Below are 71445 nucleotides of genomic sequence, written 5' to 3'. Positions count from 1 at the left end.
GCCAAAAATCATTTAAAGAACTTAAAAAAGCATTGATGATGGCCCCTGCTTTGGCTTTACCTAATTTAACCAAACCTTTTGAACTGTTTGTCCATGAGAGGCAGCATCTGGCCCTTGGAGTGCTGGCACAATGTCTGGGATCCTGGAAGCGGCCAGTAGGATATTTCTCTAAACAACTTGACAACGTGAGTAAAGGATGGCCGGGACGTTTGCACGCTGTGGCAGCGACGGTATTGCTGATTCAGGAAGCTCGAAAATTGACTATGGGCCAAAAGATGGTGGTGTATGTACCACACATGGTGGTAACTGTTCTAGAACAAAAGGGGGGTCATTGGCTGTCCCCCAGCAGAATGCTGAAATATCAAGTTGTCTTACTGGAGCAAGATGATGTGGAATTAAAAACCACAACCATCGTAAATCCAGCAATGTTTCTGTCGACGGAGAATCCGACAGAAAATCTAGAACATGACTGCCTGCTAACTGTTGAACAAGTCTATTCCAGCAGACCGGACCTGAGGGATGAGCCTCTGGAGAACCCTGATCTGGAGTTGTTCACGGATGGAAGCAGCTTTGTGAAAGAAGGAAGACGAACGGCCGGATACGCTGTTGTCACCACCACCGAGGTACTGGAGTCAGGAACGCTGCCTGCAAATACCTCGGCACAGAAAGCAGAACTGGTGGCGTTGAGGCAAGCCTTGCGAATGGCAGAAGGAAAAAGGGTAAATATATGGACTGACTCTAAATATGCATTTGGTGTGATTCACGCTCATGGAGCCATCTGGAAAGAAAGAGGACTGCTCTCAGCCCAAGGTTCATCGATAAAACACAAAGAAGAAATCCTTCAGCTCCTCGAAGAGGCGCAGAAACCAAAGGAAGTGGCAGTGATGCACTGCAAGGCTCATCAATTTGGTCAGACAGCTGTAAACATAGGTAATCGATTGGCAGACAAAACAGCAAAGGAGGCTGCTGAACAAGGTATCCTTGCTCTAGTACCAGTAAAACAAATAAAAATCCCAAATCTGAAACCAAAATACAGTAAACTGGATGAACAATTAGCAGAACAATTGAAAGCATCACAAAATATAGAAGGGTGGTGGGTAACGCCAGAAAAACAGGTAATTGTAACCCCGCAAGTTATGTTAGAACTTGCGAAAGAAAAACATGCACAGACACATTGGGGTGTAGATGCTATGGTCTCGAGCCTAAAATCATCTGTGGTGTGTGTAGGAAGGACAGGAGTAATTAAATCCACAGTAACGAAGTGTCCAATTTGTCTCAAAAATAATTCTTTAAATCGGAAAAGGGCACCCCTAGGAGTAACAAAACAGGGTAACATTCCAGGAGATTACTGGCAAGTTGATTTTTCTGAACTCCCCAGGCAGAATGGATTCAGGTATCTATTAGTATTCATTGATACTTTTTCTGGATGGCCGGAAGCCTTTCCTTGTCGCACCAGCAAAGCCAGAGAAGTAGTTAAAATATTGTTGAAAGAAACCATACCAAGGTTTGGGGTACCAATTGGCATGTCTTCCGATAGGGGACCACATTTTGTAGCAGAAATAGTTCAGCAAGTAAGTAAAATTTTAGGGATAAATTGGGATTTACATACCCCCTGGAGGCCACAATCAAGTGGGAGAATTGAAAGAATGAACCAAACATTAAAGCGACAAATAAGTAAAATTTGTCAAGAGGTGTCTTTGAAATGGCCACAAGCTTTACCATTAGCACTTCTGAGAGTCAGAGTTCAACCTAGATCTAAAGATGGTGTAAGTCCATACGAAATTCTGTATGGCAAACCTTATCAGACTCCTCTAATCCCAGGGGATACGAAAATAACAGGGGAAACAGATTTAAAGATGTATTTGATTTCTTTAGGAAAAACACTTGAAGCACTCCGAAAATACGTTGTGCTGACCAGATCGCTTGCTTTGGATACACCTGTGCATCAATATCCACCAGGTGATTTCGTGTGCATAAGGACTTGGAACTCTGAACCACTGCAGGTGAAGTGGAAAGGACCTTTTCAGGTACTGTTAACAACTGACACTGCGATCAAAGTAGAAGGGGTGGAACCGTGGATACACTACACCCGAGTGAAGAAGGCCCCTTCGTGGAGAGTCATCAGTAGAGATCCAGAGACTGCAAAACTGACTTTGAAATATATCTAAAAAGAGTAGCTATTGCTGCAAAATGCGGGGAGACTGTATCTCGATCTGGAAACTGATGATAATAGGAGCACTGTTCAGTGTATTGGAAGTAAGAACAAAAGACATTACTACACTGCCAATAAAAGCAGAACAATTAATATACCTCCCAAGGAGGACTCCAGAAGAAAATGTGATGATCGGGCTTATAAAAGAATTTGCAAATTTACAAAACGTGACCCAAATAACTGCGTGTCTTCCAATCGCAAGGGCGGTAGGAGAATCAGTTCCGTGGGGAATCTTGACAACAAATCGAAGTAACAAAGAACCCAACAAGAACGGTACTCATTGTGAACAAGTTCCCGTTGCTGAGTGGCAGGAACGAATAGATTATGTTAGAAAACAATGGAAAACCCCTGGAAGTAAAGCAAATTGTGAGAAGTTACTAAATTATGTTTTTGTCCAAATAGTTTTTCCCAATATAGGTTGGTGTGCTTATGATGAACCCGTTAAGAAAAATGTTACTCGAACAATCATGAAATGGGAATGCAAAGAGCCCAATCAAACTAAACAAGAGATAACTTTGTGGGATTCAGTCTGGTCAATGGCCATCACATCTCAGTTCCAGTACATGGCCAGTGCCCCCTGGTGTTTCACCTGGGATGGGATGATTTTTGCAGCTTTCCCATCGGTCGATGACAAAGGAAGTACTTCCCGGGAAAAGGAAATTGTAGTACCCTGGTGGAATTGTACAAAAATGTGTAATTGCAGTACAGTTAGTAAAGCAATCCAAAGTGTTCCACCTTTAGCAGCTGCCTTGAAATATGGATGCCAGTGTAGGGGACTTAGAAATGATTTACAGTTGACTGATACCTATAAGCCCAAAAGAGGAACATTCTTTAGTTGTAGAAAATCTACAATTCAAAGTCCAGGACACTTAGTTTGGGCAATGAGTGATGGAACCTGGTCCACTCACCTACCGGTTGATGGTAAGGTAAAACAAATTACTTTAGGAATGCCAACATGTGTCCAATTTGGAAAAAGACTCCCTTTAAGGGGAACTCTGAGAATTTGAAATTATTACGAATAAAAAGATCAGAAGTTGAAGAAGATGAAAACTGGAATGAGCCTTCAACAGGAGATAAAATCGGATGGGCCTTAGAATCTTTATTGACTCCCTTATCGACTTATAGGAATAAAGCCTGGTTATATAAACTAACTGGTCAAGTAGAAAAATTAGCAAATGTAACAAGGAGAGGATTCAGACAGTTAAACCTACAGTTGCAAGCAACCTCAAGAATGACGCTGCAAAATAAAATGGCCTTAGACATGCTCCTGTTAAAAGAACATGGAGTATGTGAGTACCTAAAAGGTAGGAGAGATCATTGCTGTCTACATATCCCCAACGTCACTCAGGATGTTGAACATGACTTAAACTTACTAAAACAAATAGAAAAAGACACTCAGGAAATCCAACAGGACATGCAAGAAAATTGGCTTGATAAAATTTTTAACGGATTAGGGTGGAATATTAGTTCTCGGGTCAAATCTTTAATCGGTACCGGACTGCTTTTACTGGTAGTAGTTTTAATAATACTGCTCATATATTATTGTCTGAAAAAGGAACTCACCAGCAGAACAGCTTTTAATCGAATGATTATTCAGGCTATTGCAAGAAGACAAAACCTTAGTGAGTCGGTTGTTACACTTCCACCACCCTATAGCGAAACAAGTGGACTATAAGTGTAGTGTTGTGATTCTGAAAAAAATATTATAATAATATTTAATCATTATATGATTAAGAAAAATTTAATTATGGAAGTATTGAAAAGAGAATTATTTCAAAACTTCCAAAGCGGGGAAATGTAACCGAGGTGATGGAATCAGTTAATCATAAAACACGAACAATGCTGCTATGTCCCTTGTACAGCCCTGCCCATCTGGACATTAGGTCTGGGAACAGAGGGTTTAGTCCCTAGGTAGTCATTAATGTTAAACAATAATGGTGAAGGGGATTTTTAATAGAAACAGCGTTACCAAATGGTTGCAGGTGTATTTGTGGTACCTATCTATTGTGTGAATTAACTGAAGCAAAAAGTCATACATCTCCCCCCAAAGAAGTTAGTTTCAATGAAAACCAGCAGGTGCCTAGAACTGGTCAAGACGACCCGTGCCGCAGGGACAAGAGCCAGAAGAGGACTGAGTTTGCACAGAAACTGTGACGAAGAGGAGAAGCCTTCATCTTGGGACCCCCGACGACCACCACTAGGAGGCACTGCGCAAGCGCGGGTGGGAGGAGTGTATGAAAATGGACTGATTTGACTATGAAAGAAAGGGCTTATGTAATCAGATGAATATGTATATTTTGATCTATATAAACTGCACGAAAAGGGTATGGGGTATGCACGCTTGGTGGAATTATCCCCCGTGCATCCAGCGCTGCAATAAAGAATGCTGCCTTTTAACACTACATTGGTGTTATGAGGTGTTATTCCCGGATTTTCGGTGACACCCTCATCATCTTCGTAACCCTTCACTGGACTCTCCAGTAGTTCCTCATGTTTCTTGACGTGGGGAGCCCAGAGCTTGAACACAGCACTCAAGACGGGGCCTCCCCAGGGCAGAGCAGAGGAGGAGGATAATCTCCCTCAACCTCCTGGCCACACTTCTCTTGATGCACCCCAGGATCCCCTTGGCTTTCTTGGCAGCCAGGGCACGCTGCTGACTCATGGTCAGCCTGTCGTCCACCAGGACACCCAGGTCCCTCTCCCAGAGCTGCTCTCCAGCAGGGCCGCCCCAGCCTGTACTGGTGCCTGGGGTTGTTCCTCCCCAGCTGCAGGACCCTGCATTTGCCTTTGTTGAACCAGCAGGGGGGAAAGAAAAGAAATAATTAAAACAATCACCGCACCAGACACCAAATGCAGGGAAACTTCATCTCTCCTTATTGCCCATTTCCCAGGCAAACCTCCAAACCCTGGGGCAAGCCAAGACAAAGGCGGCTTTGGGAAGCGGCATCTCCCCTCAGGCTCTGGCCACAAGCTCTCTGACCAAGGCAATGCCTTCTGCAGGAGCACTTGAGGAGCACTGCAGAGCTCTCCGGCCTCCACCCCTGCACAGCCAGGGCCAGCAGCCGTAAGAAATCGCAGGCAGACATCTTGCAAATGATCCCCGCACTTTGGAGCTCCCACTGGGTTTTCCTCCTCGGTGCTAGGTGACACTGCTGACAGTTGTTTCTTCTCAAAGGCTGAAAGGAAAGAAGAATTTAGAAGGAGAAAAGGAATTCTAATCTAGGTGGGGCAATGTTTTCAGAGCTTTTTTGGATGCTGCAATGAAAACTGATGTGAAAAAAATTCATTACAAAAAAAGAAAAAACAGAGAGAAACCACATTCCTGAAAGTTTTCCTTTTCTTCTTCAGAGCACAGCCTTTGTGCATCAGTCATTCACCAGCTCTCCTCTTCCTGGCAAAGGTTCATATTTTCTCTAACCAGACGAGGCAGGCACCCGCCTCGCCACTCGACGCAGGGTACTGACGACGCTCTGGGGCTCTCCCTTTCCTTTCCCACGCTCCAAGGGATTTTTTTTTTTGTAAGCTAAACTGAGGACTGCATCAGCCTGCTCCTGGCTAGACGTGCACACCCTGTCAATGTCTGTGAGCATCTGCTCTGAAAGAGATGCAGAACAATACAATGAATCCCGTTCACACTGGTAACCTTTGTGAGATGTGTCCTTGTGAGTACTTTGGAGCTGAAAACTCCCTGGCGTTTCAGGCAAATAACAGCCTCATCCTTATTTGATTCATCGGGAGGGAAGGGAAAAGGAAGGGTGGAGAGTGGAAGGGAAATCACAAGATTCTTTGACCAATTCTGGTGTTAGTGAAATGGAGGGGAGGGGAAGGGAGGGAAGGAAAAGGTGAAAAGGGGAACGGACAAAGGGGAAGGAGACACAGAAGAAGAGAAAAGAAAAAAGGAATTGTTAAAGCAAGAAGACAGTCAAGTACCACCCATACTTCCAAAAAAATCATCCATCTCCATTGGCTAAAAAGAAAGGAGATGGCCTAGTGGGTGTCTACTACTGATCGCCCAGCTGCAATGGAAGCACCCACGAGTTCTTCCTTAGGCCATCAGGAGAAAGTTCCAGACCTCATCCTTACGGGAGATTTCAACCTCCCACACATCAGCTGGCAACATCCCACTGCTCTGACGCCAGCAGCGCTGCTCCTCAGGGCTCAGCTCCAGGGCCAGCTCCGTCATGTTTCGTTACCAGCCATCTGGAAGCAGGGGTTCAACGCACCAGGAGCCACCTTGCTGACGGTACCAAACTGGGAGGTGCTGTTGACTCTCTGGGGGGACAAGAGGCCTTGCTGAGGGATCGAGACAGATGGCAGCGCTGGGCTAGGATTAATGGGATGGCGCTGAGCGACTCCAAATGCCGCATTCTGCGCCTCGGACGGAGCCCTGCCAGGCACAAGTCTGAACTGGGAGACGAGTGGCTGGAGAGCAGCCCTGCAGAAAGGCATCTGGGGCTGCTGCGCGACACCAGGCTCAGCGTCACTCAGCAGTGTGCCCTGGCCGCAGAGAGGGCAAACCGCACCCGGGCTGCATCCAGCACAGCATCACCAGCCGCTCAAAAGCGGTGAGCATCCCGCGGGATGCAGCGCTCCTGCAGCCTCAGCAGGTCCAGTCAAGAAACAAACGACAACTGGCCTGAAGCAGCCATCGTCAGGGGTTTCTCTGCTTCCTACGTACCGGCTGACTTGTCACGGGAACCCTCTGCAGCGCGTCATCAAGTCCCACATGGCCTGAAATGGGCAGCAGAGCTCGGGGGTACTACTCACTCGATCGTGACCTTCATTCATCTGAAACAAATGACGAAAACTTCAGCAGTATTCCCAACAAAACTGCTTTTCTGGATACCGCTTTGCTACTGAGAAGAGGGGTGGCCTAAGGAGAAAGGGACAACAAACACAGCTCCCCATCATACGTACTTGCTCATGCTCTTGTCCATTCACGGCCAACACCGGGTTTCCTTGCAGCAGGCGTTTCTACACGCTCCTCAGGTTCTACACGACACCAGGGAATTCAGACCTGTCAGGGAAATTCCCTTCCCCAACTCTGCTCTCAGTCAGGCTGTACAGCAGGAAAGTCTCTTACCTTGGGAGACACCTCTCAGGTCCCATCACACCCTGCAAAGTAACGAGCTCGTGGAACTTCCCTGGCGACTCTGCTGTCGAGAGGCAGCGAGGTGGAAGCAGGCCGTCCTGAACACACCCGGGCAGGAGCAGGGCTGCTCTTCCCACCCAGTCCCTCTGCAGACAAGGGCAGCCCCACCTCAAAACTGCCCTTCTCCAGGCTTGGAGGAGAAAAAGGGGATCCATTTGCTCTCCCTCATCACGCAATGCGCATCACTCAGCACTGTATTCTTCCCACTGACTGCAGCCTTTGGTGCCTTTGCATTGACTGAAAAGGCCCTAAAAGCTGCTCTGACCAATTCCCCATCTCACCGGAGGTTCCGAGGGTGCCTCTGTATCACCCGCAAATTTGGCCTAACTCCTGCTCCCTTCGGACACGATCAGCAGCACCTGACACAACTTCCATCCCAGTCGGGCAGTCTGGAGCAGGTCTGCAGACACCCAACCCAGTGCCTGACTCCTTCCAGATGTGCCTTCAGCAAGCACTGCAATTCACAGCTGCAGTCTCCATCCAGCACAGCAGACTGGGGACATGTTCACAGGAGCCACTGGAGCACGTGACTCACCAGGGAGGAGCCTCCAGCTCTGGCCTCCAGCTCGGACAGCCACACCGCTGGGGCAATGCAGGGACTGCAGAAAGGCAGACCCCATGCACAAAGGGACGGTCCTGAGCACGAGCAGCTCTGCGGTTGGTGACATGGGCCTGAGAGACACAGCAAACACAAAGACACTGCAAACTGCCTGAAGGCTGCCTCACTTTCTGCTTCTTCTCAGTAACGTAAATGAGGGCTGTCAGAAAACCAGAACAGAGAGTTCTCACGTTAACATGGAAGTCGCGCGGCAGAATAAAATACAAGGGTACGGAATAACAACTGCTCCATCCAGCTAGGAACTGTCACCCCGACGCATCTCTTCACCATCACTGCACCATCAGCTGGCCACCTCTGACACTCGGCGCTCAGCCTGCCTCCAAAACCTGCTTGCTGGTTTGTGTCTCACTGCTCACACACCTCTCCCTTCTCAGAAATATGCCAGGTTCCTGCTGCCTATTTTCCACCTTTCCTACAGCACAGTTTGGCAGGGAAGATGGCTTTTTCTTTAGCGTACAGCTTAACAACAACAAAAATCCATTGCTCTGCAAAGACAGAGAGATGCCACCTGTCCTCGTTTAACCCATCGGCCAGCAACCAAGCACCAGGCAGCCGCTCGCTCACCCCTCTCCTTCCCTCACAGGGCGATGGGCAGGAGAAACAGACACCAGGGAAAGCTCCCGGGTTGAGACAAAGACACGTTAATACGACAACACTGGAAACACTCGTACCAATACTACTGCTGCTAACAACCAACACGCCAAACAAACGCTACACAAGACCGTTTTCTCACTGCCCGATGACTGATTCGCAGCCAGTTCCTGAGCAGCGACAGCGGAACCCGCGGGCTTCCCTGAGCTCACGAATTTCACCCATTTCCCCAAACTCACAAAATCCATAGAGTTTGCCAAACTCTGGGAAAAAGACCAACCTCTCGGAAAAGTTCGAACCCCCACAAGAGAGAGACAAGAGAATTTGAAAAATAAAGGGTTCCTGACCCCCACAAAACCTGCCTTTACCACCCGAGCATGACATCCATGGTACAGACTCTTTCCATGGGCCACCTTGGCCTCGCTGCCTGGCTCTGCTCCCTCCCAGCTCCAGCACACCCGCTCAGCAGCCAGCACGGGAGGCTGCAGAAAGCCCTGCATTTCTCAGCAACAACTACAACCACCACTCTGATCAACACTCTTCTCATACGCAACCCAAAACACAGCAGCTGCGGGGAGGAAAACTAGCTCTAGCCCAGCCGAAACCAGGACACCATCTTTGGGGTCCTGGCCACACGGCGCAGACGCATTTCCCACGCTCTTTGATAGCAAAAACACGAGGAAGCACTTCTTTACTTTGAGGGTGGCACAGCACCCCAACAGCCTGCCCGGACGCGTTGTGGAGTCTCCTTCTCCGGGGATCTTCACAACCCGCCTGGACGCCGTCCTCTGCAGCCTGCTCTGGGGGAACCTGCTTTGCCAGGGGGGTTGGAGCAGATGATCCCCAGGGGCCCTTCCAACCCCTGCCACTCGCTCATTCTGAAAACAGAAACCTCTGCTCTTTGGCAGTAAAGGACCAAGTCGTTTCTCCAGTGCCCTGGGCTCACTGTTGTTGGCCACACTGGTGTGGAGAATGCCTGCGTGTTTGCTCAACAAACTTGTGGTCCTAAAGCCGGAACACGCGTTGGGGAGGGGGAACTGGTGAAATACACTGATACAGAAATGCAAAGCACAAGAGCAGCTCCACCGCTGCTCACAGCGTGGAACTGGTATCCCCCAGCACAGCTGACCTGGACCAGCTACTGCAGGCTGTTCCTCCAGCCAGGCCTTGCTCTTGCCCAAAGCAGGCAGGTGCCCAGCACAGCACATCAGGAGCGAAGCTCAAATCCCTGCTGCTAGAGCAAGAAGCGCAGGCTTTCTTCCCCACGGGCCAGAGCCCTGACAGCAGGGGAACTCCCAGGCCACTCCAAACGGCACAGTGCCCATGCTCAGCTCCCACTGGCACTTGCTGGCATCCTTCCTCTTCCTCCTCAGAAGGAAAGGACAATTCCCAGCAGCACTGCTGAGAAGCAAAGGTGCCAGGTACTGCGTGACGCCATCACGGCCACGGGCAGGCATTTCAACTGCTTTGTTCTGGACACCAGAAAACTCAAGTTTACTCGCACTGCCTGGGCTGAACCGTGCTCCTGCTCCAGGGAGAGACAGTCTGCCTGCGAGGCTTTTCCTGCAGACGGCAGAGGCAGAAAACAACGTGAACCAGAAGCCGTCGGTGACCGCACGACGTCCATACTCATCCCTCGGCAATGAGGTCGGTTCGGAAGCCAGTTGTCCTCGGAAGGGTTTCTCGCAATGCATTTTCCTGAACACACGATCACCTCTACTCCCAGCCCCTTGTACCAAGCTTCTGCAGACCTCCACAATGTTCTAACTCTCGGCCATGACCCCAGCCCTCGCAGACCACACTTACTGGCCCCCCGGCTTCCCTCCCAGAAAGGTCTCCCGGGAGGCTCCGCTGCTCCTCACACAGCTTCAGCCACAGCCCAGCACTCGGTGGCCACAGCTGCCCCAGCCGCCCTCCCTGCCTGGACACCGGCTGCAGCACGCTCGGGGCACGGGGCAGAGCCCAGCTCTGCACCTCCAGCGCTGTGCCGGGACGCGGCCGAGCACACACAGCCCCAGCACCTCCTCAGCCGACGCTGCGCACAATCCACTCCGGTGCTGGGAGCACGCAGCGGCGGGTGCCGTCTCCTCCCGGCTGCCGCGCACACGGGGAAAGCGCGGCCCCTCCAAGGGCGACCCGAAGCTGTGTGCCCACCAGGAGACCAAAAGACCCGGCAGCAGCACTCGACCGAGCGCTGGGGAAGAGCAGGCCACTGATAGAGGGGATTGTAAGAAATGTGAAACTGTAACAAAAAGCCTTAATATTTTCTAGTTTTTAGTAGTCTTTAGTACTGTAACTTGTATTCCTGCATGCACAGTGATCTAACGATGTAACTGTTACACTAATCCCTGCTTTCTCATTAAGGAATGTAGTGGAAGGACATGGGCACAAGCTATCACTTAGTCGTTAGACAAAATAATTAAGTGAAACAAAAGTGGTCTTGGTTCTCAGCAAATAATTGGGATAATTGTGGGATAAAAGAGACTCCTAAATAACTCTACTCCAGACAGCTCGGCCTTGGGAGGGCAAATGCGCCAAGCTACAGAGATCAGGAGGCACCAAGAGGGCAACAAGACCGGAGCCAAACCACCTGAAGCACACGATATACGTGATCCTGGAACGGAGTTTGCGCAGAGACAAATGTCAATCAGTGAACAGCGTGATGAAGAGGATGGGCCTTCATCTTGGGACCCCCAAAGACCACCCAAAGATGCTAACAGACATGCGTGAAAGATATTTACATATGCTAATTAGTTCCTAGAAATATAATGAGTATTTACATGTGTGATTGTATTTAACCTGAAGCAACAGGGTGTCTGGTGCGCACGTTTGGAGGAGAAATCCCCGGTGTGCCCGGCGCCGCAATAAAGAATCCCTGCTGAGCAGTGTACATTGTGCTGTGAGGTTTTCCTACCGGATCTTCGAATCAGTTTGGCACCCCAGATGGGACCCATTCTGTTCGGCTGCGGGACCCGGTAAGAAGAGGACCCCCTTGGGCCCTCGGGAGCCTTTTCCCAAAGGGGCTCCTCGCCTTATCTGGATCACCGCGGGAACAGACAAGGACCATCTGTGAGTAAAGGTATTCTTTTACTACTCTTTACTACTGACGGGGTTCGAGTCCACTGAGTCGTAATTTAATTACGCAGGGAGAGTATACTGGGCTGCCAGCGCCTTAGAGGTACACAGGGGTTCAAGTCCCCACTGTAGGGGTTCAAGTCCCCACTGTAGGGGTTCAAGTCCCCACTGGATGCGGTCTTGACTGATACATGGATCATTATTCTGGAAATTGCCTACGATTCTGGCAATCGGTTTGGATTGCAGTAACTCCGGGTTAAAATTGTGTGACTGTGTGTGAGGCCTCTGTGTGAATGAGACACCTAAACAAGGGTGAGTGTGGAGTTTTGACCTGCGGTTCTGTTCTCCCACGAGGGAAGCAGCCGGTGAAAAACAAAGCGTAAGAAAACAGTGAATGTTTATTTTAAAGTAATTATCCTATGTTGTTATTATACTACTAGTGATAATCATAATAGTATGTTGTATTTGTTCTAAGTGTCATACAACATTCCGGTGTAAAATTGCGATTCAGTAACTATTTCTCGTAGCTTAAAGTATAGAATTTGGTTAAGTAATTAGAGCTATCGGCGTCAGAAGGGTTGGTTTAGGCTTGTTTGTTAGGGTTTGCTGTACATTGATTGGGGAACAGAGGTGGACGTGCTGCATAATGGGAACTTCACAGAGCAAAGAGATTCTGAAGAAGAGCCCCTTGGGCTGTATTTTGCATCACTGGAAGGAGATAGGGGGACCCCCGGGAGGTAGTGTGAATAAAAGAACGTTAGTTAAGTATTGTAATCAATGGTGGCCGTTGTACAAGTTAGATGATGAGGCAAAGTGGCCTGAGAATGGCACCCTGGATTATAATACTTTGCTACAGCTAATGTTGTTCTTGAGAAGAGAAGGAAAATGGGATGAGGTCTCCTATGCCAAAATGTTTTTCACTTTGCGAAATCACCCCGAGTGGCAAAAAGAAAGTGGTATAAATCTAGCCCCGCAGACTGGCATTAGAAAGGGATAGAAAGAACGAGCTGGGAAAACTTAAGCGGTGTTGTTCTGCGTGCAGCATAGGGCAAAGGTGTCTGAAAACAAAAGGGAATCAGAAGAAACAGGAGGAGCGCAGGGAGGATTTTGTGTCACCCCCCCCTCCCCGATGCTGGGTCGGCTGCGGGAACCCCCGCCCGCGCAGACGGGGACGAGGCCTCTGATGAGGGCGGAGCGCCACCTAGCGGTCAAGTCCCGTCACTGCTCGGACTCGCAGTGAGGTGGGACCCATCATCCAAGCCCCTTTAAGAAGGGCGATGGGGCCGGGGGGGCCGACCCTGATAAGAACACCCTTCCAAATGGAAGATACAGACAAATGGAGAGAAACTGTAAAGGAATCCAGGGAAGATCCTAGCGGGGTAGCCAAGAAATTTGAACGGATAGTTAAGAATTTGGATCCGGATTGGAAAGATGTGGATTTGATGGTCGAGGCAATGACAGAGACTGAGAAAGGAATTGTGTTAAAAACAGCAAGGGATCATGTGAGGGCACAAATTACTGCAGGTACTTTACAAGGGACCGAGGAGCAACATGTTCCACTCAGAGACCCGGGGTGGGGCCCTAATGATCACACGCAGTATCGACTGTTACAGCAATACCGTATTTGGGTTCAGTGTGGGCTGGAACACGGGATCCCGAAAGCAGTAAACTGGTCAGCCTTGTATGAAGTAAAACAAGGTCCGACAGAGACCCTGAGAGAATTCCTGGATAGATTACGAACAGCAGTGCGGAAACACACAACCATAGATCCGACATCAGATGCAGCTAGACAGCAGCTGGTATCTCTGTTTATAGGACAGGCTGCTAACGATATTAGAAAGAAGCTGCAGAAGCTTAAAGAACCAGATGTAAGGAATTTAGAGACGCTAGTGGAAGAGGCGTGGCGAGTGTATCGTAACAGGGATGAGAACAGTAAGAGGAATTACAATAAAAGGAGACTAAAAAGCAATGAGTGCGCTCGTTGTAAGGGATTCGGACATTGGCAGAGGGAATGTCCACAGCAGAGAAAGGCACCCTGCCCCACAATAGCTGCTGACCTACAGGACACTGAATGACGGGGACCTGGGGAATCCACCCTAGCGGATCCACTGGTTAATATCAAGCTAGGGAAACGCAGTGTGGAATTTTTGGTAGACACTGGTGCGTCGTTTTCTGTTTTAAATCAACAACTGATGCCTTTGGGTAAGGATTTTATAACCGTTGTGGGCGCTACAGGCCAATCGGAAAAGGCATATTTTCTAAAACCATTAAAGTACAAATTAGGTAAGCAAATTGGAATACACAGATTTTTGTACCTGCCTGGGGCCCCTAAGTCCCTTCTAGGACGAGACATGTTGGAACAACTGAATGCCACAATCATTTTCAGAAAGGCACAAATAGAATTTAAAATTGAGGATACTAAATTAACCAAAATTCTGAGCCTGGCATTGATTCAAATTTTAGAAAAAGGAGAAATACCTCAGGATATACTGGACCAAGCGTATCCAGGGGTATGGGCTTCGGGAACCCCAGGCAGAGCCAAAAATGCAGACCCAATAGAGATAAAATTGAAGCCTGGAGCTCGACCAGTTAAGATCAAACAATACCCCCTTAAGCTAGAGGACTGAAGAGGAATTAAGAAAATAATTGATAGTTTTATAAATTTTGGATTGTTAGTGTTATGTGAATCTGAATACAACACCCCCATTTTGCCAGTGAAGAAGTCGGATGGGAAAAGTTACAGGTTAGTACAAGATTTGAGGGCAATTAATAAAATCGTGGAAGATCTCTACCCAGTAGTAGCTAATCCCTATACCTTGTTGAATAAACTGGAAGATAGCCAGGGATGGTTTACCGTACTGGATTTAAAAGATGCCTTTTTCTCTTTACCTCTGGCCTCAAACAGTCAGAACCTATTCGCTTTTGAATGGGAAAATCCAGATTCTGGACGAAAAACCCAGTTAACCTGGACAGTGTTACCCCAAGGTTTCAAAAATAGCCCTACCATCTTTGGAAATCAGCTAGCTCGGGATCTCGAAAAGTGGAATCCTCTGACACAAAAGGGGACTTGGTTACAATCTGTCGATGATCTCCTCATCGCTGCAGAAACAGAGCGGGATTGCAAAAAATGGACAGTGAGTCTTCTTAATTTCCTGGGACTGAATGGTTATCGAGTTTCTCAACAGAAAGCTCAGATGATTCAACAACAAGTGACTCACCTCGGACTCAAAATCTCAAGAGGACAACAAGAACTGGGAAGAGAGAGGAAAGAAGCAATCTGCCGGACTCCAGAACCACAAACGGTAAAAGAATTAAGAACCTTTTTAGGAATGACAGGATGGTGTAGACTATGGATATATAATTATGGGCTAATGGTAAAACCCTTGTATGAACTGTTGAAAAATAATGCCAGATACCTGATTTGGACCGGAGATGCAAAAAGGGCTTTTGAACAATTAAAAAGGGAACTTATGAGAGCCCCGGCTCTTGGACTTCCAGATGTTCTAAAACCCTTTTGGCTACTTTCTCACGAGAGACAAGGCGTTGCCCTGGGAGTGCTCGCTCAACAGCTGGGGCTGCACAAGGGAGCAGTGGCATATTTCTCCAAGCAATTGGATGAGGGAGGCAAAGGATGGCCTGGGTGTCTGCGAGCTGTTGCAGCAGTTGTCCTTAACATTCAAGAAGCTCCTAAGTTCACTATGGGCCAGAAAACGACAGTCGTAGTCTCACACACAGTTTCTGCAGTATTGGAACAAAAGGGGGGCCATTGGCTCTCACCATCCCGATTCCTGAAGGACCAGGCTGTTTTGGTGGAACAAGATGATGTTAATATTGTGACAGCTAACATCGTAAATCCAGCATCTTTTCTTAGTAAAGATTCCGCCACTATGGAACCTCTAACGCACGACTGCTTGGAGACTATTGAAACAGTCTGTTCCAGCAGACCTGATTTAAAGGAGGAACCGCTGGAAAGCGCAGAGGACTCCTGGTTCACCGATGGCAGCAGCTTCATAAAAGACGGAGCTCGTAAAGCAGGGTATGCAGTAACCACCGCACACAAGGTAATCGGGGCAGAACCTTTACCTGCAGGTACGTCTGCTCAAAAGGCAGAGATAATCGCTTTAACCAGAGCCTTAGAATTGGCGAAAGGAAAGAAAATAAATATTTGGACAGACTCCAAATACGCCTTCGGGGTCGTCCATGCTCATGGAGCATTGTGGAAAGAACGAGGACTGCTCACAGCTCAGGGTAAACAGATCAAGCATGCCAAAGAAATCTTGCAGCTTTTGGAAGCTATAAATCTACCAGAACAAGTGGCAATAATGCATTGCAGAGGGCATCAAAAAGGTAACACTGAACAGGAACTGGGAAATAAACTGCAGGTCAAGAGGCTAAAAGGGCAGCAGACAGAAATTCTGTAAAAACCTTGGCACTGGTACCAGACGGTAAGCTCGTAGATACAGAAATGGAATTTAAATATTCAAAAGAAGATATGAAATTAGTAAAAGATTTGGGAGCCAGTGAGCAAGGTAAGATGTATTTAACACCAGATAATCGTATAGTTGTACCTTCAAACCTATTATGGGAAGTAGTTGGAACAGAACACAACAAAACTCACTGGGGAGCAGATGCATTGTATAAAGATTGAACAAGAGAACAGTAGGCAGAAACCTGTACACTACTGTAAAACAAGCAACCCAAATGTGTGAAATTTGTCTGAGAAATGATCCAAATACAACATGCAAAGTACACTTTGGGAAAACTGGAAAGGGGAACATAGCAGGACAACACTGGCAAATAGATTTTTCAGAACTTCCAAGAAAAGGGGGGTATCGATACTTGCTGGTTATAACAGACACGTTTGCCGGATGGCCTGAAGCGTTTCCCTGTAGAACAAATAAGGCTCGGGAAGTGGTACGAATTCTGTTAAATGAAATCATACCCCGGTTTGAGGTGCCAGCAATCATATCCTCGGACAGAGGGTCACATTTTTGCGCACTAGTAGTACAGCACATCAGTAAAATTCTGGGTATTGATTGGCAGCTACACACCCCCTACAGACCGCAGGCAAGTGGCCAAGTAGAAAAAATGAATCATTGGATCAAACAACTGGCAAAAATCGGTCAGGAGGCAAATTTGTCTTGGGACAAAGCTCTACCCTTAGCTTTACTGAGAATCAGAGTAAAACCCAGGAGCAAAGAGGGCATTAGTCCATTTGAAATTTTGTTTGGAAAGCCTTATCAATTGTCATATCAAGCGGGGGACATGGTGCAAATTGGGGAGGGGTACTTACAAGAGTATCTGTTAGCTTTGGGAAAGCAGATAAATAATGTTCAAAAATGAGAAGCACGGGGTAGGAGCCTAGACCAACCAATACACTTAATCAAACCTGGAGACTGGGTTTTTGTTAAGACTCTTTCAGGTGATCCCCTTGGAGAGAAGTGGAACGGACCTTATCAAGAGCTGCTAACCGCTTGTACTGCAATCAAAATCCGAGAACAACCAGCTCGGATTCATTATTCAAGGGTCCAGAAAGCCTCTGTTCCCTGGACTGTACAACAACAGTCGCATCTCAAGATAAAAATAACAAGACGACCACGACGGGTCTAACTCCGTGGGTAATGATGGTAGCCATGAGTCCAGCTATTTGATAAACTCACCTCATGGCTACCAAATTTATCCTGGTTAAAGAACCTGTTTCTCCTAGCTCTTGTGACAGGAGGTGTATGTGTTTTGGCCTGCATAATGATTCAATGCTGCAAGTGCTGTGATCGATTATGTTGGGAATGTAAGAATGGATTGATCTGATGATTACTAAGACTTTTTGATCTAAAAGAAACTAAAGTCTTAAAGAGATGGGGGGAATGATAGAGGGGATTGTAAGAAATGTGAAACTATAACAAAAAGCCTTAATATTTTCTACTTTTTAGTAGTCTTTAGTACTGTAACTTGTATTCCTGCATGCACAGTGATCTAACGATGTAACTGTTACACTAATCCCTGCTTTCTCATTAAGGAATGTAGTGGAAGGACATGGGCACAAGCTATCACTTAGTCGTTAGACAAAATAATTAAGTGAAACAAAAGTGGTCTTGGTTCTCAGCAAATAATTGGGATAATTGTGGGATAAAAGAGACTCCTAAATAACTCTACTCCAGACAGCTCGGCCTTGGGAGGGCAAATGCGCCAAGCTACAGAGATCAGGAGGCACCAAGAGGGCAACAAGACCGGAGCCAAACCACCTGAAGGACACGATATACGTGATCCTGGAACGGAGTTTGCGCAGAGACAAATGTCAATCAGTGAACAGCGTGATGAAGAGGATGGGCCTTCATCTTGGGACCCCCAAAGACCACCCAAAGATGCTAACAGACATGCGTGAAAGATATTTACATATGCTAATTAGTTCCTAGAAATATAATGAGTATTTACATGTGTGATTGTATTTAACCTGAAGCAACAGGGTGTCTGGTGCGCACGTTTGGAGGAGAAATCCCCGGTGTGCCCGGCGCCGCAATAAAGAATCCCTGCTGAGCAGTGTACATTGTGCTGTGAGGTTTTCCTACCGGATCTTCGAATCACCACCTTCCCTCGCGCCCTCGAGGCCCTTGTTCCTGCCTCTGCCTCGCTCCACGCAGCGCAGCACGCAGCAGCACACGCAGCCGTCACAAATGCATCTGCCGGGTGGCACAAGGGGGCTGCGGATGCAGCTTGGGCCGCACGCGGCTCGGCTGAATCCACTTCTTCTTCTTCCCCCGCAAAAATCCTCTTTAAACACAACAGCACTTGCACCCACCGCCCCCGAGAGCCGCCGGGAGGGGCCAGGGACACCCCAGCCCCCTTCACCCTCTCCTCCCCACCACGCCCTGGGGAGCCTGCTGGGGCGGGACGGAACACGGGAGCGCCCACGTCCCTTCCTGGAGACGCCACAGAGTCCCCAGCACCCAACAGCCACCACAGAACATGGCGCGGCCACCGCTGCGGCTCCCACCCCGCGGCCCCCGCGCCCCGGACCCTGCACACTTTTCTGCTCCCCGAAACCTTCTGCCCCCCAGGCAGGCACCCACCCCGACCCCTGCAGCCCGCGGACGCTCTCGGGGACAAGAGCGGAGGTGACCGCCGGCCATCGCTCCCCTCTCTCCTGCAGCCTCAGCCAACCTCTGCCAACCGCCCGCGCAGCAGCAGCCCTTCCCCGCAGCCTGGGCACCCCCGCTCTGGGGGGCTCCCCCGGCACGGGGGGCACCCCCGGCCTCCCAGCCACCACCACCACCACCTACGGCAGCCCTGCCTGCTCTGCCACCCCGACACCTTCGCCAGCCCCACCAGCCCCAGACCCCGGGCCCCCTCAGCACCCCCAGACCCCGGGCACTCCCACCACCCCACCACCCCCGTCCCCACCGCACTTTTCGCACGGGGCTGCAGCAAGACCGGCCGAGCGGCCCTGCCCTCGCCTGCCTGATGCGCGCCCAGGAAATCCCATTCCCAGACCATTCCCCAAGCACTTGGGGCCATCTCTCCCGGTTCACCTCCCAGCAGCGACTCTCCTCCCCGATTCCCAGCCCCGTCCCACCAGCACAGCAGCTCGTCCCACGGGGACCACCCTGCCCACCACCTCCCCATGCGCCTGGCGCAGAGCCGGGGGACGTCGGCAATGGGGGACGGCTCGGCGGGTGCCCCTCGAGGGTCCCCCCGGCCCACCGCCGCTCCCTCTCGCCGACCCAGGGCTGCAGATGGCTCCGTGCAGCTGCTGCTTCGACCCCCGCCTCTTCCACATCCTGTGGACCAGCTCCCACCTGCCTCCACCGGCCCACACTGCGCTGGACCCCAGCACCGTTCCTCTGCCGGCTGCTGCCCTGGGGGGCCCCGGGGTTCCTCCGTCCTGGGCAGCCCCTGGGACCCCTCAGGGCCGCCCACACCACCGGGCACCCGGCAGAAATCAGAGCGCAGTGGTGGCCCCAGCCCCCCTGCTGCAGCCAATGTCCGTCCCCGGTGACCAGGACATCGTGGGGCAGCCGGCACAGAACACCATTGCCGGCACGGCCACCACCGTGGGGGCACAGCCGGGCAGGGACATCCCCCCAGACAGCGACGTCACCCCCAGCCCCTCTGCTTGACCCCCAAAGCCTTGGCGACCTGGCAGATGACGTGGAGGTGTACGAGGAGGAACTTCTTCGAGAGGCCCTAAGGCCCTTCGGTTCCTCCTCGGACACCCTGGGGGTCAGCCAGGAGGGGCCCGGCAGCGTCCCCCTGCCTGGGGACCCTGCGGGCACCGGCAGGGAGGGGGGAGCGGTGGCCCCAGCACCACTGGAGAAGCCAGCGTCCATCCCTGGCTACCTGGACGTCGAGGGGCAACCGGCAGACACCACCACTGCCGGCACAGCCACCCCCGCAGGGGCATCCCCGCGCAGCGACGTCCCCCCCAGCCCCTCTCCTGCGCCCCAGAACCAACACCTTGGGGACCCGGCTGACCACCTTGAGGTGTCCAAGGAGGAACTTCTTCAAGAGGCCCAAAGGCTCTTCCGTTCCTCCTCGGACTCCCTCGGGCTCAGCCGGGACGGTGCCAGCAGCGTCTCCGTGCCTGGGGACCCTGCGGGCACCGGCACAGCCATCCCCCCCGCGCCTTCCCCTCGCTGTCGCTGCCCCAGGACCTGCTCAGCCCCAACTCCAGCCCCCTCGGCTCTGGCAGGCAGCACGGGGGTCCCAGGGGGGGATTAGACCCAGAGAAGGGAAGAGAGGGAGGAGGGGGGAGGAGTGGGGGGGAAGCGGGGGAGGACGGGAGGTGTATTTTTGGGGGGGAGGGCGGTTAGAGAAGCTTTAGAGGGGGGTGTCTTTTGGGAGGGAGGGGGGTTAGAATAGCCCTATGGGGCCTTTTCCCTTGATTTCTCGTTTTTCCATTAAAAGTTGTTTCTCCACAACGGCTCCGTGATTGTGTGGGAGGGGGAGGGAGCGCAGGGGGCACCGGGAAACAGCACCCAGGAGGTGCAAAAGCCTCGCTGAGCCCCAGATCGCAGCCGCCGAGTCCCAAAGGGCAGCCGGCCGGCCCCAGGCCCAGCACCCCCAGCGGGGCAGGCAGTGCCGGGGGGCACTCCCCTGTCCCCCTCCCCAGGGGAAGCAGCCCTGCAGCAGGGCAGCCAGCACACACGCGTCCTCGCGGGACTCACCGACACGGCCCCACGCACCAAGCAGCACGCGGCCCTGGGACAAGGACAGACCCTGGGGGCCGGCACGGGGATGGACACACGACAACAAGGGCTCCAGCGCCTTCGTCTGCAGCACAACCAGTGTCCCCTCCGGCTGGGACCGGGCTCGCTGCAAAGCCCTGCAAAGTGATACCCGTAAATGTAAAATTTCCACTTCCCAGAGCGATTGGCATTAAACTAAACGAGATCCTTGCTGTTTTGAGAAGACAGGAAAGCTCTAAGACAGAGAGGCTCCTCAATAATTCTACCCCAGACAGCTCAGCCTTGGGAGGGCAGATGCACCAAGCTACAGAGAGAAAGAGGCACCAGGAGGGCAACAAGACCGGAGCAAAACAACCTGGAAGGACACGGGATACGTGATCTTAGAACGGAGTCTGCGCAGAAACAAAGGTCGGCCAGCGGACACTGTAACAGACTGGAAGATGATTCCTGTCAAGTGCACATATTGTGCACCTGTGGAAACCAGCATCCTGTGAAATAACAAAACCACCTAAGGCATGGAACAACAGACAGCACAGCTGTGGGGTTGAGACCGGGCTAACTATATCGCTTGTGCAAGGAAAAAACCAAGTGCGCATGCGCTTACAGGAAAAGGACATTTAGAGGACACCGAGGAAGAAGAGACTCTTCATCCCGAAGACCGCCAGAAGAACTATAAAGACCACCAACATCATGAAATGCATGCGTCACTAAACGATGCCACGTAAGCACAGAGAATCAAAAGGAGGAGGAGACTTCGACCACTACATCGAGAAGGAGGAGACCAAGAGCCCCACCTGAGGCTCAGCAAAGCCGTCTTTGATGCAGAGCCTGGGAAAACCGGAGCCAGTGGATGAACTCGGAGCTTTCACAGGCGGCCTCAGCATCAGTGCTGAGAGCAGCTTCCACACGCCAAGCACAGGCATGGAGAAACAGCTTGTCACGAGCAGCCAGTCCTCTACGAGGTCTCCAGATAGCCTGGCACCAGGGAGGGTTCCTCAAGCAAGCTCCTTGTCGGGGAGAGGGTCTAGGAGGAGGCTCTCCCACCATGGGCATTCTCAAGTCCAGCTCCTCGAGAACATGGCCTTGCTGCCCGCTCTCTTCCCCTACAGAGGCTGAACCAGCTGCCCAGTGGCTCGGGCCATCTCCGTTTCCAGCGGAGCCCAGCAGTCCGTAAGCATCCCAAGACAGCGCCTGTGTGGATCCTGCCCCTCTCGTACAGGCCCACGCTGGCCGGGCTGGTGTTTGAGGGCTCTGCACGGCACGCACACAGCGCCTACCAAAAAGCTCTGCTCAGCGCTACCAGATCATTTCTAGCTCAACTCAGCGGCACAAAGACAAACAGGGAGAGGCCACGGCCCCACGTGCAAAGGGAGCAGAACACACAGCAAAAGATGTCAGGGGCAACCCTGGAAGCAGCCACAGGCCGTCCACCACGACCCCCAGATCGGGGTCCCGCAGCTCAGCCCGCCACCCACACTGCTTCGAGAGCGCTGCGCCAGCGGCTCTTCCCATCTCCTGCCAGGGGAGAGAACAGGCACAGGCAGCAGAAATAACGGGGTCAAGAAAACTACAGATCACAGCCTTGCCTGCACCATCCTCACAAACACCTGGGGAGAGAAAGGGTCTCTTTTATCCCTACAAGAACATTGGTACAAAGACCAGAAGAGGCACCCCAGGGCACAGCGGGCGAGCCAGGGGCAGAGCAGAGGCACGGCAGGACAAAACGACGGTCACTCAGCTCCAGCGCAGGAGGCCGAAGTTCAGGTCCTGCCCAAGCTACAACAAAAGCTGTCATCGTTTTAGAATTGTGTATCGCGCACAAAACATTTCTGGCGGCTGTAACCCAGAGAACCTAAGAGCAAACTTGTGAAGGCACAACTGCAACTCACAATTTTAATGCTGTTAGGGCATCCAGAAAGCTCTGAACACCTTCAGAGCAGGAGAGCTCAAACGCACAGCACAAACTGAAGCAAACATTCCTGCTGGCAGGCTGATGCGTCCCACCTTCCCAAGGCACCAGCTTTAGCAGCAAAGAAAGAAAGATCTCGCTAAACGACTGTTATCTTCGAGTAAGAGAAATCTGCATAAATTGCAGCTACACAGGGTTTCTTTTCGATTTTTTTTTCCTTTCCTCACAGTAGAAAGATACCGTAGATGGGTGAAGTGCTGCATGGAAAGGGCCCCTGGAGGTGTCTGTGCCACCACCCTCTCCCAGCCACTAATGCCATCTGCCCCCCAGGGCACCTCCCAGGGCTGCACCACCCTCCTGGGGAACAAGTTCTCCCCAACACCCACCCAGAGCACAGCGAAGCTGCACATTCTGCCTTTTGCCCCATCTTCTCCACTGTCTGCCACAACTGAGAGGAATCCGGCTCCATTGTCCTCGCAATGGCCCTTTAAGCACCTGCAAACCACCATCAGATCACTCCTCAGGCTCCACGAGCCCGGCCACCCCAACCTCTTGCCTTTACTTGTCCACAATAACAGGCATTGATTGGAAACAAATTCAGGGTAACAGTGCCCACAAATTAACAACAGCCCTTGGATTTCTACTTGTTTAAGGTAAATGCAGGTTAAGGGCTTTTCTGAGAAAATGCAGAAAAAGCTCCAATCCGCTTGCTGTTCTAAAACAGACAACACACAGCTGAAATGACAAATGAACTACACATCTCTCTTCCCCTTTGCTACCTCCTTCTAACACGCAGACACTTTAGCATAGAGCGTACCTGTGAAGGAAGTATTCTGGCAATCGCCCCGCGACAGCCACGAGAAACTCTGAAACTGCAGCCAAGCTGCTCATTCGCAGCAGGTTTCTCCCCCTGCTTCTGGGAGGGTCTCCTAAGGAAGCCTGGCTTGCAGCCCGGCAGCCCTGAGGGCTCTTTCTCTCCGGTCCCACACACCTCTCTCCAGCTTCCACTCGACCCTCCTCAGGCACGGGCTCTCTCACCTGTTCCGTTTGCTGCCTTTTCGCTGCAGGATTTGTCTCTTCTGCCGATTTCCTCTGCAGAGGCAAGCGGTCTTCTGGAGAGACGCTGTCTTTCTTCCCCTCACACCCGTGAAGGTTTCTCCAGGTGGAGAGAACATCCAGCCAATACCTTGGCTCCTCAGTGACAAGGCTTTGAACCTCATGCAGCATTTTCCCTGGAAGAAAAAGCAGCTTCAGGTTCAGTAGTTCAGGCTCAGCATTTGGTTTTCCTGCAGACCGAGAACAGCTGTTAGCAGAGACCGTGTTCAGATTTCATTGCTGTGTGAGCCCAGGAACCGCAGCAGCAGCCATCACAGGCACAGCTGAGCTCTCAGCGCCCACCTACCCCCCAGCAGAGACCCAGGCCTCCCTCTGGTTACGAGCTCTGCAGAACCAAGAGTAAATCATGCAGGGGTCGAACTCTGCACAAGAATTCAGCAGCCCTAGAAACCAGCCCAGCCCTGAGAGTCACTCCCAGGGACGGAGGACCAGCCTAACGCACCATCCTCCCCGAAAGCCCTTGGTCCAGGATGAGAGATGTGGGGCACTTTCCAGGGCTGAAACACAGACACGAACGGGAATCGCACTGATCCAGCCGGGGCCTCCCGCGCCCGCCCTGCCCGCAGCCCGGGGGGGCCGGGCCGCGCCTCCGCTCCCGGCCCCCGCCCGCGGCGCCGGCTCCGCAGCAGCGGAACAGCCGCTGCCCGCAGCCGGGTCTCCGCCGCTCCCCCGCCGCCCCGCGCTGGACAAGACCTTTCCCGGCCGCAGCCCGCCCCGCAGAGCCGCACACCCAGCCCCGCCGCCGAGGCGTTTCGGGCGGGCCCCTCCCGCAGCCCCGCAGCCCGCGGGGAGGGGGGCGGCGCGGCCCCGCGGCTCGGCCGAGCGGAGACGGCCCGGCCCTGGGGGACCCTTCCCGCCCCGGCCCCGGCCCCGGCCCCGGCCCGACCCGCGGGACCCCCGCAGGCGGCGGCACCGCCCGCGCCGCGCCCGCCCGGCTCCGGGGCGCCCGGCGAACGGGGCCGCGCTCCCCGCCGCTCCGCACCGCACCGCAACGGGCCGGGCGGGCCCCGGCGCCCGCGGCCCCCGCGCCGGGAGAGGCTCCGACCCCCCCCGCCGCCATCTCGGCCCCCCCGCCGGCACCGGGCCTTGACGGGCGGCAGCGGCCCCGGGGCGCGGAGGCGGTGTCCGCACCCAGGCGGCGGGGGAGGGCGATCCGCAGGCACCCCCACCCCCCCCCGGGAGCGGGTCAGCAGCCGCGGCCCGGGGGAAGCGCCGGGAGGGCGGGGGGGCCGTCAGCTGCCCCCCACGGGCGACCTTCTGCGGCCCCGCAGGCACCTGCGGGGGTTTGACCGGGGGCAGGCGGGGGCTGGAAACCCGACGGGACAGCCGCTGGGACAGAGAAGGGGGGGACGGGCCGGCGGGGCGAGCACCGGCACCGCCGGCAGCAGCCGCTGAGCCCCGCGAGCGGCAGCAGGAGCAGCCTCCTGTACGGGGGGGGGGGGGGGGGGGAAGCCCCCATCCCTGGGGCCAAACCCCCTCCGGCTGCTGCGGCAGAGCGGCCGAGGAACAAACTCAGCTCCCTCGGCCAGCGGGGGAGATGGGGGGAGGCTGCGCGCTGGCTCGCTCCTCCTCTCCTGTCCTTAGTGCACAAATTTCACTGCCTTCCCGGCACCCAGCTCCGCCTGAACTTCACCAGAGCTCTGTCACAGCAATTCAATATCTCGTTTTTGAGGCGGGAGGTGGTAATTTTTTTGTGCTGGGTTATTTTTTGTTTTTGACAGCCTTCCCCCCCCCCCCCCCCCCTTTTTTTTCCTCCTCTCTACTTCCAGTGACAGAACTTAACAGATGTAAATTCTGAACAAATGCCCGAAGGTATTTCTTAGTTTCCTCCCACTGTTTTTGTTGCTGAACTTTTGCACTGAGGCTCATTATTTAATAGCCACAAAACATACCGAGAAATTGAAAACCTAACCATTAAGTACAGGATTTTTACCATGATTTGTAACAGAAGTCAGTACTGAGCTTTGATCTACTGATAACACAAGCCAATGGTTCTCTAATCAAGCTAACAGATTCCCTTCTGAAAGTCACTCCTCAAATGCGACATCAGAAATGCTCCCTGGGCCCGCGGGCCTCTGACGGCACGCTGATTAACCCAGCAGGCTTGTCCGTGCTGCCAAACACCCACCGGACTCACGGCAGCACTGGGCCAGAGGCTTCACCTCCATCCGAACACCACAAGCTTTGAGTCAAGCTTCAGAACCCTCCACTCTTCAGTCTGCCAGCAAGAGACCCCGAGGGGGGGCAGAGTAACAGATACAGCGTTAGCACTGCGGAACAGACACCAATCTCAATACAAAAGTGCGGCAATTTCCAGGCACATTCACCTCATTGCTCACTCAAATCCCGCTGGAAGGTTACATTAGCATTTATTAAGCAAGTTCCATGGGGAGGGAAGGCCACGAGGCTCTGGGAGAACCCTGTACAATGTGAAAGCCGCGCAATCATACTACGTAAATATTCTACAAGTAAAAAGTCGGGGGCGAGGGGGTGTCCCCGCAAACCCACAATATCACATTTTTCTTACCACTATGAGCAGTCCACCATTTTGTTCCACTTCAGCTGTTTCCACAAGCAGTTCAATAGCTTTTCTCTTCCCAATTATTTTCACTACTCGGGCAATTAAATCTTTCTTTGGCTCACAAAGCCTGAGAGGAGGGGAAAAAAAAGATACACTTATTGTCAGCATAATTTCTTGAGTAAAACTGACCATGGAACTTCCATAATGAGTAGTTCATTCTGTGGGAGATAAAACTGTGCTAAAATGACAGAGTCCATACATTTCAATGTGTTTCAGTGGCTCCTTGAACCAGATTTCTTTTTCTAAAGCATGCATTTTAAAAATTTGTTTCAATTAAAATGCACTGAGTGATTATTATTTTCTATTGATGTGTGAAAGATTAAACCAAATGAGAAACTCTAAAGACCTGTATAAATCTCTGAATTGAACTATAAAAGTCTGCTGTGCATTTAGCAGTTGACAGTACAGCACCTTTTATAGTTAAATCTACACTTGCTGTTGTCTGTAGCTAGTTGTTGAAGTTCTCCTGTATCGTGTGCCATTCAGACAAACATACAGAATAAAAATTAAACCATTCTGTTGACTGATCTATGACAACCTACAAAATGCAAACAAGAACAAAACACTGCAATATGACCGAGTTAAATTGGGTTCTTTTGTTAGCAACAACGTCCTCGTACAAAAGTTCTCATCCTCAGTCTGCATGAAGGGAGAGGCTCTCACAGCATCAATTCACTGTGCCGAAGCACGTGCTCCCACTGGAAAACATCATCACCCCACACACCAACACCTCCTGTCCAGAGCAAGAGTTCAGATGCTAAAGTCTCATGTTCTCAGTGGCAAAGCTCCTCACTAAGCACAGTCCCGAGCACGACAGCTCAGTGGTTTTACACTTCAGGGACCAACAGGCCACCACCACCTCCTAAGTTTCTTGAAGACTGCTGTCTGGCCTCCTTGCTTCCGATGACATTGCCATGCTCTACAGCTGCATACATTACAGTGACTGCATAACAGAAGGGATCTGACCGCAGATGTGAACAACCAGCCTAGCTTCAACCGTATGATTGAAGTTACCTGAAATTAAATGTTAAAACTCACATTTTAGTGACAATTGTCCTCATCACAAAAGGGATTACCCAACCCGCTCAACTTTACACTTTGTGTTTAGTCTCACCGAGTTCAATGAATGATCAGGCACCAGCATGTACATGCTTTCTTAAATATTTATAGGATTGAGTTCTAAATTATGAATTATTGGAAGAGATGGAAGCATTTCTCAAAGATGGAGAGAACTTTAAGATAACCAGGAGTCCTCAGAGAGCTGGTGAAACAGACCTTCTGTTAGTAGCAGCAGCAGCTTAAACAGTCAAATCCCCACCCCGCGCTCATTGTGGCCCTGCGCAACCCTCCCGTACGCTGCTTTAAACAAGCAGCTGTGCACTGCAACAGGAAAACAAGAGAAAGGGCAAAACATTGCAACAGACAGTCAGAAAACCCCTTGGATTTCAGTTCACTGTGTGGGCCACCACAACAAAAGGTCAGGAATCCAGGCACAGACGGTGCAGCACAGATCAAGCAACAGTGCCGTGATGCCTATAAACACAATCCTACTGATGCTATTCAGTGCCACTACTGCTATAAACAATCAGAAAAAAAGAGCCTTCTGCCCTATTTTGATGAAGCTCAATACAACAAAGAAGAGTTTATTACAAGAGACATACTCAAACTTTCCAAATCCATAAAGGAGAAGCTACTGAGAACTGATAACAGCATCAATAATTCAATAATGGTCTAATTGCTGTATTTCAGCATCTGGCAATACTATGTATCCCATGTAAGAAATCAACAATGATCAATAAACCCAGCTTTTATCTAAACATCAAACTTATGGTCAGTAAATCTTGTAACTGCTTTTCCCCTGTTTAACATCATTTTCTTCCCCTGAACCACCGAAAAAGGATTGCGTGGCTGTTTAAGTCAATCTAAGGAAGAACGACTGCAGTCAGGTGCCCTCTCTCACACCACCAGCGCTGCCAGTGCCAGCTCTAAGGAAACTGTACAGCAAATTGGGTAAGGGAACAAATCTCTCTCCAAACTAACTCCTTAAAAAAAGCAACAGGCTTTTGGACAGTTCAGTTTTCTGACTCAGCTCAGTGTACAGCAATTCAATAGCAGGACTGTGAAAAAGAATTGGAGCGCGGCAAGCGCGCACACGGCTGGAGCTTGGTAACCCCAACAGCGGCTTCCATGACCTAGCACAGAACTGCAGCTCAGCTTCTCAACAGAGCAGAGGCAAGGCTGGATTTCAGTTCTGCTGTCTCATCCTGGTGCAGCCCTTCATTACTACAGCAGCAAAACATTTTGTTCAGACAAGCAGGTTCCACGTAAAGAACAGGGATTTCAGAAGCTGTGCTCTCCAAAACAGTACACAGGCCCAGTCACCTACAGTTCCAAAGGTTTATAACTTAGCCAGACTTTCATGGTGACCACTGCAGGTGTTCACTGGTGTCCAACTCCAAACACACATCTTTACTCACGGGGTGTTTCCTAAAAATGTCACTACTAAATATGTATCGTGACAAACAATGTTTTTCCTTGCCACTGTTCTCAAATAACAAACTATCTGGTGGATCTTTAAAAAAAAAAGAAATTAGAACAGTACTATTGGATGCTTCTACAAGGTACCAGCCCTAATGCTGCATTTTAATCCCAGATTTTGGAAATACACACAAGGCACTCACACTTTTTGTAATCTGGTAAGACACCTTACATATTTAGCAGAAAGAAAGCTTTTTTCCCCCAAGAGGGGGAAAACTACTACTCCATCAGCAGTTTACCAGCACTTAAGGAAGTGAAGATATGGGGTTACTAAACTTACCGATAAGCCATCTGCCACTTTTTCCTCTGAATCTTCTTCTGTTGTGTCATACCTTCCTTTATATTTCATTTCTTGTCTTTCACCCAGTCTATCTTTCACAGGCCGCTCCCGTTTGAGAAAGCCTTGCCCATTTTCCTCTTCCACTAGCAATGTTGTCTTGTCATCGTGCATGTATTCATCCAGTTCTTTACCTAAAGTCTCCGCCTCCTTTTGCTGAGCTTCCTTCATCAGCTTTTTAGCCAAGAAATAATTGTAAGTCTCAGGCTGCCTGCTTCTGTCAGTACTACCATCCATGCCTAGAATCCCAAGCTCAGTAGCCACTGCATCCCGATTCTGCTCCTGGAGCACCACACCCACCGAGAGCAGTTTGGTTTTGGTGGTTCTGGCCAAGCTGAAAAGGCTCAGATTTCGCTAGAGGAAAGCTGAAACATTTCTGCCGTTTTCCTTTCCACAAACAGCTGTCATCAGCAGATTCAGAAAAGCTTTCATCACTTGAATCCACACTTCTGGTTGTCCGATGAGTAACACTCGGTGCACACGATGAAATGCTGCTCTGGAATGGTCTGCCGGAATCATGGCCATCATGCGATTGCTGAAATGAAGAAGTAAACGTCCATTAATTTAATCACTCGCATAAACTAAAAGAGCTATGAAGTGAAGCCAGAGATTTGATTAGCTAGTAAACTTAGTTTGGACTCATGCGATGGTTTGGGCAGTCCTCCACGAGCATCTTTTGGACTGCAGTCGACAGCAGCACGCTGTGAAACTTGTGTGTTTTGAATGCTTGTACACGAAAGGCAGCACGGCTGCTACAGAAAACACACAGTGACAGGGGCCACTAATCTACTGAACACACCCTTTGCTGAATGAAATTACAATTATTACCAGACCAGAAAAGCTATTAAAATTCCCAAATCAGACAAAGACACAACATGCACAGCAGTTCTAAGGAAGATTAAAAAAACAAAACACCACGGCCACTTACCAGGAGGTTTTTCTAACAGCACAGAAACTCATATTCTCTCCGGAGTCTAAAAGGGGTCAAGACTAGTGGCTTGCAACCACAGTAGCGTTCCCAGAGACTCAACCGAGAAGAAAAAATGATGAAAAACCACAAAAACCAAGCGCACAAAACTGGGATGCAGCTCAAACTTTGAAAAGCTAACGGTGTATTGGGATTCTGGTTCAATCCAGACAGCACATGAGCAGCTTTAAACCCAGAAGACATCACGGACTCACTACGGCTTCTCATTAATTAGGACAAAAACCCTAAAGGCTTCAACGTGCCTTACAAAAAAAAGTCCCACTGATATAAAAATATTCAAGAAATACTGTTTCCCGTGCACTGACAGATAAACTACAACACGAAAGCCAGACCTGCTCAGCTGTACATAACCTACAAAAGCACCACGGGGAACTGAACCCCGAATTCTTCCTCCCAATTGCTGGAAACTTCTGGCCGTGCTGTCTGTGCCGACCTGCGGGAAGCATTTTCTGTACTCGCAATTCCAGCTTCTCCCCCACTAATCTGCTATCGTTACGTTACCTTATCCTCTGATCTTTAAAAATAAGATCTCTTCCTCCAGTTTCAGGTGAAATAAGAGTCCTTTCTTCAACCGCACTGCTTTCACCGCCATTATGGCACCATTTCTTCTTCCTCCTATCAGCAAACAGAAAACAGAAATCTTCAACTCATTTTGCTGCATTACGGAGTACAAATTTTTAATTTAAATTGCATTCCGTAACGCTAAACACTAACAACTCCATGAATTTAAACAATCCCCCCACGCCTGCCGTCACTTATTTTGCCCTACACACCCCAGGACCGCACCGCAGATCAATCACCATAACTCGAGAGCCCCGCCAACCCTCGCCCCTGCGGCGCCCACCCCGAACCATCTCAGTTCGAAACCTTTTCCCGCCCCCCCGCGCCGCAGACGCCCCGCGCCCCGCACGCCGGCGGGAACCGAACCCCCCGCGGCAGCGCGCGGGGCCGGAAGCCGCGGGGCAGCGCCCGTCGCCGCTCGCCGCCTTCCCGCGCTCCCGCAGCCGCCGGCCGCACCGGCGAGCGCTCCCCCCCCCCTCACCAAGCCCCGGCCCGGCGGCAGCGAACGCCTCCCCCGCCCCGCCCCGCCCGCGGCCTCCCCAGGCGAACGGGCCCCGGAGGAACACGCCGGGCCCGGGGCACGGAGCCCCCGCCGGGGAAGGGCCCCCCGGCCCGGCCGCCCGGCCCTCGCCGGGACCCGCTCCCGCAGGCGCCGCGCACCGCCCCGGCTCGGCCGCCCTCGCTCCCCGCCGGGCCCTCCGGCCGCCAGCCGGGCCCTCTCGCCGCGCGGCTCCGGCCGGAGCCCGGGCCGCCCCTCCCTCACCCGCCGCGGGCCCCGGGGCAGCCGGCGCCGGGCAGCCGCGGGCCGAGGCGCAGCGCCCGCCGCCCGGTGCTATTCACGATGGCACCAGCGCTGCTCCCGCCCCCTCTTCCCGGTGCTGCGGTCTCCAGTGACCTGAACAACAGGCTTCAGCCTGCGGCCAGCCCTGCAGCGGTCAGGCAGCCGCGTTAGATGATGGTTTCAGCTTCCTTTCCAGCCGGAATTATTCGATTATATTCTATTTCGAACTTTTGTAAGGGGTTGCGGGAAGATCCTGGTGATTTCACTCTTAGCAATTTCTTGGACAGGGACAAGAGTCCTTAGACATCACACAATCATAGAACCTTTTGGGTTGGAAGAAGCCTTTAAAGCTCATCAAGTCCAAACTCCTGCAATGAGCGGGGACATCTTCAGCTGGAGAAGTTTGCTCAGAGCCCAGTCCAACCCAGCCTTAACGGGTCCATGTCCTTCTTGTGCTGGGGCTCCAGAGCTGGATGCAGGATTCCAGGTGAGGTCTCACCAGGGCAGAGTAGAGGGGCAGAATCCCCTCCCTCACCCTGCTGGCCACCCTTTTTTGATGCAGCCCAGGACACGGTTGGCCTTCTGGGCTGCCAGCGCACACTGCCAGATCACGTCCAGCTTTTCATCCATCAGGACCCCCAAGTCCTTCTCCACAGGGCTGCTCTCAATTCCTTCATCCCCCAGCCCGTGTTGATAGCGGGGACTTGCCCTGGCCCAGGTGCGGGACCTTGCAATTGGCCTTCTTGAACCTCATGAGGTTCACACAGGCCCACTTCTCCAGCTTGTCCAGGTCCCTCTGGACGGCATCCCGTCCTTGTGCCGTGTCAGCTGCACCACTCAGCTTAGTGCTGTCTGCAACCTTGCTCAGTGAGAACTCGGTCTCTCTAAGTCATTGATGAAAATATTAAACAGTGCCGGTCCCCGTGCAGACCCCTGAGGGACACCACTTGTCACCACTGTGCATTTGGACATCGAGCCATTGACCACCACCCTCTGGTTGCAACCTTCCAACCAACTCCTTATTTACCTGAACGGTCTACCCGTCAAATCCATACCTCCCCGATTTAGAGAGAAGGATGTTGTGGGGGACCATGTCGAAGGCTTTACAGAAACCCAGGTAGATGACATCCCCTTGTCCGCTGATGCAGTCGCTCCACCATAGAAAGACCAACCACTAGGTTGGTGAGGCAGGACTTGCCCTTGGTGAAGCCATGCTGGCTGTCTCAAATCACCTCCCTGACCCCACCTGCCTTAGCATAGCTGCTAGGAGGATCTGTTCCATGATCTTCCCAGGCACAGAGGCGAGGCCAACAGGTCAGTAGTTCCCAGGGTCCTCCTTTCTACCCTTTTCAAAAAAGGGCACCATGTTTCCCATCCTCCAGTCACCAGGGACTTCATGTGATTGTCATCACCTTGCAAATATGATGGAGAGTGGCTTGGTAACTACAGCAGCCAATTTCCTCAGGACTCTGGGATGCATCTCATCAGGTCCCATAGACTTATGTCTGTTCAGGTTCCTCAGGTAGTCACGAACCTCTCCTCAGAGTGGGGGGGGCTTTGCCCCTCCGGTCCCCGTCTTGCAGTCCATGGACTCGGGACAGGCAAGGAGAGAGGCTGCCAGTGAAGACTGAGCCAAAAAAGTTGCTGAGTACCTCAGTCGTCTCCTCGTCTGTTGATACGGGGTCACCACTCTTGTTCATCAGGGGGGTACGCTTTCTTTAACCTTCCTTTTCTGGCTGACATACCTGTAGAAGCCCTTCTGGTTATTCTGTGCATCCCTTGCCAAGTTCAGCTCCAGCCACGCCCTGGCCCTCCTGACCCCGTCCCTGCACAACCGGGCAGCATCCCTATACTCTTCCCAAGACACCTGTCCCTGCTTCCACTGCCAGGGCAGTTCCCTCTTGCCCTTTGGTCTGACCAGACGGTCTCGGCTCAGCCATGCCGGTCCCTTCCCTTCCTTAAAACTTCTCTAGAGACGCTGACCCTGCCCCGCACGCCGGAGCTGCCAGGAGCTCGCCAGCCCCACGGCACAGGTCCCCTCCAGACCCCGAGTGCCACGCCAGGAGCGCCGGGTCCAAAACCGACCCCCCCGAGCCGCAACACAAAGCCAAGCCTGGGCCGAGCGACCAGCGAAGAGCTCGGATGCTCGCCGGCACGTCCACCGCCTCGCCGCAAAGGCCCAGCCGAGGATGCCCACGCGTGGGCAACGCGCCCACGGGGACGAGCTCCGGCCCAGCACGCGGCCCCCCGGCCACGCACCCGCCGCCAGCAGAGCGTGTACCGCATTTCTCTGTGGAAGAGCTCGGCCTTACGCACGGGAAGAGAGGGAAATTCAGTCTGCCAACACCAGCACGGGGGCCAAAAAAACACGGGAGAGACTTCCCCCTGCCATCCCCTTCCCGAGACTTTTTTCTTTTTTAAAAAAGGCTGCGGCGTGCAGCATTAACAACAGCTTCCACAACACCAGCTCAAGGCATCGCGTACTGTACAGCGTTCGGTATTTCTTACTATAAGACAATAAGGAATTATCGACAACTGATAAGACAAAATAAGCTATAAAAAGTAACAATGTACAATCAAGATGGATTTCTTTTTTTTCCTTTAAAGGAGGCTTCTCTGGGGTGTCGCGGTGCCTGTGCTGGGGGTCTCCCCTCGCTGCTTCCCGGCTCCTCCCCACCCTGTGTGGTGGGACCGGGGGCACCCAGGGGAGAAGGCAGAGGCGGTTTTGGGGGGAGCACCCTCCCAACCCACCGACGCCGCTCGGCAGAAGGGCCGGGAAGGGCCAGAAAAGACGGTCCCTGCCCCAAGCTCCATCAACACCCGAGATCACCATGTCCCAAGCTCACTCACACACACCTCCCTGAAACAAAAAACAACAGATATTGCATAGTTTTGCTGTCAGCAGTCTTAAAACAAAAAGGAGAACTTTGTTTTGCTTTCAGAGACAGTGACTGCCCTCGGCTGAAGACCTGGGGGGAGTCTCTTCCCCGGCTCACAGCAAGCTCCCAAAGCCTTCCCCTGTGCACGCGATGGGCCGAGGCTGCTTTTTCAGAGTATAAAGCTCAAAGCATTCAGCTGGAAGGGAGAGGAGATCGCTAACGAAGGGGCACCCTCCCTCCCGGTGAGGCGCGGGGACGGCGGCGGGCGCAGCTCGGTGGCACGACGCGCGGCAGGCAGCGGGGCTTTGCCCCTCCGGCGTGGTGCCAGGGGGGGTTCGGACGAGCTGGAGGCCAGCCTGGCCCCCAGCACGGGCGCTGCTGGCTCACCCGGACAGATCCGGCCCCGCTCCGCAGAAACCAGCCAAGGGCCTCGTCCCAGTTCAGCACCCCCAGGCCCTCCCCCGCGAGCATTCCCTCCCTTCCCCAAAGCAAGCTCCGAGGAAAGCGTGACTCCATGCATGAACACACATGAACATGGATGCACACACATGAACACGCATGCCCAGCTCTCCCCAGCCGCCCGTCCCACCCTGCACTGCCGCCGCGACCCCAAACCCTCCGGCCCCGCATCCCGAGCCCTTCCCAAGCTGCTCCCCAGTGCCGTGGCCCTCGGGTGCTGCCGCCAGCCCGGCCGCTCGCCCACCGGCACATCCTGGGGCACTCGGCACCCTCGGCACCCCCAGACCCTCCGGCCACGGCAGCCTCGGGGACAGCCCGAAGCCACGCCAGGTCACACTGCCCTGCGAGTCCCAGTGCTCTTTAAAGGGGGGTCCTTCCCTTCCCACAGAGCACCCCGCTATTCCCGCAGGGGTAATATTTTCTGGCTGCTCCAGCCGCCCTGGAGACCTCATCCTGCCCTGCACCTCCACCAGCCACTGGTGAGCCCCCCCCTCCACAAACAGGGGTGCAACGCACGGCCCAGCGCAAGAGCACGGCCCCAGGCGCCTGAGCATCCCCCCGGCTCTGACCTTACCCCCGGGGAGCCGCCGGCCGGAGCGCGGGGGGAAAGGAAGACATTTCTCCATGCCCTGCAGAAAAGCACAGCTAGCAGTTTAAAAACATTAAAAAAAAAAAAAAAAAAAAAAAGAAAAAAAAGGGGTGCACAGCTTACTCTGAAAGCAGGCTGCCGAGGAGAGAGGGCGGCTCAGTGGGACGGGGAGCTGCTCCCTCGCTGGCACCGTCTCTCCCCGGCCCGAGCTGCTCCCTGCCCGCCGCAGCCCCTCGAAGCGCAGCCGGGGATGCCCCCGAGCACGGGACGGCGGGGGTCCCTGCGCCCGGGAGATGCCTCCCAGACCCCCGGGAGGGGGGGTTTGTGGGATCGACCCCAACATCGGAGAAAGACCCGCAGCTCCGAACGGAGGGACGAGGTTAAAACGCAACTCCCGTTGTCGAAAACGCGACCGAGGGCCTTTTGTTCACAGCATGAAATGAGCTGAACTCGGCAAAGCGGCCGCGGATACAAAGAGTCCTTTGGTGTCAGGGAGGGAGGAAAAAATCTCAGAGGAGAAACCAAGAGTCGGGGAAACAAAAGTCCGTGTGTCAGTCAGATGTCCTGGGTGAAGCAACCTTAATGATTTAATACCTTAAAAAACAGATCTTCAAGAAACCCTCCCAACCCCAGACCTACAAGATCAGCAAAACCCTGGAAACCAGCCACAGGGACGAGTCCTGATCTTGTCACTAGCCAGAAATGGTGGGGGTTGGGGGGGGAGGGAAGAAAGAAGGAGGATGGGGGGGACGTGGGGTACAGCAGGTCCGAGGGGTGCAGCTCACGCTTGGTCAGCCACCAGGACCACGGGGGCTACCAGGTGCTGCCCAGCAGCCACCGCCTTGACCAGGTTGCACTTCTGCCGCTGCTTGGCCACCAGCTTGGACTCAGGAGGGGGTAGAGCTGCATGGCCCATGAGGTAGCACTGATGGTGACGGGCCGTGCTTCCTCCTCCGCCTCCTCTTCCTCATCCTTGTCGCACCATGTCAGCTGGCGGCTGACGGCGACGGCCTCTGCGGCGAAGGAGGTGAGCTCTTTGGCACTGCTCTTCCTGCAGGGAGAAAGCGGCTCAGGGTGGGATGCGGGGGGCTGCAGGGAGGTTGGGGGGCAAATATCGGGGTGTCCCCTCACGCGCATGCCACGCCAGATGGGTCAGGCACCAAAAACACGGCTCCAGCCCGAATCACGTGCTGCAACAGCTGCCCAGATGGCGAGAGCTGCAGCCAAGCAGAGCTGAGAGCAGCTCACTGGGGAGAGGAGCCAGGATTTGGGGGGCTGGAATGTGTCCCCCACCCCCACCCCAGGGCCACCCACGCTCACCTCTGCAAGATGATGGGGGTCAGCAGGGTGTTATCCAGGGCACACTGCAACGAAACGCAGCCAGGTCAGAGCCGAGCACCCCGCAATGGGGTGTCCCCCCACCCCGGCATTGGGGAGTGGAGGGGGCGGGGGGGCAGCAGCACTCACCCCCTGCACCCAGGGGTGCTCCAGGACCTGGGCCGCACTGAGCCGCTTCTTGGCATCTGTCACCAGCAGCCTGGAAATGAGATCTTTGGCCCCAGAGGAGATGTGCGCCCAGTCCTTGTCAGGAAACTCGTACTTCCCTTCCTGGATGCTCTCCAAGAGCATCACCTGGGTGGGGGGGTAAATAAAAAAGGGGCTGAGCTGGGAGGGGTGCTGCCAAACCAGCGGCGGGTTTCGGCACTGCCGGGGTCTGCCACGCACCTCGCAGGTGTAGCACGACTTGCCGCTGTCCCAGTCACAGTCGGAGCCGCAGTGGCCCACGAAGGGGGGGTACCCGCTCAGCATGAAGTACAGGACGACGCCCAGGCTCCACAGGTCGCAGCGCTTGTCGTAGGTGGGCGTCTCCTCGTAACCGTATAAAGTTTCCACCACCTCCGGGGCCATGTACTCGGGGGTGCCGCACTGCGGGGAGAGGCAGGGGTGAGCCCCAAAGGACAGGGGAGCGATGGGGCAGAGCTGAGAGGCAGGGGGGGGGGTGTCTGCCAGAACTAAGGGGCTACCCCCTCCAAAATGAGGGTGCAGACACGGCCGCTTCCCGGGTTTGGTCCTGGCAGGGCAGATCATCCCGGCCAGGTTTCCCATCGCCACGCGGGGGATGTCACAGCCCTGCCACCCCGAAAAAAATAAAACCCTAAAGGGGTGCAACACCCCCCCGGACTGCCCCCCAGCACTGCCGCCACCGGGCCGGCTCAGCGGGGCAGCGTCCGTCCCATCGCCCGGGACATGGCGGGCGGGCGGCGGGGACGGAGCCGGCTCTGCCTGTTCCCCTGCCTGACGCGGGCAGGGCCGCCGCAGCGGGCGCCGGATCCGGGTGCCGGAGGAGTTAACGCTGGCGCGAGGCGAGAGCCAGCGGTCCCGTTCCCCCATGGTTCCCCCACGGCTGCCGGGGCTCTGGGGCTTTCCAGCGCACGTGACCCGACCCGCAGCCCGCACCGCCTCGTGACCAGGGGAGAGCAGAGCTGCAGCCAGCAGATAATCACCCCGTAACATAACGAGAGGCCTCCAAACGAGACGCCTCGCCGGCCTCGGCAGCTGATGCCACCGCAAGAAGAAGAAAAACACCCACGCAAGCCCAACCCGCAGCACCCTGCATGGGCTTCCACCCGGCAGGGACCACAGCACCCACCCCCCTCTGCCCCCGCTGCTGAGAACGGGAAACTCGGGACACCTCAGAAATTCAGGTCCTCCCCCTGGCGGAGGGGAAACGCGGAGGAACAAGGGGGGGGGGTGTTTTGGCCCCCCCTCTGCTGTTGGGCACCCCGCGTGGGCCAGGGTCTGCCCCCCCCCAGCACGTGAGCACCCTGGAAACACCGTGAGCACCCCGAAAACAGCGGGGCACAGGGCAACACCTGCATGGGGGGGGGCCCTGCTGCTGGTGATAAGGGGAGCAGGGCTTTCTGCAGGGGGGGGCAGGCTTGGTATGTGCCCCCCCCCAAATGTGAGACAGCTCCTTGCAACGCAGGGGCACCCCAGAAGCTTTCGGGGTGCCCACCCTGCAGGGGCTGCACCGCACGCAAGCAGCCCCAGCCCCCTCTCACCCACAACCGGAGTGGGGGGGATCACGGTGGCCGCCCCAGCCCCTCGCCTGACCCACTTCTCCCCGAAAGCGCAGGCTCTGCACAGCTGCCTCCGCCGGGGCCGGCTGTTGCTAAGGCTCACGGCAGCCCGGGCTCTGCGCCAGCCCCCCCTGCGCTGCCCGGCCCCCCCGCGTTACAGAACCGCATCTCGCCCGCCGCTGCCGAGGGGGGTCCCGCAGCGATGGGAGCGACGAGCAGCGGGGGGCTGCACGCAGCCCCAAAGCCTGGGGGAGCCCCACCAGGGACATTCCCCCCTCCATGGACATTCCACAACACCCACCCCTCCCCCAGGACCCCCCCCATCGACATTATACCCCCCCTGCCCCATGGTCTGCACGCTTACCGGCGAGAGCAGCTCCGGGGTGGAAATGGGGGAGCAATTCCCCTTCAGTTTGATGCCACTTGCCAGGCCGAAGTCACAGATCTTCACTGGGGAGACCTGGGGAGGGGGGGAGCAGCGGTCAGTGACCCCCCCCAGCAGCCCCCGGGTACCCTCAGCCCCGCGTTCGCGCCCCAGCTGCCGCAGCAGCATCCCCCGCGGGGAACCAGGGCCCCCCCAGCCCCGGCACCACCCCCTGCTCCCCGCTCACCTGGTCCAGGCGCTCGCACAGAATATTTCCCGGTTTTAGATCCCTGTGAGCAATTCCTGGGAGGGGGGAGAAGAAGCGATGAGTGGAAAAGCCTGCCCCCCCTCCCCCCAAGATTTCCACAGCAGAAGGTCTGGGGGCGGCGCAGGGACCTCTCCCTCCCCACCCCAAATCACCGCCCGCGTCATGGCGAAGGGCACAAATTGCTGCTGGCCCCGAGTCCCGGCCAAACCGGAGGAGCAGACTCCGCACCACGACAACACGACGCAGCCGGGCCTGACCCTGCGCGCCCGCGGCCGGCACCGGCCCCTGCTCCCCGGGCAGGAGGGGGGGGCAGCACCCCCCGGCTGGGGGGGGCACGGCTGCACCCCGGGGTGGCTCGGCTCACCTCTGCTGTGCAAAAAGTGCAGGGCGCTGGCGATGTCCCGCACCACCGTGCTGGCCTCCAGCTCGTTCAAGCGGCTTCTCTGTTGGATGTGGGTCAGGATGGAGCCTGCGGCCGGGCGAGAGCGGAGTGGGGGCTCGTGGGTGTTGGGGGGGCTCCTGCCGCCCCCGCTCCCCCCGCCCCGGCACCGCACTCACCTCCCCTCATCTTCTCAAGCACCAGGTAAAACCTCTCCTCCTCCTCGAAGAACTCGATCAGCTGCAGGATGTTCCTGCGGGGACAGCGGCGTCAGCCTGGCATCCCCCCAAAAAGATCGCGGGGTCCCCCGCTCCCCGCAGCCCCTCACCCCACACGGCTCCCCGGGGCAGGGCCAACGGAGGAGAAAATCGGGTTTCCAGCGACTGAAACCACGCGGCTGGGGCCCCCAGCCACATTCCAGTGGGGAGAGGGGCTTCCAGCGCCGGGCCCTGCTCCCTAATTGCTCGCAGACCCTCCTGGCTCGCTCGCCCCGCTCCAGAAACAGCCCCGCTCAGCAGCTCTCTGCGGCGGGACGGCGAACGCCGCGGCGGCAGCTCGGCTCGCCCCTCGGCACTGCTCCAACTCGGCCGCCGCGGCCCCGTCGTCATGGCAAGCGGCTCCACGTCACCTCGGGATGCTCCCGGCGAGGCCACGCAGAGGGAGAGCCGCGCAGGAGGGCGGCCTGCCTGCCGCCCATGGGTGTCTCGAGCGTCAGCCCGGTCTCAGCCCGCGCCCTGTGCCCACGGTGGGGGATGGGGACGGCGGCTGCCCTGCGGTACCTGTGTCCCTGGCACAGATTCAGCATCGCCACCTCCCGTAAGACCCCACTGCAGACGTCGCCCTGGCGCTTCTCGATGATCTGCAAGGCAAAGCGGGCGAGACTCAGGGAGAGGCACCGCTGCTGGGGAGGGACCGGGGCCGGCAACCACCGCGCCCCAACCCACCCGGCGCTGGGGACCCCCGGGGCCGGGCAGAGGCAGGCGGGGGGTGCCCGAAGGGGTTAAGGCAGCAGAAGAGGCTGTTCCCGGCAGCAGGGCCAAGCCGCTCCCTCCCGGGGCCCGCAGCCAAGGCGAGCTCTGCGGCCGAGCCCCGGCGCAGCCGCCCCGGCAGCGGAGCACGGCCCTTCGCCCCGCCGGGCGCTGGCACAGCGGGTGCCTGGTGGACGTGCCATGGGGTGAGCAGGGGGTCTCCACCCACGGGGGAGAGCTGGGTGGTCTCACTGACCCCCAGCCCTTCGGGGCACACTGAACACCCAACCACCATGCAGCCCTCCCCCTGCCTCAGTTTCCCTCCTTGGGCACCCAAAAGCACCCCGGGGCAACAGGGGAAGCCAAGTGCCCCTTGCGTTTGGACACAGGGCCTGTCCCAGCCCCCCCACGCCGTGACTGGGAGCCTGTGGGGTGCAGGGATGCGGCACCACCATCCCCGACCCCAAAGCAGCTGGCTCACCCTGACCCCTCCATTGTTCACAGGGGCACGAAGACCTCCCTGGGGCGAGCGGGGGCTGGCCACCCTGCCGCACCACATGCCCCTGCTTGCCCCAAGTCCCTAGACGCGGCGCAAGCGTTAATTTAATCTCGCGTCTGCCCTAATTTACAGGGATAGGAGCGTGGCTAAGGGGGTTGACCAAGGTCCTGCAGCTGGGCGGTGGCAGAGGACAGCGTGCCACCTGCGTGGCCTGGCCCTGCCCCGCTCCTGCCCCTCTCCATCCCCTCTACCCCGTGAAACCGTCGTCCTGTGCCAGCTCCGCACAGCCAGGAGAGCCAGGAGCCCAGGATGTGGAGGGCAGAAGGGGAAACTGAGACAGGGGGTGGGCAGGAGCCGGCTCTGCAGCCCCAAGCCGCAGAGCTTTACCTTCACTGCGTACTCCTTGTTGGTGACGAGGTTAACGCAGGACTGGACTCTGCCTTGGGCCCCTTCTCCCAGCACCTCGTCATGCAGCCAGTAAACATCTGGCAGGAGAGAGGGCGCCTGAGCTGCCGGCCCCACCGCGGCACGGGACACCACGGCTGTCCCCGAGCCTGGGGACACCAGGAGGGCCCCAGCCCTGCCGCAGCCCGGGGGGGGACCCCTGGGGTCCCTGGGCAGCCCCGCTCACCTTCGAACCTGCCGGAGAAGCTGTCGGTGGCTCTGCAGTGCTGCTTCTTGTTCCTTTTCCTGGTGCTGGGGATGTCGATGGGCTGACTCAAAGGCACATCTGCGCCGGAGCAAAGCCACTGGCCTGAGTCACCCCCAGCCACCCTGCGCTCCCCCCAGCATTGCCAACCCTGGGGCAGCCCCCCAACGCCTTCGGGGGAATGCAGAGGGCCGACATCCCGAGGTCCAGGGCACTCGAAGACGGGCTCCAGGTCAAACGCCAGCTCGAAGGGGTTTTGTTCCTGCAAGGGCCAAGAACACGAGTGAGACGGCAGTTGCTGGACCAGCCGCCGCCGCCCGCCCGGTCCAGGCACGCCGCTGGCCTTGGCACACGCTCTGCTCGTGCAGGGCACCGGCTCACGGCGCTGCTGCCAGAGGGATGCAGCAGAGCCGGAGGAAGAGGAGGAGGAGGAGGAGGAGGAGGAAGGGTTTGACCACGTCTCCTGCCGGGGATGTTGCCGCGGGGTCATGCCTCTGTGCCAGCAGCCCCAGGCCGGCACGCGGGCGATGATGAGAGGGACTGGCGCTGCGCGTACCAACCCAGCCCCGAATATCCACCCTGACCTGAACTACAGCGAGGGGGGGAGGACGAAGAGCCACAGGGCAGGACGGGCTCTGGAGCCACCGCACCGCGTCCTCCCACCTCCCCGCAAGGTCACGGGGGGCCGGAGCCCACTCAGCGCCGCTCCGGTGAGCGCCGTGCCCGTGGCTGCGTGATGCCTGTGACCTGGCAGGATCGGGCCCCGCTCCCAACCCTCCCTGCACCCCGCATGGGTGATGGGTGTGGGAACCACTGCCTCCCCCACCCCAAACCCAGCGCCTCCGCCCCCAGCACCCCAAAGGGGACATGGGGAACTTCAGCCCCCCCCGAGCCACCCCACCGCGGGACGGGGCAGTGCCGGGGGCACCCGGCCGCGAGGCGAAAGGGCCCCGTCCTCCGCGGGGTTACGAAATCTGTTTGGGTGGAGGCAGCAGCTCCCGGCGGCGTTCCCCAACCCACCCCGGTGCCCCGGTGCCCGGGCCGGCTGCCAGCCCCAGCGCGGCGCGGGAGCAGCCAGCCCCGGCCACCGCCGCCAGAAACAGCCCGAAAGCGCCTGTTTGCTGCCGGGGCGGCTCTCGAGGGGCCGGGGGGTCCCCATCGCGGTGCGGGGATGCCACGAGCATCTCCCCCAACCAAGCACCACTCCTGATGCCTGAAAACGCTCCTGCGCAGCGTTTGGCCAGATTCCCCCCTCACCCCCCTAAAAAAAGACAGTATCAGGGTTTGCGGAGTGCGGTGTCACCCTCCAGCCCCCCCCAAGGCCCCCATGTCATGGCGGGGATGAACGGCTCGGGCCCAAGTCCCTGCACCACGGGCAGGATGAGGCCTCCCGGGGGGGGCACCAGGGGTGTACACGGGGGACAGGGGGCCCTGCCCGCTGCCGCAGCACCGGCGCACAAAAGGTTTGGGGGATGGGACACACAGGGCAGACGCTGCGCGGCGGCTCCGGCAGCGCATCCGAGGTGTCCCCCGTGTCCCCCCCATCCTGGTCCCCAACCACCCGGGGTGGGGGAACGTAGGGGGGGATGGAGGGGGGGATGGGAGGGGGGGATGGAGGGGGGGCCCAAACCCCAGCCAGAAGTCCTCAAAGCAGGATTAGGTGTCAGCTAAAATAAGCCAGGCAGGTTTCGGGTGAGGTCCCTGCATCCCTCGCAGCCCCGGGAGCCAAACTAAACAAAGCTCCCACGAAGTTGCCTGGCTGACGAGAGCCAGCGTTTGGGGGACCCAGACCCCCCCCTCGCACGACAGCGGCCGGGAGGGACGGGGGTCCTGGTGCCCCGGCCACAGCCCCCCTGCCAGGATCTGGCCCTCGCACAACAGGTCCCGGGCTGGGCCCGGCAGCCCCCCACCCCCTGCTCGCAGACGTGCGGTGAATGAGTGCAGCTGGGGGGGGGGGGAACATGCAGCCCACCCGCTGACCCACCCCACGGGGGACACCCGTGGGAGCTGCAGCGGGGTGAGCAAAGCCTTGCTGTGGGGGGGGTGTGTGGGGGGGGGTGTCTGACCCCCCTCGGGGAGCACCCCGACCCCCGGGCCAGCGGGACATGTGGGTCCTGCGGCCCGGGTTGGGTGGCAGCACCCTGAGCGCTCCCCTCCCTCCTCGGGGGGGGGGGCGGGAAGGGGGAGGTCGCTGATGTGTGTCCGTGCCCCCCCCCCCCCACCCCGGGCAGGGGATCCAACCGCCGCAGACCCGCACCCCAACCCCGCACCCTCCCATCCCCCCCGGAGCACCCCAACCCCCTCCCCCCCCCCCGGAGCATCACGGGGGCGGGGAGCACCCCCTTACCTTGAAGGAGCGGTGGAAACCGGGGATCTCAGATTCCTTCTGCACCACCTTGCTGCGGGCGGGGGGAAGGGAGAAAGAAGGGAGGGGTGCGGGGTAGGAAAAAGCCCAACCAACCAACCAACAAAAACAGGAAAATAAACCGGGAGGGGGGGGAGGGATGCAGAGGGGCGGGCAGAGCCATCGGGGGGGGGCCGAGGGTAGGCCGAGACCTGTGGAGAGAGGAGACCGGGGGGGCGGGTGTCAGGGGGCTGTGGCCCGCACGGGGCCCGCACGGAGCCCCCCTGGTCCCAAAACCCCCCCGGCGCTCACCGGCCCCGCAGAGCCGCCGCTGCCGGGGGTACCGCAGCCCGCTCCGCTCCGCATCGCTCCGCACCGCCGGGAGGGGACGTGCCCCTGCCCCCCCCCCCCGCAGCTTTATGGCGGCGGCTCCGCCCCCCACCCCGCCCCCGCCGTGTGACACCGCCCCCCCGCCCCGCCCCCGCCGTGTGACACCGCCCCCCCGCGGGGACACACCCCCACCCCACCCCCCACGCTGCGCCCAGGGGCGGGGACCCCCACAGCCCCCCCCTGGCTGCACCAGGCGGGGTGCGGGGAGCCCCACGGACACCCCCCGGGTTCCCCCCTCCCCACAGCCCACACATGTCACGAGCGGGGCGGTGCTCAGCCGCGAGGCCTGCGCGCGGCAGGGGGTCACAGCACAGCCCCCCCCACCCCGGCCCCACCCCGGCTGGGTGGCACCGTGGGAGCCTGTCACGGCGCGGGTGTCCCCCCCTCCCCTCCCCCCCACCCCACGTATCGCTTGACGCCGACCCGGGCTCAGAACGCACGCGCCTAGCGGCGGCGCCTCGGCCAATGGCTGCGCATGACGTCACCGCCCGCACCGCCTATTGGCTGCTCGCCCCCTCCCGAGCCGCCATCGCCCCGCCCCCCAGTGCCCCGCCCCTCCCGGGCACCGCGTCACGCTCCGCCCCCCTCCCCGCAGTTCGGGTGTGCCCCCCCCCCCCCCAAAGTGCCAGTGGGGCCAGAGTGGGGGGGTCGGGACCCCCCAAGCCCCCCCAAATCCCGCCCCCCTCGCAGCCGGGGCAATCAGCGCCCCGCTCTACATTAGCGCTGCTAACGAGGGCGCCCCAATTAGCGACACTCCTGCTAATGCACCCCAGGATGCCACTGGCCTTCTTGGCAGCCAGGGCACGCTGCTGGCTCATGGTCAGCCTGTCGTCCACCAGGACACCCAGGTCCCTCTCCGCAGAGCTGCTCTCCAGCAGGGCCGCCCCAGCCTGTACTGGTGCCTGGGGTTGTTCCTCCCCAGCTGCAGGACCCTGCATTTGCCTTTGTTGAACCTCATCAGGTTCCTCTCTGGCCAGCTCCCAGCCTGTCCAGGTCTCGCTGAATGGCAGCACAGCCTGCTGGTGTATCCACCACTCCTCCCAGTTTGGTGTCATCAGCAAACTTGCTGAGGGTACACTCTAACTCTTCATCCAGGTCACTGATGAAGAAGTTAAACAAGGCTGGGCCCAGTGCTGACCCCTGGGGCACACCGCTAGTTACCGGCCTCCAACCAGACTCAGCGCCGCTGATGACAACCCCCTGAACTCTGCCATTCAGCCAGTTCTCAATCCACCTCACCGACCACTCGTCCAGCCCACACTGCCTGAGCTTCCCTAGGAGGATGTGATGGGAGACCGTGTCGAAAGCCTTGCTGAAGTCGAGGCAGACAACACCCACGGCTCTCCCCTCCTCTACCCAGCCAGTCGTGCCATCGTAGAAAGCTCCCTGCACGCTCCTGGCCTGTCTGCACACTCACTGCACGCTTAATGCACACTTACCGCGTGCTCCTTGCATGGTCACTGCTCACGCTCCACGCTCACGACTTGCTCCCTGTGCACGCCTGGCCTCTCTGCACACTCCCTGCACGCTCCCTGCACACTCAACTGAACCACGGAACCACGGAATGTTTGGGGGTTGCCACGGCGCTCTGTGAGTCACGGAATCACGGAATGTTCGGGGTTGGAAGGGACCTCTGTGGGTCACGGAATCACGGAATGTTTGGGGGTTGGAAGGGACCTCTGTGGGTCACGGAATCACGGAATGTTCGGGGTTGGAAGGGACCTCTGTGGGTCATCTAGTCCAACCCCCTGCCCAAGCAGGGCCACCCAGAGCAGGCTGCTCAGCATCACGTCCAGGCGGGTCTGGAATATCTCCAGAGAAGGAGACTCCACAGCCTCCCTGGGCAGCCTGGGCCAGGGCTCTGTCACCCTCAGAGGCAAGAAGTTCTTCCTCGTGTTCAGCTGGAGCTTCCTCTGCTCCAGTTTGTGCCCGTTGCCCCTTGTCCTATCGCTGGGCACCACTGAACGGAGTTGGGCCCTGTCCTCCTGACCCCCACCCTGCAGATATTTAGAGGCATTTCTAAGGTCCCCTCTCAGCCTTCTCTTCTCCAGGCTGAACAAGCCCAGCTCCCTCAGCCTTTCCTCGTAGGAGAGATGCTGCAGTCCCCTCATCATCCTCCTAACCCTCCTCTGGACTCTCTCCAGTAGCTCCTCATCTTTCTTGAACTGGGGAGCCCAGAACTGAACAGAGCACTCCAGATGAGGCCTAACTAGGGTGTAGAGGGGAAGGAGAACCTCCCTTGACCTGCTGGCCACACTCCTGCTAATGCACCCCAGGATGCCATTGGCCTTCTTGGCAGCCAGGGCACGCTGCTGGCATATGGTCAGCCTGTCGTCCACCAAGACACCCAGGTCCCTCTCCGCAGAGCTGCTCTACAGCAGGGCCGCCCCAGCCTGTACTGGTGCCTGGGGGAGTTTCACAAACCAAGACAGAATGTCTACAACAGAAAGGAAGACCAAAAAGTGAATGTCAAAAAGTGAAAAACCGACAGAGATTAAAGAAACAAAGGAAAAATATAGAACAATACAAGTAAGTACTAAGGAATGACACAAAACTCTTGAAGAAAACCAGATTTGAAATCCTCACACTTCACACAAACATTAAAATAAGGAAGGAGATTAAGGAAGTAAAGGGCAAAACTTATAACCCATGGCAGCAAAGTAAATCCGCTGCAGAAACGCAATGTAGAAAGCAAGGGCACTCTGGAAACCCTTCGACTTAGAAAGAAACTTAACTAGGGAGGAAGATTAAGGAAGTGAAGGCAAAACCTAAAAACCTGAGGGCAGCACACTAAAACAGACATAGAAAGACAATGCAAAAATCTAGAGACCTAAAGCAAAACAAGCAATACCCACAAATATAGGCAATGATTTCAAAAACTTAGCCTTCAATAAGATCTCAGTAGGGAGGAGGATGAAGGAAGTGAAGGGACAAACGAAACAAAAGAGTGGCAGCAAACTAAAATGAGATGTAGAAAGACAATGTACAAAGCCAAGGTGTTCTGGAAAAACAACAAAAAGGTGACTAGAACAGAATGGAAGACGAAGACATGAATGTCAACAAGTGAAATACCAACAGAGATTAGGGAACAAAAGAAAAACTATAGGGAAATACAAGGACCACAAACTAAAAGAGAGATTTCGAAAGAAAATCTGTAATACTAACGACCTAAGGAATGACACAAAACTCTTGAAGACAGCGATTTCAAAACGTTAACACTTCAAATGAACCTTGAAATAGGGAGGAAGATTCAGGAAACCAAGGCAAAAACTAAAAACCGAGGGCAGCACACTAAGGCACACACGGCAAGGCTATGCAAAAAGCTAGAGATATACAGCAAAACTAGCAATACCTACAAATACAGGCAATGATTTCAAAAACTTAGCCTTGAATAAGATCTCAATAGGGACGAGGATGAAGGAAGTCAAGGGAAATACTAAACAAAAGAGTGGCAGCAGACTGAAACAGCTGTGGAAAGGCAATGTAAAAAGCCAGTATAAAGACACAAACAAAGACAGAATGACTACAGCAGAAAGGAAGACCAAGAAAAGAATGTCAAAAAGTGAAAAACCCACAGAGATTAAAGAAACAAAGGAAAAAAAATAGAACAATACAAGTAAGTACTAAGGAATGACACAAAACTCTTGAAGAAAACCAGATTTGAAATCCTCAGACTTCACACAAACATTAAAATAAGGAAGGAAGATTAAGGAAGTAAAGGGCAAACCTTATAAACCATGGCAGCAAAGTAAATCCGCTGCAGAAACGCAATGTAGAAATCAAGGGCACTCTGGAAACCCTTCGACTTAGAAAGAAACTTAACTAGGGAGGAAGATTCAGGAAGTCAAGGCAAAAAGTAAAAACCGAGGGCAGCACACTAAGGCAGACACAGCAAGGCTATATGCAAAAAGCTAAAGAACTACACCAAAACTAGCAATACCTACAAATACACGCAATGATTTCAAAAACTTAGCCTTCAATAAGATCTCAATAGGGACGAGGATGAAGGAAGTCAAGGGAAATACTAAACAAAAGAGTGGCAGCAGACTGAAACAGCTGTGGAAAGACAATGTAAAAAGCCAGCATAAAGACACAAACCAAGACAGAATGACTACAGCAGAAAGGAAGACCAAGAAATGAATGTCAAAAAGTGAAAAACTGACAGAGATTAAAGGAAAAAAGAAAAAAATAATAGAACAATAAAGGTAGGTACTAAGGAATGACACAAAACTCTTGAAGACAACAATATGTGAAATCCTCAGACTTCATACAAACACTGAAATAGGGAGGAAGATTATAGGAAGGGCAAATCTAATAACCCATGGCAGCAAACTAAATCCGCTGCAGAAACACAATGCAGAAAGCAAGGGCACTCTGGAAACCCTTCGACTTTGAAAGAAAACTTAATTAGGGAGGAAGATTAAGGAAGTCAAGGCAAAACCTAAAAACCTGAGGGCAGCACACGAACACAGACATAGCAAGGCTATGCAAAAAGCTAGAGATCTACAGCAAAACAAGCAATACCTACAAATACAGGCAATGATTTCAAAAACTTAGCCTTCAACAAGATCTAAGTAGGGAGGAGGATGAAGGAAGTCAAGGGACAAACGAAACAAAAGAGTGGCAGCAAACTAAAATGAGATGTAGAAAGACAATGTAAAAGCCAAGGTTCTTAAGGTGCCAGTATTTAATGTCAATGTCTCTGTATTTCAAGGTCAGGACTGCAACAGTTCTGCTGTCTGTGGACACCAGTGAGAGATGACCTGCTTTTCATTCGTTCAGGCACTGCACCTACACTTAGTCACAGATCTGATTTTTTTTTTATGTTTTCCTCTCCAAGATGTAATAGACAACAGGGCACTCTTTAAGTGAAGTTAAATAGCAATTCTACTGATTTAAATACAAAAAGTTTTCGCCTGTGGTACATTCATCCACAAGAACTTTAACACCTCTTGATAGAAGGAATAATAAGAAACATGACACTTTACCAAACTAGCTGCAGTGGTATTTTCTAGTTTTAGTTTTAACAAAGCACCTGTGTGGAAGTTGCAAGCTCTCCTTATAGATTAGCAAACTTAGCAAGGACAAGACTGTGACAAGAGCAGGAGCTGCGACCAAGAACCAGCGAAAAGCAGCTTTGCAGTTTTGCAACGAGATAGAACGAACCGAGCATGCGCAGCGCCCCGGATGTAACTCACGGGCAAATGAGGAAGACTACTGAAAGAGATGAAGTAACGACCTAAGACCACCAGAGACTACCCAGGAGCTCTAATACACCTGCTAAAGGAGAATTGGAATAGATTCATACGCTCTCAAAAATATAACGATTAATATGCATATTGTAGTTCTATTTAACCTGAAATTAAAGGGTGTTTGGCGCACACGTTTGGAGGAGAGATCCCCCATGTGCCCGGCGCCGTAATAAAGGACACCTGGTTAACAGCATACATTGTGCTGTTAGGTTATTACCGGATCTGTGAATCACTCTAACCATCGTTTTCCCTTTTGACTAGAAAATGAAAATCCTCAACAGCAGATAGCCCTGAAATAAGCTTCAGTCAAATCTGGACCCAATACAGGGTGTGCGTTATGATATGCCACAGATCGGGACTTGACTCTTCAAAACAATCATGCACTAAGGAAAATTTTAGGTTGTTATGCAGAGTTTTAACTCGAGTCTTGGCAACCGCATTTGGGACATGAAAGGTATCAGCACTACAGTACTACGTGCAGTAGAGAAAACCGCTCTTGCAGTTCAATTCCAACGCCGCATCCTCAAACAAACTGAAGCTGCTGTGTTTGAGCAACATGGGTGGAAATCTCACCTGCCACGCTGAAGTGACGCTGGGGTATTTCTTCACCTTGTAGTCTCTTTCCTCAGGCTTAGTGAATCTCTCCCAGAGTCTGAGGCAAAGCCCATGGATTTCTCCTGTTTGCAACAGGGGATGTCTGAGCCGTCACATGGTGGTTTGTTGTGGGGTACCACTTGTACCCTGGATTTGCCTTCATAAATGCATCCCTGTACTAGAAAGAAAAGGAAAACTTCCAGTCAGGTCACTCATGAGAATGCAGTATCCACAGGGCAACACAGTGCACTGCTTGTAATGGGATTTAAGACAGTAAAGAATCCTTAAATAGCTTGATTTTTAACAGTTTAATCACATGTTTAGAGTCTGACTGCCAACACAACCGAACAAAAGAAATACCATGATAGGAAGAGTTGTATTTCAAAAAGCGAGGTTTCTCTTTACCCACCTGAGGGTCTATCACCCAGAGCAGGCTGAAGTTCTGATCCTGCAAACTGCTCCCCACTGCTTCTCTGCTCACCTTGGCGAACAAGGACAGCTGTTCCCATTCTTTTGCAGGTACAATATTTCCAGTTTTACACTGCAGTTTCAATGAAATGAAGACATACATTTAGCAATACATGCAGAATGATGCTCCCAGAACAGGCAAAGAAATAAAACCTATGACCAGGATCACCTCATTTTCAGCAACTTCGGATACATCATCCCCGTGTTCCCACCAAAATGTACCACGCTGCATCAAATCAACCAGGAAAAAAAATCTTCAGGTAACGCTGACCCACACACACGCTGTATCTTCAGAACCGGGCGTCTGTATGAAACTTGCACACTCAGGGCTGCGACCCCTCCCCCCTCACCCCTTTTCTCTCTCCCTCAGCCCGGGCTGGGAGCTCACCTCACCAGGGAAGGACACCAGGGAAGGACACCAGCCTCACCGAGGGACAGGGAGGGGAGAGGGAGCAGAGAGAAAGGCAACACACAGGGAGGGGAGAAGGGAGCAGAGGGAAAGGCAACACACAGAGAAGCAGCTCTGCCTTCCCTTGCTCAGCCCACAAGCCCGCTGGTGCCTGTGCCCAGGGGCTCCGTCTCCGTCCCCTGCCCCTCCCCAGCTCTGGGCTCCCCCCCGGGGCTGCCCCGGCCGGGCCCAGCTCCAGCGGGGAGCTCCCCCCCGCCCCCCTCGCGTGGCCAGCAGGCAGCACAGCCCCCAGTGCCCGCCCCACGGCCCCGCTCCCCTCACGGGCAGCCCCAGCCCTCACCTCAGCCGGGGCCTGCAGTGGATCCTGTCCCTGCCACACCAACATGGCCACCCAGCAGCCCCTGCCCCGGGCCTGCAGCTCCCAGCATGCCCCGCGAACCAACATGGCCACCCAGCAGCCCCTGCCCCGGGCCTGCAGCTCCCAGCATGCCCCGCGAACCAACATGGCCACCCAGCAGCCCCTGCCCCGGGCCTGCAGCTCCCAGCATGCCCCGGGAACCAACATGGCCACCCAGCAGCCCCTGCCCCGGGCCTACAGCTCCCAGCATGCCCCGGGAACCAACATGGCCAGCAGCAGCCCCTGCCCCAGGGCAGGCCCCAGGACTACAGCTCCCAGCATGCCCCGGGGCGCCCCCCCACACCCTGCCTTCCACCCTCTGGAAGCCTTTTCTTTCTTTCCTAACAGCTGAGCATTTAACTGACTAAATCTCAGAGGTACTCTTGTTTCTTCTCAACAAAGCAGCCATCTCCATCTGCTCACATCTGCCAAGCACACATCCAGGCAGCCCAGGAGAGCACGGGGTCCCATCTGCTCCCTGTCCCTCACACAGCAAGGAGGGTGACAGCCACCAGCCCCTGTGAGCTGGCAGCTCGCCAACAGCCACCGCGAAAAGGGACACAGCCCCTGCTCAGACACCACGGGCCTCTGGAATGGCTTTCCAGAAAGGTACCCAGGAGAGGGACAAAGAAGGACCGAGCTTCTGCAAGATCAGAGCAGAATGAGAAAGCCCAGAGTGTAACTTGGCAACACTCCAAAAGTGAGAAAAGACACCAAATTCTTCTGAGGATGTCACATCATCTTGGCAGACCAGTGCCCTTGCCCGCGTGCCGACAGGACCCACCAAAGTCGTACTCCTGAGATTTTCACCATCTGTGGTGGAAAGCCACTGGGTTTAACTGACGCCTCCAGCCCTTGGGACAGACAGACAGACAGATGAGAGGCTGTAAGGAAGAAAGAACCCCATGCTACGTCTACATCACCAAATGTCTCCAGGCACGTCAGACCTCAGCACGCTTCCCAGTTCCTCACAGCTTGTTTTGGTTTCGGCTGCCGCCGGCAACAAAAGCGCCACGCGGCCGCCCCTCCCCCCGCCGGCGTGCGGAGGAGAATGGAAAGAAAGAGGCAGAAACTGGTGGGTCGGGATAAGGGCAGTTTAACAGAACAGCAAACTGAGGGAAAACAGGAACAACAACCATACAAATAAGGAGAAAACACAACCACGAACCGTACAACAGCCGCTCTCCCGAAACCGGACCGGCGCTGCGCCCGCCCCAAGCCGCGAGTGCGTTCCCGCCGCGCCGCTCCCCCCACCGGAACCCAGCGTGACGTCACATGGTATGGAATACCGGGCTCTGTTTGGCCAGGTGGGGTCAGCCCCCACCCCCCGGCTGTGCCCCTTCCTGGTGTCTGGTGAAAATTAACCCTGTCCTGGCCAAACCCAGGACATTATCCACCCCTTATTCCATACCATCTACGTCATGCCCAGGTCCCCCATTGTCCAGTTGATCACCACCACTTCTCCTGTCTCCAGATATCATTCCTTTAATCTATGGATCATCACTCTAAAGTGTCCGTTGAGTTCATTTAATCCATGACTTCAGGCTCCATCTGTCGTAATGGTCTTCCATGGCGGGAGAGGTGATGTGTGGTGATGGGCGGTCACTTGCTGCATCCGGAGCTCACGGCTGATGTATCTGGTGCAGCCCGTGCCCACAGTCTGCAGGAGATGTTGATCTTGATGAAGTCGCTGGATGCCAGTTGTTGAAAACCAGGTCCAGTTCCATCATCACCGTGCTCTGCTAGGTTTTCATTGAAAAAGTCCATCCTTCTTTAATCTGGACGATTCTTACTATGCTACTACTGGTACAACATATAACAATTATAACAGTGATAACAGACAGTGACAGGGTTATTTAACAACTAACTTTATACAATTTATTTATGGACTATTCTCGCCCAAAATTAAATCCCCATGAGGTACACATCGGACTTCCCCATCCTTCCGCATTACCCACCAGGTACACCCAGGTCCTTGAGCAAAAGCAATCCCCCGGACGGGCTTGCCTTTGCCCGAGGCAGGACTAACCCAAACTGTCTTCCCTAACATGTTCCGCATGTGCACTACAGGGACTTTATCCCCTTCTACTGGGCGCTGAGGTTTTGACTGGGCAGGACCAGCCCTGTTGGTGGACCCTCTGGTGTTGACCAACCAGGTGGCCTTTGCTAAATGGGTATCCCAGTTTTTGAAAGTCCCACCCCCCATTGCCCTCAAAGTGGTTTTTAGCAGCCCATTGTAACGTTCAATCTTTCCAGAGGCTGGTGCATGCTAGGGGATGTGATACACCCACTCAATACCATGTTCTTTGGCCCAGGTGTCTATGAGGCTGTTGCGAAAGTGAGTCCCGTTGTCTGACTCGATTCTTTCGGGAGTGCCATGTCGCCACAAGACTTGTTTTTCCAGGCCCAGGATGGTATTCCGGGCGGTGGCATGGGGCACAGGGTAGGTTTCCAGCCATCCGGTGGTGGCCTCCACCATTGTGAGCACGTAGCGCTTGCCTTGGCGGGTTTGTGGCAGTGTGATGTAGTCAATCTGCCAAGCCTCCCCATATTTATATTTTAGCCATCGTCCTCCATACCACTGAGGCTTTACCCGCTTGGCTTGCTTGATTGCAGCGCATGTCTCACATTCATGGATAACCTGTGCGATAGTGTCCATGGTCAAGTCCACCCCTCGGTCACGAGCCCATCTGTATGTCGCGTCTCTTCCTTGGTGGCCCGAGGTGTCATGGGCCCACCGAGCTATAAAGAGTTCACCCTTATGTTGCCAGTCCAGATCCACCTGAGCCACTTCAATCTTAGCAGCCTGATCTACCTGGTGGTTGTTTTGATGTTCTTCAGTGGCCCGACTCTTAGGGACGTGGGCGTCCACGTGACGGACTTTTACAGCCAACTGCTCTAGCCGGGCAGCAATATCTTGCCATAATGGGGCAGCCAGTTGTTCTTCTTCCATTGCTGCAGCCACCACCACAAGGCATTGGCCACCATCCAAGAGTCAGTGTAAAGATAGAGCACTGGCCACTTCTCTCGACTGGCAATGTCTAAAGCCAGCTGGATGGCTTTCACCTCTGCAAACTGGCTGGACTCACCTTCTCCCTCGGCAGTTTCCGCGACTTGTCGTGTAGGGCTCCATACAGCAGCCTTCCACCTCCGCTGCTTCCCCACAATGCGACAGGACCCATCTGTGAACAGGGCATACTGTTTCTTATCTTCTGGCAGCTGGTTATACAGTGGGGCCTCTTCAGCACGTGTCACCTCCTCCTCTGGCGATGCTCCAAAATCTTTGCCTTCTGGCCAGTCCATGATGACCTCCAGAATTCCTGGGCGACTGGGGTTTCCCATTCGGGCGCGCTGGGTGATCAGAGCGACCCACTTACTCCACGTAGCATCGGTGGCATGATGCGTAGAGGGGACCCTCTCTTTGAACATCCAGCCCAGGACCGGCAATCGTGGTGCTAGGAGGAGCTGTGCTTCAGTGCCGACCACTTCTGAAGCAGCTCGAACGCCTTCATATGCTGCCAGAATCTCTTTTTCAGTGGGAGTATAGCGGGCCTCGGATCCTTTGTATCCCCGGCTCCAGAACCCCAGGGGTCGACCTCGAGTCTCCCCTGGTGCTTTCTGCCAGAGACTCCAGGTTGGGCCATTCTCCCCGGCTGCGGTGTAGAGCACGTTTTTAACATCTTGCCCTGACCGGACTGGACCAAGGGCTACGGCATGAACTATCTCCCGTTTAATCTGTTCAAATGCCTGTCGTTGCTCAGGGCCCCATTCAAAATCATTCTTCTTCCGGGTCACGTGGTACAGAGGACTTACAATCTGGCTGTAATTTGGGATGTGCATCCTCCAAAAACCCACAACACCCAGGAAGGCCTGTGCTTCCTTTTTGCTGGTGGGTGGAGACATAGCTGCTATTTTGTTGATGACATCCATTGGGATTTGACGGCGCCCATCCTGCCATTTTATTCCCAAAAACTGGATCTCTTGCGCAGGTCCCTTTACTTCGCTTAATGGCGAAACCGGCTTTCAGAAGGATCTGAACTATTTTCTCCCCTTTCTCGAAAACTTCCTCCGCTGTGTCGCCCCATATAATGATGTCATCGATGTACTGCAGATGTTCTGGAGCTTCACCCTTTTCCAGTGCAGTCTGGATTAGTCCATGGCAAATGGTGGGACTGTGTTTCCACCCCTGGGGCAGTCGATTCCAGGTGTACTGGATGCCCCTCCAGGTGAAAGCAAACTGTGGCCCGCACTCTGCTGCCAAAGGGATGGAGAAGAATGCATTAGCGATGTCAATTGTAGCATACCACTTGGCTGCCTTTGACTCCAGCTGATACTGAAGTTCTAGCATGTCTGGCACGGCAGCACTCAGCGGTGGTGTGACTTCATTCAGGCCACGGTAGTCTATTGTCAGTCTCCACTCTCCAGTAGATTTTCTCACTGGCCATATGGGACTATTAAAGGGTGAGCAAGTTTTCTGATCACTCCTTGACTCCTCCAGCTGGCGGACCAGCTGATGAATGGGGAGAAGGGAGTCTTGGTTGGTACGATACTGTCGCCGGTGCACCGTTGTGGTCGCGATGGGTACCTGTTGTTCTTCAACCCTCAGCAACCCCACAACGGAAGGATCCTCCGAGAGACCAGGCAAAATGCACAGCTGTTTAATTTCTTCCGTCTCCACAGCAGCTATGCCAAAAGCCCACCGATACCCCTTTGGGTCCTTGAAATAGCCTCTCCTAAGATAGTCTATCCCAAGGATGCACGGAGCCTCGGGGCCAGTTACAATGGGGTGCTTCTGCCAGTCCTGCCCAGTGAGGCTCACTTCAGCCTCCAGTACACTCAGCTCTTGGGACCCCCCTGTCACTCCCGAAATGCAAATGGGCTCTGACCCTTTGAACTCTGATGGCATTAAAGTACACTGTGCACCAGTGTCCACTAGAGCTTTATACTCTTGTGGATCTGACGTGCCAGGCCACCGAATCCACACCGTCCAATAGACACGGTTGTCCCTTTCCTCCACCTGGCTGGAGGCAGGGCCCCTCTAATCCTCGTCAGAGAAATTGCTGCTCACCTGCTGTAAAAATGACTTGGAGGTCCCCTCCAGAGGATCGGAATCAAGGTCAAACTGTCTACCTGGTCTGGAGAGCTGGCTTTTAGAAACTGGAGCGGCATTTTTCCTAACAGAGTCCCCTTTTGTGATTGTTTTACCTCGCAACTCACGTACTCGTGCCTCTAGACTTGAGGTGGGTTTTCCATCCCACTTCCTCATGTCCTCTCCGTGGTCACGCAGGTAGAACCACAGGGTGCCCCGGGGTGTATAGCCTCTGTATTCCCTCTCCTGAGCAGAGAAACGCCTGCCCCTAATAGCTGAGACACTGGCCCGTACAGGTGGGGAGTAGGACATATTCCTGTCTAGTCGCTTGACCAGTTTCTCCACGGCTGAGACAAGGGAGGAAGAGAGACTTTCCTCATATTGGCGGAGTCTGACAGCCACCTCGTCTACTGTTGGTGCGTCTTTACCTTTCCAGTTTACAACTGCCAGTGAGTTGGCATGCGAGGAGGGTGCGCTCCGCACAAACTTCCTCCACATGGATTGTGAGCACTGGAGTTCATCTGGGTCTGTGGGTACCTGCTCATCGTCTGTGTCACAGTAAACCAGCTCCCGCACAGCTAATTCCCTCAAGTACTGAATACCCCTTTCCATATTGGTCCACTTGCCAGGATAGCATACAAAATCGTCACTGAAGGGGTACCTCTCCCTCACGCCCGACAGAAGTCTCCTCCAGAGGCTGAGGACTTGTTCCTTTTTCCCAATGGCCTTGTCAATGCCCCCATCCCTGGCCAGGGATCCCAGCTGCTTGGCTTCCTTGCCCTCTAATTCCAAGCTGCTGGCCCCATTATCCCAGCACCGCAGCAGCCAGGTGGCAATGTGCTCGCCTGGGTGGCGGCTGAAATCTTTCCGCATGTCTCGCAGCTCACCCAGGGACAGGGACCGGGTGATGATCTCTGTCTCTATCTCCCGTGATGACCCTGGCTCATCGTCATCCCTCCCGGAGCGATCTGCTCTCTTTGCGTCTTTCTTTAGTTTTACAGGGGCGACTGCTACGGGCACAGGTTGGTCACTGGGCTCAGCCACACTGCCTGCAGCTGGAGCTGGGGCTGGAGCAGCTGCTGTTCCTGCCAGGGAAACCGAGGCAGACCCTGCAGCTGTGGCAGCGGCGGTGCCAGTCGGGGGGGCTGTGACTGCCTGCTGGGCTGGAGGGGCTGCAGGGCCGGCTGGGGGGGCAGCGCCAGTTGCAGCGCCTGCCGCTTTGCTTCCCCCCCTTTCCCCTTTAAGGCACTGAACAGTGTTGAACAGGGCTCGGTAGGCATGGGCAAGACCCCAGCACATTGTGGTGATCTGTGTCTCTCTGGAATTCCCAGGGTGGCAGCACACTTTCTTCAGATATTTTACCAGATTGTCCGGATTCTGTATTTGTTCAGGGGTGAGTTTAAAACACACCGCAGGTGCCCACTGCTCTAGACATCTGCCCATGCTGTCCCACACACCCAGCCACTCACAGCTATCCAGCCCCGGGGCAGGTCTCTGCACGATGTTCTTAACGACTTGCTTAACCCTAAACAAAACCTGCAACCCATTCAGGAGGCAGAACAAAAGGAGAGTGCTGCCCTGAGCATCCCACGGGTACTCGAAATTCTCAAAAGCAGTTAGGACCAGCCTGAGGGAGAGGGGGGGGGCGAAAGAGTGGGGGAAGGTATCCCCTTCGGCTTTCCCCACAGACTGGGTTTGATTATTAACAAAATCTAAGACATAGGATCCGAGGTACGGAAATGACCGCAGTGCCGCATGCAAATACAAGACTAATTTCATGCACAGTGATGTTATCATATCATAAGTCGATATCGTACAGTATAGCAAAATCATCATCCTGATCTTTTTTCCCGAGGTAACAAACAGCACGGCCACAAACACATACAGGAAGTAAGGATTTACGTAGCAGAGATATTTGATCAAAGTCAGAAACATTTTTGCCGGCGACTTTAACTAACACAGTAAATGCGTATAACAAAATTTAAGCAAATCTAAGAAAACAGTTTTAACACCCGCTGCTCAGCCCTGCCGTTATCCCCGCCCCACGTTTGGGCGCCAATTTAATGTTTTGGTTTCGGCTGCCGCCGGCAACAAAAGCGCCACGCGGCCGCCCCTCCCCCCGCCGGCGTGCGGAGGAGAATGGAAAGAAAGAGGCAGAAACTGGTGGGTCGGGATAAGGGCAGTTTAACAGAACAGCAAACAGAGGGAAAACAGGAACAACAACGATACAAATAAGGAGAAAACACAACCACGAACCGTACAACAGCCGCTCTCCCGAAACCGGACCGGCGCTGCGCCCGCCCCAAGCCGCGAGTGCGTTCCCGCCGCGCCGCTCCCCCCACCGGAACCCAGCGTGACGTCACATGGTATGGAATACCGGGCTCTGTTTGGCCAGGTGGGGTCAGCCCCCACCCCCCGGCTGTGCCCCTTCCTGGTGTCTGGTGAAAATTAACCCTGTCCTGGCCAAACCCAGGACACAGCTCTACTTGGCTACTGCAGAAATAACTACTCCATAGCACTGCCCATGGCCGACAGCAGCCTGCTGCAAACTCCTTCCCGTAATTCCGCCCACTGAATGCAGCCGTGTGTGCACACAGACAGGACCCAGGAAGGAGTGGCACAGCCGGGAACGGGATTTTTGCCAAACTTGACAAAGACACCCTGTGAAAATGACAGCCCTTCTGTCTGAAAGAGCAACAGCAGCTTTAGTAGCGGGGTGGGGAGGAGGGGAAGCTGAAAGAGGTTCTGTAGCATTTTTCAGTACTTTCCCTTGGAACAGCTTGAATGAAATCAAGGTGCAATCATGCCTTGTGACTTTGGCCAATGAAATCCACTAAAACTTTGAGGAAATAGTTTATACTCTAAAAAAAAGCAACAACCAAACCAAACAACACAGTTGCATTTCTAGCAATTACTGGAACTCTGCTGACATAAATGTTGCACATTGCAAAGCTAAAGCACAGCCACACAGAGCTGTTTGGTGGTTGGAATAACCACCAAATAACACAAGAAGAGGAGAACATTTTGCAACTTCCAGCACTACAGCTGATTTTGATGGAGTCAAGAACTAAAGCAGCCACAACAGATGAAGGACATCATGTAACATCCATCATGTAACACATGCAAAAACTTTAGTTACTGCGACGCTGGTTCAAAACTGGGTGCAGGCATGACACATCCCTCCATTGCTGCTGAAACCAGAGCTCCATCACTGCTCCAGGGTTTCCACCGTGTTCCTACACACGCGCTCCTGCACCTACCCAGCTGATAAACGATCCAGGACCATAAACCCAACCAGAACGAACAAAGAAAAGCGTGAATTTTAGTGGAAGATTTCTGATTTCTCTTTCAGCTGAACATCAGATGCTTCTGAAAAGGAAACGCTGGGGCAGACAGCTCTGTCACAAGAAACTCACCTCCACAAGCAGGAACAGTGACGGCTGCTGGCAAGCTTCCGTCGGATGAGTCGCATCAGACTGGCGATTACTGGAGGAAACCTGGAACAGGGAGAGGGGAGAAAAACACCTCTGGGTTACTCCGACATCATCCTCTGAAGGAATTGTGTTACACGGGACGCACTCGTTAACTGTCACAGCACATGTCACTAGCAGTCACATGCCAGCTCCTCGTTTTATTTCATGTTCCTGATTTCTGCGCTGCGTTCCTGTGCACTGCGCGGTGTGCAGCGTGTGCTGCGCTGTGGGATTCACTGCCCTGTCTGCTCTCTGTCGCGTTCCCTGTGCTGTGCTGCTGCGTTCTGTGGTACCGACTGCCCTGTGCCCATGGTCTGTGTGACACTGTCGGTGCTGTGCTGGCTGCTGTGCTGTGTGGGGCCCAGGGAGCGGGCCCCCAGCCCCGGGCCCAGGCCGCGGATTGGCCGAGCCAGCACTGGGTGGAGCCACCAATGGGAACCGCCCACAGTGGGCGGAGCCACCAACGGCAACCAATGGCCACCAGCGGGCACTAGCCACACCCGTCGGCACGGCGATGCCCAGGGACGCGGCAGCGCAGGCGCCGGCAGCGGGCGGAACGCGGCGTCCTCGGCTTCCCCGGGGCTGCCTGCGCCCGGCAGAGCCCCCGCAGCCGCCCGGCCCCAGCGCCTGTCCCCGCAGGCAACCGCCCGCCCGGGGTCCGGCGGAGGGGTGCGCGGGGCTGTTCCTGGAGGGGTGACAGCCAGCCGGCCGGCCGGGGTGCCACAGGCAGACGTGGGGCTCTGCCCGGGGGCCGAGCTGCGGGAGGGGGTGGGCAGGCGGAGGGGTGTCCGGGAGGGACCCCAAGCCGCGGAGCTGGGCTCTGCCATCTGCAGCACGCACAGCCCAGCTCGGCGTGGGCACGGCCAGCGCGGCAGGGCCAGGGGCCGTCTGTGTGCCGGGAGCAAGGCTCAGTGGAGGGCTGGGCAGGGGCGGCAGCAGGGCACTGCTCGGGGCTGTCGGCGGAACCCTCCTCACCCTCCCAGGGACCTCGGTGGGATCGGGAGGAGGCCCCGGGCGTGTGGGTACGGCCCTGGTCAACCGGCGGGACGGACGGAGAGGGCTTTAAGCGGGAATGGAGGGGTCGGAGGACACCCATGGGAGAGCTGGAGGTGAGCTCAGGGCTGCCACGGCGCTGTTTGGGACGGTGTGTGTTGTGTCCTGTCTTCTGTGGTGTGCGCTGTACCCTCTGCTGCGTGTTGGGTCTGCTGCATGGTGTGGAGTTTAGTGCATGATAAGGTATTTGTGGTGTGGATGGCATTTTGGATGGTGTGGATGGCATTTTGAACGGTACAGGACGCTATAGGATGGTAAGCCTTGTATGGTGCAGTGTGTGCTCCATGGCATGTATTGTGTGGTATGTATCGTGTATTATTGTATTTTGTATGGTATGGTTTCGTATCTGGTATAGTACGGTTTTTTATTTGGTATGGTAGGGTATTTTGTCTGGTAGGGACGGTATGGTCTGTACTGTAAGAATTGTATTCAGTTTTGTACTGCCCGTGTGGCACAGCGCTGGGCATGGTATGGGGTATGGTGCTGTGCTGTCTGCGTTACATTCTGTGTGGCGTCAGATTTTGCATTGCGTTCAATGTATGCACGGAGTGCTGTGTACGGCGTTTCTGTGCTGTGTATTTTGTACAGTGTGGTGTATTTTGTGGTTTTGGTGTTGGGGGTATGGTCTTGGGGATGTGGCACTGGGGTGTATGGTGTTTGGCATGAACAGTGTGCTATATATCGAAAGGCAAGTTTTGTTATGGTGTCGTATTGTCTGTGCTGTGTGGTGTGTATCTATTGTACTGTATGTGTTGTATATGTTGTGTGGTATGTATTGTGTCATAGAGTGTGTATCGTATTGTGTGCATTGTACTGTACCGTATTTATTTTATTTTTTGTATTACATCCTATCATGTATTTTCTGCTGTATTGTTTATTGTTTTGTGTAGTGTATTGTGTGTATTGTGTGGTATGGTAGGCATGGTACGGTACTGTGGGTATTGTTTTGTGTTTTGTGTATTGTAGGGCATTGTCTGCATCATGTTGTATGTTTCTAATTTGTATTTTATTTTTCTATTGCAATTGCACTGTATTTATTGTGTAGTATGCTGTTGTGCTCTATGCAGTGTGTTGTCTAACTGTTTCTATTGTATTTATTTTGGATGCTGTGCTTCGTTTTGCATTGTATTTCATATTGTATTATATGTATGGTGTGTAGAATACAGAATGGTACGGAATGTATGGTATGCGGTGTATTACACTGGGTTTTGTGTTGTACTGGGTTTGGTCTGTTCTGTGTGTTGTGTTGTGTGTATTGTGTGGGGTTTGATTCTCTTTTGTATTGCATTGTACTGTTTGTATTGTAAGTCTGGTGTTCTATTTTATGGTATGGCATTTATTTTATTATATGCAATGTATTGTAAGGTGTGGTATTTATTTTTTGTAAGTATTGTCTGTATTGTATGGTTTGTTTTTTATTGTATTTTATGTATTTTTTTGTATTATATTGTAACATACGGTATGTAATGTATGGTATGGTAGTGTATGGTATGGTAATTTATGGTCTGGCATTGTATGGTATGGCATTGTACTGTATTTTGCATTGAATTTTATGTATTTGATGTACTATACTGTATTTTATGTGTTTTCTTTAATGTATGTTACGGTATTTATTTTATTGTATGTATTCTATGTATTATTTTGGGTGTAGTACATGGCATGGTATTTATTGTATTGTATTTTCTAGTCCAGTGGGAATTGTGTTGTATGGTACGCATTGTATGGTATGGTATGTATGGTATGGTGTGCATTGTATTTTATGTTGTGCATTGTATCGATTGTATTCTATTTTATGGTATGTATTGTATTTTGCCTGCTGTAGGTGACCCTGCTTCGGCAGGTGGGTTGGACTAGATCACCACAGAGGTCCCTTCCAACCCCTACTATTCTCTGATTCTGTGATTCTGTGATTGTATAGGTTGTACAGCCTGTAGGTACTGTATGTACTGTATGTTGTGTACACATTGTATTGCATTGCGCGGTGTGTATTGTCTTCTCTCTGTTGTGTGTTTTGTGCTGTAGGTACTGTAATTTCTTTTCTACTGTATTTTGTATTGTATTGTGTGCATTTGATAGTATGTAACATATATAGTGTGTGCTATAGTAGGTGTTGTGTTGCTTGTGTTGTATTTTCTATTGAATGTATGTGCTCTGTGGTTTTTGCGTTGCGTTGCATTGCATGTACTGTACGTCATGCTATGGCATCATTGTAATGCACGTGTTCCATGGTGTGCATTGTGTGTGTGGTGTTGTATGGTATGTACTGTAGGGCATGGTGTTGTATTTATTGCATTGTGCGTACTGTATTTTGAATTGTATTGAATTCTGTATTGTATTGTGGGGGTTTTGTATCGTATTTTATATACTGTATTCTACTGTACGATATTTATTGTATTGTACGTATTGTAATGCATTTTGCGTTGCAATGTATTTTGCAGTGTGTTTTATGTGTGGCGTGGCTTGTACCGTACAGCCTGTAGTGTATGGCTTGCACTGGACTTTGGTTTGTGTTGTATGGCCCTGCAGTATTGCAGGCTGTCTTGTACAAGAGTGCACACAACGTGTGCTGTATTCCATCACAGATCCACTGGGATAAGCGAGACACGGCGGAATGAGTCCCACAGCTGGAGTTCTGAGATGGAGGGCTATAGGCTCCATTGTACGTGTTCTATTTTGTATTGTATCGTATTTTTTTGTATCGTCGTGTTTCTATTGCATTGTGTGTAGCGTGTTTCATACAGTATTTTGTGTTATTCTGTATGGTATGGCATTTACAGTGTTGCATTTTGTAATGTGCTGTATTTTGTACAGTGAGGGTAGGTAGGATTGTCTGGTATGCACTGCATGTGTGGTGCGGTTTCCGTGGCACGGTTTGTAGGTATGGTAGGCATGGTCTGGTACTGTATGTTCTACTGTTTGTCTGGTACATACGGTATGGTATGGTATTTTGGTTGTGGGTATGGTATGGCATTGGGTACGGTACGGTATTGTTTTGAACGTCTTGCGTTACATTTTGCATTGTATTCCATTCTGCGTTGCATTTGTTGTATGTGTGAGGCATGGTATGGTACATACAGTGTTTTGTTTTGTAAGGTGTGGTGTCTTTTGTACTATGCAGTGGGTACGGTGTGATGCTGTGGGTATGGTATGGTACGGTATGCCATTGTATGGTCCTTAGGGTAAGCTACGGCATTGAGGTGTCTATGGTATGTATGGCTTTGTTTGGCGTGTATGGTATTGTATGCATGGTAGGTATGGTATTGACACAGGAGAAGAGTCAGAGATCACTCAGATCTGAGCTAGCAGTTAATTCATTCAGTTCTAATCACTACATTTCGGTATGCAAAATATTTAATAAAATACAGAAGGACTGGTGGTCAATACTCTGCTATCATCTGCTACACTGGAAGTCAGTACGGGAAACAACGACTATTGCGTAAGCTTACTAAGTGTATCTTAAATGTCACATGCATGCACAAAATGTCACTTACCAAGCCACCGGTGTGTGGGGTCAGGTCAGGGACCTCTCAGCCCCGAGGAGTGACCTTGGGAGATCCAGGGGAGGTCACGGCCATGCAGCCAGCTGCTGTGGAGGGAGAGCTCAGCGGACCCTGATGACTGCAGATACTTAACGGCATAAAGTGGTTGATTTGTGGTCAGATTTTCTGCTGCGTTCATGCAGTTTCGGTCCCTTCTCAGGCAAGTCTCCAGCCAAACCACTTTTTTTGGTTTGGGTGCTGAGCTCCCACTGACCGCTCACACAACAGGAGTAACTTTGGCCAGGCCGACTTGCTGAGCATCTGCGTGGACCAGAGTTCAGTTAGGTCAGACAGGAGGAGGGCATCCGTCACAGGTAGGGATGGTGTGGTCTGGTGTGGTGTGGTAGGGTACGGTATGGCACTGTATGGTACAGCATGGAAATGTATGGTACAGCATGGTATGGTACAATATGGCATGGCACTGTATGGTATTTTGCTTTGTGTTATACGCATTGCATTATAGTTTGCATTGGGTTGTATGTATTGTATGATATTTTGCACTGTATGGTACGGTATTAATTGTATTTCATGCATTGTGTGTGTTGTGTTGTACACACTGTATTGTATGGTGTGGCATTTATTGTTTTGTGTTGTGTTCTGTGGCATATTGAATGTCTTTGTGTTGTATTTTGTACCGTATGGTATGTATTCTACAGAGTGTATTGCACTGTGTATCGTATGTATCATATGACGTTATCGTATTTATTGTATGTATTGTATTGTATTGCACAGTTTGTGCTCTTGGATTGTATCTACTGTACTGTATGCGTTGTATTTTATGAACCGTGTGGTATTGTAGGGTATGGTATGTACGTAGCTTACTCTATGCAGTGAATTGTATGTACTGCACTGCATTGTCCTGTATGGTATGTATTTCATGATATGTATTGTATGGTACGGAATGGTGTGCTATGTACCGTGTGCTACATATGGTATGGTGTGTCTTGTATGGCATGTATGGTACGTATAGTGTTCTGTATTGTATGTAATGCATTTTGTGTTGTTTGCACTGCACTGTATATTTTGTGTTGTTTAGTGAATGACATGGAATGTATGGTATGTGTTGTGTTGTAAGGGATGGTATTTATTGTACCGTATCTGTGCATTTTCATGTCCTGTGTGGTATTTTGTTATTTTACGTATTGTATTATCATACAGTATTTTTTAAATTTGATGTATTCCACTGTGCATTCTATAGTATTCTGTGCATTGTATTTTGCATTGCTTTGGTATTGTATTGAAAAAACGGTACTGTGTTTTGTATTGTTTTGTATTGTCTTGTATGTACTGTATACCATATTGTAGGTATTGTATTGCATGTATTGTATTTTTTCTTGCATTGCCTTGTGTGTATTGTATGTGTCCTGTCCTAATGTATGGTATAGTATTTATAACAGTTTATTCATTCTAGAGTATTTAGTTTTCTAAGGTATTTTGTTTTATAATATGTTGCATGTAGTTTACTCTATGTAGAGTATGCATTGCACTGTACAGTATGTATTGTATAGTATTTATTGTTTTGCAGCTATTGTGGGTATTGTGGGTATGGTAGGTATGGGACTGCGCTATACAGTTTATTATTGTCTGTATTGTATAGTACCCTGAACGGGATGAACCTTTTCCAGAACCACCCAATGCTCCTGCAGACCCTGCAGCCCTGGGTCCATCAGGAGCTGGAGCAGATCTTTGACAACAGGGGGTTGGAGGCAGCCATGGTGGAAGACACCATCATGGCCACGTTGACCAAGATGCCCCCAGCCCCGCTGCCTCCTGAGGAGGGTCTCTGCCTCCCCCGGCAGCCCTGCGATATCCGGCACAGACGAGCTCCTTGGCACCTCATCCACCGCTGTTGGTGGGCACCCGCCAGCCACCCCGCTGCTCCTGCTGCCATCCCCACGGAGCAAGAAGAGCCCCAGGAGGAGTCCAGGGAGGCTGTGCCCAGGCTCTCCACTTCCAACTGGGACAGGGAACTCTCCTGGGGGGCCACGGCCACCCTGAAAGATGAGCACCAGCAGCTCTGAGGACTCTCCAGCCAACAAGAGGCCAGCACCACACCAGGGACACTGGAGGGGCCCTCACCAGACGACCAAACCGGGACTGGGCCATCAGCTGCGGCACGCGCTGGCCCTCAAGGGCTCCCAGCCCCCCAGATGCAATTATCCGAATAAAAAAATTTCATTAAAACGACAGAAAAAGCCTCAGTGTTACCAACAGTGCAGATGGCATTGCTGTCTTCACCCTTTTTAGCTTTCTTTTACAGGGAGGGGTGGGATGTGAATACTGAGGGGTCCTTCTCTGTGTGCCAGGCAGTGTTTTGTTGTTCTCCCCCAAGGCAAATGCTGCTCAGCTCCGGGCCTGCAGCTCTCGGCTGGTCCCTGGGCCAGTGTCTCCAGCCCAGGGGTCTCCAGGGCCAGCCCGTGCCTCATCGCTCACCACCCAGCCCATCCCCCTCTTCCCCACACCCTCTGCCCCCACATCTCGGGGCACTGCTCCCCAACCAGCCTGCACTGCTGGGTGCAGCCTCGCGACGGTGGCACCCAAACCCCAGCTCCTGCACGGAGTCATGACGTGGTGCTGCTCTCTGCACCAGCCCAGGGTCACACCCTGCCCCAACAGAGCCCCAACAAGTGCAGCCCAGGAAGCGCAGAGTCCTGCCCCTGGGGAGGGACAACACCAGGCACCAGCACACGCAGCAGGCTGCCCGGTGGGGAAAAGCCAGGGAGAGGTGCCCGTGCTGCTGCCCTCCAGCCAGCCTTGGTGCCACCAGCATTGCTTCTCCTCTGTGGAGAAAGGGCCCGGCATGGGCAGATGCTCGGCAGATGGATGCTGGGCAGCTGAGTGCACTGCAATAGTCTGGTTTGGAGAAAAAGAGCCTGAGGGGCCACCTCACCACTCTCCACAGCTTCCCGAGGAGAGGATGTGCAGAGGGAGGTGCTGAGCTCTTCTCCTGGGGATCCAGCGACAGGATGCGTGGGAATGAGACGGAGGAAGAGGAAGGCAGAGGAGGAGGGAAGAGGAACAGGAGAAAAAGGAGGAATGAGAGAAAGAGGAGGAAAAACAAGGCAAAGAAGAACAGAAGTAGCAGGATGTGGAAGAACAGGAGAAAGAGGAAGAGGATGATGAAGAACCAGAGGAGGAGGAGCAGGAGGAGGAAAAGCAGAAGGAAGAACAGAGAAGAGAAAGAGGAGGAGAAGGAGGTCAAAACATCTTCAGATTCACTCTAGAGTGGCAGCACATCAAAATCCTTGGAGGAAACACATTCTGCATTTGTTTGTCCATGGGCATTCGCTAACCCCAAGCCTACTGGGGAAGCCATTACTCACGGGAGTCATTCAGCGCCGTGGCCATCGCTCCTCTGGGCACAGACAGGAAAGCTCTGGGTGACAAAGGCTCTCAGGTCGCGCTCCAGAAACAGCAGAGCAGCACCAGAAGATCCCCAGCACCTGATCACACAGACACAATTCCAACTCAGTGACACCATTACTGAAAACAAAACACCCAGAGCAGCACCTGCCATTACAACTCCTTCAGGGCAGCTTCAGCTGCTGCAGAGCTGCAGGCTGACGACCTTCCCACCTCTGCCACAGGCCCCCACAGCAATAACGACCGGCAAAAAGCACCTCTGCCCGCGGCCCACACCCACCCGGCCTCCAGCGGCAGCACAGCTCAGCCCGCAGCTCTGAGGCACCAACCAGCCTGTGCTCACAGCCCGTGCCACCCACAGGACGGTGTGTGCAGAGTCAGCTCACCATGGCCTGCGAGAGAGGGGGGCGGGGGGGGGGGGGGGGAGAGAAAACTCTGGGGAAAAGGGAAGGTGTGGGCAGGAAACCAGAAATCCCTGACAGGGCTGGGAGGAGAGGCCCGGGCCGCCTGTGCCTGCCCACTGGCCACAGCTGAGCCAATCAGCGGAGCTGTGAGGACAGGCCCGGACTGCCTGTGCCCGCCCACTAGCCATGGCTGAGCCAATCAGCGGAGCTGTGAGGACAGGCCTGGGGCTGCCTTTGCCCGCCCACTGGCCATGGCTGAGCCAATCAGCGGAGCTGTGAGGAGAGGCCCGGGCTGTCTGTGCCCGCCCACCAGCCACAGCTGAGCCAATCAGTGGAGCCGGAGGCGGTCTGTCAGTCCCAGCCGGGCTGGGGCAGGGCCGGGGGGGGGGGGCAGAGGCCGAGGGGCCTGAGGAGAAAGAGGTGAGAGATGGGGGGGGGGGGCAGCCGGGGCGAGGGAGAGCAGGGCTGGGGCAGGGCCGGGCTGGGGGAGCAGCAGCAGCAGCAGCAGCAGCAGCAGCAGCAGCAGCAGCAGCAGGGATCTCCCCGTGCGGAGGGGCCGGGGGAGGGAGCTGGAGCCCTTCTCCCCCCAGGCCCGGCCGTGGCCCCGTTCCCAGCCCTGCGCCCCAGGGCTCAGCTGGTGGTGACAGACCGGGGCCTCTGCTGTCCCCAGGCTGTCGTGTGGGGCTCGTGCTCGTGGAGCACCCCTCTCTGCTGACAGCCTGTCATAAACGGGGATTTCCAGACATGGGAGTGGTTTCTCCCTCCTGGTGGGAGCACACCCCAGGGCTGAGCTGTCAGAGAAGCCAGTGGGGAGCGCTCCTGGCTGGATGCGGCTCCCTTGGCAGATGTTTGTGCCTGAGTCTCGGCCCCGAGGTCTGATTTGTGCCTTTCCCCCCACCCAAGCTGTGCTGCTGGCTCTTGGGAAATGGGGGTACCGAGGGTGGGTGGATTTATAACAGCCGGGATGCTCCAGTCAGCCTGTCAGGGATTTTTTACTTCCTGGTTCCTGCAATAACAGTGAGATTTCACCCAGGAAAGTACGGTGTTTAGCTTTGGTTACTCCTTGTGTGGATTGTGTCAGTCCTCAGCCAGGTGCACAGTGGCTGTCAGAGGAGGAATGAGACTGTTCCAGGGTGAAGTGAGCAATGGGGATCTCAAGCCTGTTTTGTTTAAGGCAATCAGGTGAAAAACTGCGGTTAGAGCTGTCTGCGTTGCTTACCCTTCTGATTGCAGTGCTGCCCTCTACTTCTCTGTAATACTCACTTCTACTACTCAGTTCCGTCAAGTTTAAATTTCTGTAAATTGGTACTACACTTTGCCATTGCTTCTACTTGATTCATCATCCATTTGAAAATTCCCTGTTCAGGTCTCTCTGCTTTCTTCTCTCGCCTGTCCCCCAGAACGGTATTTGACTGCAGGGCCTGCAGAGTCTGTGTTTCCTCCTCATGGTGAGGAAAATATGGACATGAAAAACAAAGAGGTAGTGATTGTGAGAAGACGCCTGCCTTTGTGCTCATTTTCACATTCAAGTCCCTGTTGTGTGTTCTTAAATGATGTGGGTTACTCTAAGTGTTAGCAGCCCCTTGTCTGCATCCCTGTGCTCAGGAGGTGCATCAGAAGCTCTGTCTGGGCATTGCTGGTGTCAGACAAGTAACCGCAGCCCTTTCTGAAAAATAGCTGCTGGGTGAGTTATTTCCTAGGCCGTAACAGAAGGGTTTCTGGTTACATCTGCAGGAACTCAGGAGCAAACCCTGCTGACGGAAACCCTCAGAAGAAAGGGAAGACAGGAGAGAGAAGAGCAGGTCAGTAGAGTTGCGCTGCTTTACCCCAGATGGTGTCACACCTGCTGGCACAGTGACTGTGGGTATGGGTGCTCTCAGGGTGTTTTCTGATCTTTTCCAGTGTTCACCACCAGAGAGGACCTATGGCCCTAGGGGAAGGACGGCTCCCCCTTCTTTGTGCACCCCAGGATCTCATCGTGATGCATAACCTCCTGTGCAAACAGAAGTAGCCGATAGTCGAGTTCTTTAGGGAGGCTGTTGTGGGCAGGAGGAAGATCCCGGGAGCAGACTTCATTCAAGTGGTCAAAGGGGTATGGAGGGAGCAGAACGGGAGTGAACTGCTGCCACTGCCCGATGTCCTTGTGTGCAGACCTGGGGTGGTTCCAGTGGGGGAAATGGTGGCGGTTCAGCAAGGGGCACTTTCTCTTGTCTTACCCTTAGAGGACAACTCCCACAGTCTGGAAAGCTGGAGGGGAAAGGGAGAGCAGGGATATGAGAAGTGGGATGTCATTGAGGGCCAGTTGTGGGAGTGAGGGTCCCCGTTGCCTTATGGTCTCCAAAGAGAGTCACTGCTAAGTTCTGCAGCTGCCTGGATCCTGCTGCAGACACTGAACTGGCATCATGTTTCCCAGTGTCGATACTCGACCTTTTCCCCACCAATCTCATATATATATTCCCATTGTGCTGCCATCAGCCTGTATCTGTGCAGCACTGTTTACTCTGAGCCTCCCTTCCCACAGGGTGCAGGGGACAGAGCTGTGAGGAGCACACTCAGGTCAGCGAGGGTTCAGCAGTGCAGGTGTTAACTGATAGCCTAGTCCAAGCCAAAACAAGCCATCTCACATCCTAGGGGGCTGGGAAGTTTGGCGTGTTAACAGCCAAGAGGTCTGCAGAAGGCAGCAGAAGCCTGTTAAAGCCCAGTAAAGTTGTAAATGCTTAAACCTCACCAGGTTTCTTTGTGCTGTGCTTCCCTGCAGAACACCAGAAAATCTCACCCTGCCTACCTCTGGGGCAAGCCTTGATGCTTTTGTGATCACACTGCCATTTTCTGTATTGGCTGTCCGACTGAAGTTCCCATGAGAGACAAGGACCTGGAGAATGTGGTCATTTTGT

At 54.0% G+C, this 71445-nt stretch overlaps 1 protein-coding gene across 1 annotated transcript; it reads right to left on the bottom strand.

Annotated features, from left to right (window-relative positions):
• Positions 1-36310: 36310 nt before the first annotated feature.
• LOC142360187 (MAP kinase-interacting serine/threonine-protein kinase 2-like) lies at positions 36311-54583 on the bottom strand. The gene is given in 15 exon segments (XM_075412426.1): positions 36311-36469; positions 36472-36620; positions 36890-36933; positions 37037-37201; positions 37295-37495; positions 39014-39109; positions 39261-39316; positions 39646-39750; positions 39840-39913; positions 40440-40519; positions 41515-41612; positions 41759-41860; positions 41978-42038; positions 44124-44175; positions 54552-54583. Coding segments are annotated over 15 exon segments (1434 nt in total). The 3' UTR covers positions 36311-36350.
• Positions 54584-71445: the final 16862 nt, after the last annotated feature.

Source organism: Opisthocomus hoazin, unplaced genomic scaffold (genome assembly GCF_030867145.1).
Source record: "Opisthocomus hoazin isolate bOpiHoa1 unplaced genomic scaffold, bOpiHoa1.hap1 HAP1_SCAFFOLD_53, whole genome shotgun sequence".
NCBI lineage: Eukaryota > Metazoa > Chordata > Aves > Opisthocomiformes > Opisthocomidae > Opisthocomus > Opisthocomus hoazin.
The sequence above is the reverse complement of the archived record's forward strand: the minus strand, read 5'-3'. Positions and strand labels throughout refer to the sequence as shown.